Source organism: Asparagus officinalis, chromosome 1 (genome assembly GCF_001876935.1).
Source record: "Asparagus officinalis chromosome 1, Aspof.V1, whole genome shotgun sequence".
NCBI lineage: Eukaryota > Viridiplantae > Streptophyta > Magnoliopsida > Asparagales > Asparagaceae > Asparagus > Asparagus officinalis.
The window spans coordinates 109,859,140-109,931,228 of NC_033794.1; the positions used below are offsets into that span (position 1 = coordinate 109,859,140).

The window sequence follows — 72,089 nt, forward strand, 5'->3', positions numbered from 1 at the left end:
TGAACTTTTACCAAAAGACAAATGATTATATGCAGAAGTTCATACAGAGCATCAATCATGAAAAATTGTCATAATATATCAATTTGATGCTTTTGCTTTAAATATTCTATTTGCGTGAGTTTGTGATGGTCATTGATCGTCCGAGCATTTAAAATTTTGTGTGAATTTTAATATCAGACTAGTTTGCAAGAAGCAAACATTTGAAAGATAACCTTTATGAAGATCTTTAGAAAAAGGAACTTAATAATTTTGGTGATTATGTGAATATTTCTAATTTCTCATGCACTAATCTTTCGTCCCCATGATTAGTGCACTGTGATATATGATAGTAATTATTACTTGGCATCGAACGTTCATTTTTTTTACTGGACACACCTGTGATTTTTGCATGATTACATCTCTAGATTTTTTAAGTATATTTGCCCAGAAGGCAAACACTTTAAATTTTCTAAGACGTGAAAAAATTAAATGCCTCAGTGAAAAAGTATTCACTTTTCTGGGCAATCCCTGAAGGATTGCTTTGATCAATGGAAACCAATAATCTTCCCTCAAACGCAACTGGCAGACTGAATCAGAACTTTTTGGATTTCAAATACATGACTAAATATGATTCAGCTCTGTACCAAATTATCTAGCAGCTGAAACTTTGTAAGCAGAACATTACAGACAGTGATAAAATTGATCGAAAAATTCGTTTCCCTATTCCACGTAAATAATATTGTACTCCAGCAGCAGTACATGACCAAGAATTGCACTTAGCATTCTGAATTGATTAGTAGTCGCAGAGAAACACAATCAATTGATGATTAGAAATCACAATGTCAGACTAGTTGGCTTACGAGTTGTGTTTGTAGCACATGCTACAATTCAGAAAACTACTTATACGCGTGGATAAGGGGGAGGCTATGAACATAGTAGGAGATCTTATCCTATAGCCATTTTTGGATTTTAAACCCTCGACTGAATACAATTCAACAAGTAACCTTGTACTCTTACAATAGTACAACTAAAAGCATTATGAACTAATCCTTGCATTAGTAGTTGTTAAAAACACAACCAGTTGTTGTGAGAAAACATAATGCAATTTTAATTGGTTCAGTCGTAGTGCCTGAAGCACATGTCATAATTCAAATTAATATTCATAAGCTCGGACGAGGGGGAGGTAGTAGATCTTATTGAGGTGGTCAAGGTAAACTATTTGGTTTTTCTATATTTGGATTATATGCATTTGTCAGACAATTTTAATTTATCTTGATTTTTGCTTTAAACTCTTATAAACCTATGTGGTTTTTATTCATATGTGTATATTTTAGAATTTGTCTGACCTAAAATACAACATGTTGCGATGAGCTTGAGATTTAGGGACCCAAATTCTTTTAAATTCTGGCATGAGCGATTGGGTCATCTTGGGCAAAATATGATTTGTCGGATTTCCTTAAATTAAATGGGGCATTCAAACCAAATCCGACCAACTGCATATCACAATTTTCCCCCTTTATCTAATACGTGGTGTAGAAGTGAAATATTTCCCATCTGCGTATTATTTATTTGTAGTACATGTTTCTATATCACCACCATAGCGTACCTATATGGGACCTCGGTGAAGGTACATACATTATTTATGAAACTCCGTCAATAATTTAGTACATATAGCCCATCTTAGGGGATCAATTTATAATTTGGTACGCTGACTGTATTTTCATTGAAGATCAATTCTCGACATTAGGGGGAGATTAGTGCCCAAAATACAAAATAATGTCAAAAAATTCCATTGGTGAAAAAGATCTTCAATATTTATATCCACGTAATAGTCAAACTGAACCAGAAGTTCACATGATAATCTGCCAAGAAAAGAGTGACTAAGCCCCATATTCATGTTGAATAATGTCAAGAAATTCCGCGGCGTTTGTTCGGTCGACCACGACATTTATCCGGTCGACCGCGACGTCTGGTCGGTCGACCGAGATGCCTAGCGGTCGACCGCCAGGCTCTTGCCAGAGTTCGGTCGACCGCAGCACTCTCTGTTGCATTTTCCCTGTTTTGTACATTTTTGAATATTTGTTCAGGTTCGAGTGATTTCCTGGACTATCTGACATTGTTATTTGATCTTACTATGTACCCAGGCATGATAGAAGACCTGAGGGTATCAATTATAGATTCATACACTGTTTTGACTATGAATTGATATAGGTAGATTTCATTATGTATCCCAGTGATATTTTCACCATTTCACAGTCCTCGTGTTGGACTAAAATCCACAGTCCTCGTGTTGGACTAAAATCCACAGTCCTCGTGTGTGTTGGACATGCATAGCTATTTTTAATCCTCGTGCTGGATATGCATTACTATCCGGTCCATGCGTTGGACAACGCTCACATCCGGTCCATACGTTGGACAACGGTCACATCCGGTCCATTATATAGTCTATGTTTCGGACACTTAATCGTTTTCTGACATGTCACTCATGTGAGTTTATGTCATAACACTTATGTAAATCTCGATATGATATTCATGTAAGTAATAACATGATGTTCATGTTAGCTATGGTATAGCACTGTATTTTTGCTCTGAGATTAGCTGTATTCCTTTTATTATTGTTTTCGGTACTAGAACCTCGGGTCTGGCGTTTAGTGATTTACAATTTGAGATACAAGGTATATACATGAGGGTTTCCTTGTTTGGATTATTTCGCTCGACGTACCTATGCTCGTGTTGTAAATTTCTAAATACTAAAACCCTCTTTAGTAGGATCAATGATTTTAGATCTATTATATATATTATCTGTATTTTCTTATACAACGAGCTCTTTTCCCTTGGGGTTGGTTGTGATGTTACTCGCTAGCGCTTTGACGCTCGTTGTCCCTCCCCCTTTCAGGTCACGAGCCAGGAGCACAGAGAGCCGTAGGTTGATAGCGGACCACATTAGTGTTCAGCTTTACTTTCTAGCTATGTATTATTTTCTTTGGGCTCCACTGTAGTGAGGTTAGACATTTGAGAGTCTTGTTCTAGAAGTTGTAAAGGCTGTGTGCCTTATTTCCTTTTTGTCAGATATTTGTATTTTGAGACTTGTTGAGTATTTGTATTATCTTTTACCTGTTTTGTACCTACACCAGTTGTTGACTCTACTAGATAGATGTTAATTGTGATGGTGAAACATGTTATTGCACGGTGTGGTGCATAGCAGGTTTGACATTCTTGGTTTCACCTTGGACTGCAGCCTTGTGTGAACCCATGGGCGTCACAATTGGTATCAGAGCTCTAGTTCCAATATCCTTAGGATCATCCTGTGTCGAGTCGTGGAACTAGGATAGAGTTTCTTAGGATTCATGTATAGAGTCCGAACGGAATTCCTAGTATGAGTGAGGACGATATATGCGTATATCTCAAAATTTTGAGAATTTTTTTTATGATGACTATTTTGTATAAATTTAAAGTATTTATGCAAATACTATATATGTGAAAATTGTATTGTGATACACTATTTATAGAGGTCTATTTTGACTCCTAAACTCTTATTTTCTTTTGAACAGAGATGTCAGGATATGAAGTGTCACGTACTCAGAGATCTGGACAGGCTAAACCACAGCAAACTCCACCCGAGCCACATCAGACACCACCTGAGCCGTAGCAGGCTCCCCAGTACCTAGTGGATCTTATGGCTCCCCTAGTCGCTAGGATAGCAGCAATCGAGGAGCTTGTGACGAATCACATTACACCACCCCCACCACCACTAGTAGCTAAAACCGCCATTTATCAAGAAAATGGGACATCTAAGTTTCAGAGGGACAAGGAAGGGAGTGCTAAGAGAGGGCACGTCGGAGACAAGGGTAAGAACAAGAGACCCTTGACTGGACCTCAACAGCAACAGCAGACCCTCATAAGAAGGGATCTCATCAGGATCAGAGAGCTCGTCAGCAGCACAAGTTCCGGGGAAGTTGTTTTAACTGTCGCAAGGTCGGACACAAGACATTAGAATGCCGCAGTGCACTAACAAGAACTCAGAAGGGAAATGGTCCAATTCAGCAACAGCAGAATACTGAGGGGCAGGTTCTAGCAGATCAGGAGGTTTCCCAGAGGCAGATTGTTCCATATTCTCCAGCACCAGCGGCAGAGCAGTCTTTAGCCACCGGCAGAGTATATGCATTAGTTCCACATGATCATGGAGCTAATTGAGCAGTTTTGGAGGGTACGTTCATCATGAATCCTTTTCTCGCCCATATTCTTTTCAATTCGGGAGTTTCGCATTCCTTCATTTTGCATGATTTTATGTCTAGACTCCAGCTCGTAGCTCAACCATTAAACATCCTTTTATCAGTTTCCATCCCTTTAGGTGAGATATCGCTTCTGGAGAGCGTTCGTAGGAGGTGTACTATTAGTCTAGATGAGTCGGAGTTTGTCCATGTTAGTATTGACTGCTTTGCGAAGACAGTCAAGTTGCGAGCGTCCGACGGGTCTGAGATGATTGTAGCCACCTCTCAAGGCAACCGACTTGCGGAGTCATTTCTGGCGTACATCGAGGAGGTGATGCGACGGGATCAGGGTGCTAAGTTATTGGAGACTAGAGTTGTCTCAAAGTATCAGGATGTCTTTTAGGACATACCTGGGTTACCTCCGGTGAGAGAGGTGGAGTTTTGTATTGAGTTACAGCCAGGCACATCCCCGATATCCCGTGCACCCTATCGTATGGAACCAGCTGAGATGAGGGAGCTGCAGACCCAGTTGGACGAGTTATTAGCTCAGGGTTTTATTCGTCGGAGTCATTCTCCGTGGGGCGCGCCGGTCCTCTTCGTGAAGAAGAAGGACGGTAGTATGAGATTATGCATAGATTATAGAGAGTTGAACAAGGTCACTATCCGGAATAGGTACCCACTACCTAAGATTGATGACTTGTTTGACCAGTTGTAGGGTGCGCAGTATTTCTCGAAGATTGATCTTCGTTCTGGCTATCATCAGTTGCGGGTTAGGGAAATTGATATTCCCAAGACCGTCTTTCTTACTTGATATGGTTCTTTCGAGTTCTTGGTTATGCCATTTGGGTTGACCAATGCACCCATAGTATTCATGGACTTGATAAACCGGGTTTTCCGTGCCTTCTTAGATCAGTTCGTGATCATTTTCATCAATGATATTCTCATTTACTCAAGATCGGAGGCGGATCACGAGGAACATCTACGGATAGCATTGAGGGCTCTTCAGGAGCATCAGTTGTATGCCAAGTTCAGCAAATGCAAATTTTGGCTTTCAGAAGTCAGATTCCTTGGCCACATCATCAGTAAAGAGGGCATAGCAGTGAACCCTGCTAAGGTCACGGCAGTTCCTGATTGGGAGCCACCGAAGACGGTGACAGAGATTTGCAGCTTTTTGGGTTTAGCTGGATATTATAGGAAGTTCATTCAGGACTTCTCGAAGATTTCGATGCCTATTACACACCTTACGAAGAAGGGTGTACAGTTCATATGGAGCATGGAGTGCCAGAAGGCCTTTGATATTTTGAAGACTAAGTTGACTACAGCGCCGGTTTTGACCATTCCGAGCAGCGACAGGACATTCGTCGTATATTTAGATGCATCATTGGCAGGCTTAGGAGGCGTATTGATGCAGACTCAGAGGGTAGTAGCTTATATCTCACGACAGTTGAGGGTGCATGAGCAGAACTATCCCACTCATGATTTGGAGTTGGCAGCAGTGGTATTTGCACTGAAGTCTTGGAGGCTTAAACATAATAAGGTCATCATGGCTATTGAGGGATGCAACGAGGATGATTTGGATGCAACTTTTTAGCATTATGCAGATAGTGAGCATAGAGTGTTAACATTCATTGCAAAGCCTCCTACAAGACAAAAGAATATTGTGATGACTATATATGTTGATAATATTGTGTTAGTAGTGGGTTTAGTCCCATATTAGTTTTGAGGACAAACCTCACCCTCCTCTACTTGTGTGTATGTGTGTGTGTGTCTATATATATTATATATATATATATATATATTTGTATGATCATTACAGGTGATGCTGCTGCTGGTATATAGTTCGCAAAATCTCAATTACAACAACAGTTCCACATGAAGGATCTTGGATCTCTTCGCTATTTAATTGGTGTAGAAATTTCTCAGGGACCGCGGGGTGTACTACTTTTCAACAAAAGTATCTCTCAGATACTCTAGATTGTGCTGAACTAACTGACGATGCAACCGTCGGTACTCCACTCTAACAGAATATCAAACTTCATTCTACTGATGGTGAGCCTCTATCTGATACTACCCGATATCGATATCTTATTGGCCAGTTGGTCTATCTGTGTATCTCTCGACAATATATCTCTCATGCTATTGGCATTGTTAGTCAATTTGTTAGTGCCCCACGTTCTGCACACTATGCTGCCTTATTACGGATTCTTCGATATCTCTGGGGTACTAGCACTCGCCTTCTTCTATTTCCTGCTACATCCAAGTTAGAGCTTTGTGTATATTCTGATGCTGATTGAGCTGGTGATCCCACTACCAGGAAGTCTACTACAAGTTATTGTATATTTCTTGGTAATTTTCTTATTTCCTGGCAGAGTAAAAAACAAGATGTTATTGCTCTTTCCAACACTGAGGCAGAGTATCATGCAATGTCCACAATAGCTAAAGAGATTATTCTTCTTCGTCGTCTTCTCAGTGATTTCGGTATTTCTGTTATGACTTCTACTCTTCTCTACTGTGATAATAAGAGCGCCATTCAGATTGCTAATAATCCAGTATTTTATGAGAGGACCAAACATATTGAGATCGACGCTCATTATGTCTGTTAACAAGTTATTAAGGACAAGACAATTTTACTTCCTCATGTCTCATCCGCTGACGAGCTTGCAGATTTCTTCACAAAGGCATTATCCTTTCATCGATTTTAGTTTCTTGTAAGCAAACTCACTTTATTTGATCCAATATGAGTTTGAGGGAGGCTGTTGATAATATTGTGTTAGTAGTGGGTTTAGTCCAACATTGGTTATGAGGACAAACCTCACCCTCCTCTACTTGAATATATATATATATATATATATATATATATATGTACACACTCAATATTTAATTCAAGGAAAATTTACCCAAGACTCTCTTTCTTAGTTTTAACAATATCATAAACATGAAAGGCTTTAGCGAAATATGAGTCAATATGTTTCTTACAATAGTATTAGTATGTTTGAAAGTAACTTGTAGTTACTAGCTTGTGGAATTTCTTTAGAGTTTGATCACTAGTTACTTCAGTTTAGGACTCTTTTCTATTTCTTTAGAGTTTGATAACCAGTATTACTTTGTTTGGAAACTTTATTATCATATGAATGAAATTGTAGTTTTTTTTTGTTTTGAATATTATTCTCATCATCTTTGGTTGCAATAGTGGTTTGATATATGTCAATGACATTTGTTTTCATAGAAGATAAATAATTGGGTTATTTTCATTTTGTAGCTTTTTGGGTGTTCTTTGTGATTCTCTTGTCCCTGTTTGTTAGCATTACAAAAAGATCATAATTTTAATAATATCAAGGATTTCTTTTCGTTGAAATTTTATCAGTGAGATTATACTAGAATTATCCATGATGATTGCTTACTTTTGGGTATATATGTCTTAAGTTTTTTTTATTTTGTTAAATTCCTGTTTATGACTGCATGATGTCAGTCCTGGATATGGTTCAAAATGATAAATATAGATGGTGAGCGATTTAAATAAAAACATGATGTTTTTAATATATAAATAAATAAAATAATGTTGCCACATTATCCTCACTTTTCTACTTTCAACGATAACTTGTTTTCGTTAATAAAAAATGTATGTCACTTGTATGCTGACTTGGATGCGTTTTCCCACTTTCAAAAAAAGTCACTTACATACTTTCAACTCAGCTTCAAGTTAGCAAACACTCCCTAAAACTATTCATAATTAGAAAATTCTACTAATCAAATATTTGATAATCTTAATCAAATTATAACTATACATAGTTATAAATAATAAAAAAAGGGAAAAATGTATCGAGGCCCCAAAAGCAGAGACTTCTTGTGACGAGACCCCTTGTATTTCCCCGCATGTGGATAAGCCCCAAAAAGTTGTGTTTAATATTTCCAGGGCCCTCCACGTCAGCGCTATACAAAAGAGCTATTGTATTTTGAAAAAACCCGAGTTTGCCCTTCTCCTTCATCCCCAGACGTTTCGTCACATCTCATTAAATGTAAACTGTTGCTACAATATTTGTAACGATGCCCTAAAGTATCGCTTTGCAAAAAAAAAGCCCATGAGAAGTTACGAACCTTCCCCTTTGATTGGAATGTACTCGATTACTGCGCCCCTACCAATTCAAGAACCCCGCTTCTATTTCTCTCTCTTCCACCGCCAAGGAGCCACTAAAACTCTCGAACTTCCATTTCTCGCATCGGAGTTTTTTTACAGGGCTAGGTTTTTCGTCGAAAAATGTCGTCCTGGGAAGCGGAATTGGTAAATGACTACGACATCTCTCATCGCGGAGATTTGAAGGAAAAAGACTATTCATCTGGGGTTGGCAGCGCAGAGGAAGCCACTCAAACCCTCATGGTAATGCAAAGGCAGGCCCTAGAATGGCGAAACCGCCAAAGAAGAACGACAAGGGCTGGCCATGCCATCGTACCACCCCTAGAAAAATAGTAAGTGCTAGGTTATCCACTATTTGGGGTTTCAAAGTAATGTGCCCTAATGTTAGTGCTAGGCAATGTTAGTTCTAGTTTGAGTCCATATTAGTTCTATAACAGTCAGTGTTAGTTCTATTAGATGCCTTTTAGTGTTAGGTCTAATTCAGTTCACGTTAGTTCTAATTGAACTTAAAATTTTTATTTTTACAGGAAAAGGCTTGCTGATACTGATGTGTTTGAATCATTAAGGCTAACCGTCAATATCTGGGGTTATTGGCAATTCATGAAGTGTATTGCTCCGAATATGTGTCAGTGTCACAGGGATGCATATCGCAGATCGATATTTCAGCACTACATTTTATTTGGGGCTCTTGTGCCTAATCGCCTTACACTTGAACCGCTGCTGAGTTATTATGATAGGGCCAATGACACATTTTCTATCCCTGATTCAAAGACTGGGGGCTTGAAAAGTGTTAAATTTGATTTGCAATGGGTCCATAACCATACATACTTCCTAGCTTATGGGGAAGTCATACGTATTAACTGGGACCTAACAAACAGAATCTGGTTGCAATACTTCGCTGATCTTTTCAAAACTAAAGATGGGAAGAAGTTAAAAAGGCAACAATCACCTATCGAAGATACCTTGAATGGCAGCTGGAAAGGCTCGTGGAGTCTACAGAAGAAGAGGATATCCAAGACTTTGTTCTGCTGTAAATTCTGTACCAATGCTCTATGATATGGTGCCCCAGAAGCGGGGAGGGTATCCCTAGACCTCTACTCAGATATCTGGATAGCATTGAGAGGGTCAAAATGGTAGCTTGGGCTGAATTCTTTTATTCAGAAATTATCAGGGGGGTTAAAGTTGCTGTGGAGTGCAACAAGCAGCCAGGGGTCACATATGTCCCAGGTTGCATGACACTATTGTGTGTAAGTGCCATGTTTTACTTAATTTGGTTCATTCTAGCTCTGATTCATACCATGTGAGTTCTAACTTATGTCATGTTTGTTCTGGTTTCTGCTATATTAGTTCTACTTTTCACCATGTTAGTTCTAGTTTCTGCTCATGTTAGTTCTAGCCGTATTCATGTTAGTCCTTATTTGGGTCATACTGCTAAGCCTTAAATGGCATCATGTTAGTTCAGAATTGGGTCACGTTAGTTCTAATAAAGGTCGGTTAGTTCTATTGCATCTCACCTTAGTTCTAATAGGAGGCATGTTAGTTCTTCTAGTTGGGGTCACAATAGTTCTAACGAAGTATCTGTTTGTTAGCTCTAATTTATGCCTTGTTAGTTCTGATTTGAATGCTTAATGTATTTACTTTAGCTTTGGTACTACGAGATGACAGGGTTAAAGAAATATGCCTACGTCGACAAGTCCATACCTCCAATGACAAACTGGGCATCAGAAAAGGATGTGAAAGTCCCATATTTAAGGTTGAGGACCGTTGCATTGAAGGCTAAATCAGCTTCAATAACTGAAGTTGATTGGCCTGTTGTGGAAGTTGGGCCTGCTCCTTCAAATGTTATTGCACTTTCCGCCGTTCAGGGGAGTGAAGGAGTGTGTCATGTGCCTAAGTTAAAGAGGAAGGCGAGGGCGGAGGAAACGAAGAACTTCTCAATAGGCTATGTAAGTATTCTGTTAAATCGAAGTTGTCTAAAGCTAAATGTAAACAATATCCATATATGTATAATCCTATTTTATTATAATATAATCTCTTAATAATTTCAGATTATGTCAAAACATATTAACAATGCTTTTGAAGATGAAGAGGAGGTGAAGGATCTACCCAATGAGCAACAACTTACCTTTTGGAGAAATTCTGCTAAATTCCTCCAATGACTACTCTTTGCCACAAAGCAGAGCAAGAGTACATATTGTAAAGAATTTATGATTGAGATCAATAGGCTAAACAGAATAATTGAACAACTTGGAAGACCTGATGATGTCATAGACCCGGTGGTGCTGAAGGAAATTATCAAACAAAAAATTATAAAAAAATAAAGTCGAACCCACGGCTTGATGAGGAGAAACAACCTTCCAAATCAAGTAGATTACATAAGGAAGACCCCATCATGCAAGAAGCTGAACATAAGATGGCTGAGGATGATGCTGAGGAGCCTGTTGATGATGTTGTTGTTCATGGATGTGAAGTTGATTTGGAGGGCACCACAATGGAAGGCAAAGTTGTGGAGGCTGTTGGTTCAATGGAAGAAGGAGCTGATGTTGGGAATATAGCTGAGGGGAAAGCTATAATAGAAGGGGAAGAGGGGGAGGATGTTGCCCCCCAGAAGAATGGTGAAGTGGAACCCCCCGAGAATAAAGCTGTGAAGAATTCAGATAGAGAAGAGGTTATTGTAGATAACAAGGTTGAGGATAATGTAGATAAGGAGGAGGAAAATGTAGATAAGGAAATGGATAATCTAGAGGAGGAGGAGGAGAAATCAGAGAAGGAAGAGGAGCTTGTTGGTGGAGAAGGGGTGAATGTAGATAGCAGGATTGAGGAGAATGTACAGAAAGAGGCGGAGATTGTGTATAGGGAAGAGGAGCATGCTGGTAGAGAAAGTGAGAATGTAGATAGTTTTGTCGAGGCCATTGTTAATATTTCACATCAGGTGGACAAAATCTTAGAAGCTCTGTCAAGTGATGTGCAAACAGAGAAGATTGTAGCAGCCCCATAGAGGAAGGTTCGAAGGGCAAACAAGCGGTCTAAATAGTGTAAGACCCCATACACAGAGGGAAAGGGAAAGAAAAAGCAAAAAGTTATTATAGATATACATGCAAGTCCTTATGATGTGCACACAGTTGACAAAGTTACCCATTTTTATAACGGTAAATAATATCCCACTTGGGATGAGTTGAGTTTGAAGGCAATGACGGCTGAGGAGGAAGGTCTATTGGGCGAGTTAAATAAAGATATTCCAGACCCTGCATTGTGTAGCATACGTATAATAGATAGCAGTAGTACTTTTGTACATAATTTTTGGATACCATCTAAAGTATCGACTAGACTCTCCGCAGCTAAAAATAATTGCCTAACCAAGTTTTGCTCTCAAAAGAATCACAAGTAAGGTTCAATTGACTATTTATATGCTAATTCATTACATGTTAGTCCTAATCCATGTTAGTTCTTATTTTCAGGAGATATGATGTTATTAAAATAGCCAATAGCACTTTGAACAGAGAAGAGCTATTGTATTTGCTTCGTGGTGGCCGGATTAATGACAAGGTTAGATTATATATGCTTAATAATGTATAAAGTCTTGTTCATATATTGAATTTTAATGTTTCATTGATGTTACAGATGGAAGAAGCATTGTTGGACACGCTCCACCAAGAGTCATATGACAAAAAATTTGCATTGATGTTACAGATGGAAGAAGCATTGTTGGACACGCTCCACCAAGAGTCATATGACAAAAAATTTGGCGTCGTCTTGGTGTTCTTTCTTGTAAGTACATGTTAGTTCTAAATTATCGTGGTAGTTTTGACAAAAATGAATGTTAGTTTTAGTTCTAGCCATGTAAGTTCTGTATGAGCCATGTTAGTTCTAATTTGCATCACGTTAGCCCTAACACCTAGAATGTTAGTTCTAGCTTATAACATGTTAGTCCTAATGTAGAAGCAAGTTGGTTCTATCTTCCCTCATGCATAATACTGAACATTACGTACTACTATTGGTAGCACTCATTTTACTCCTTCGACCCATCGCATTACGAGCTATTTTTGTAATATATTAAAAAATACACAGCCGTTCGCATAGAGCATCTGTTGATCCCGTTGGTCAGGCACGACCATTGGCATCTGGTTGAAGTTGATCTGAAAGAAAAGGTCGTCAACCACTACAGTTCTGCTGGCCATAAAGCTTGGATGGAGCCTGTTCATAAAATCATAAACTATTTTAATGAACAACAAGTTGATTTAGTAAGGTCAAATGTATCCAGAGTATTTAAATACAGGGCCATCAAATGCGAGCAACAAAGAGGGAGGTTAGTTCCTTCGTCTAAAGCGTGTTATAGTTCTATCTATAGGGAAAATGTCTAATATAGCATATTATGTTGCAGCTATGACTGTGGTTTATTCGTCTACTTCTACATCCAAGCAATAATTCAAGGTCGCTCGACATTGCGGGTTAATCCTCCGGACGATATCCCTGAAGCTATGCGAGCGAGGGTTGCCGCACAATTATTGTTAGCTGATTGTGAGCAAAGACATGCAGATGAGTCAGCTTATAGTGATGAATGACATGTTTATACAAAGAGAATGATTCAATGTTTATAAAAATACAATAATGTATGTAGCAGTTAGATTGAAAATGTACATTAACAGATGTATTGACTCTCTAATGTTTTGTTGGTCTAAAAGAGCCCTTGTTAGTTCTAATTGCAGTTGTGACTGTTATAGCTCTTTCTTGTTAACTCTATTTGAGCATTAGTTTAAGTGTATTACGTTTGTTTCTGCTGGTTCAATCTCGTTTCTTGTTAGTTCTAACCTTATGTTAGTTCTTCTGGATTAAGTGTTAGCGCTAAGCAATACAACGTTAGTTCTATCCCGATTCTTTTAACTATAGAAACACGGGCTGGGTTTAGAGCTAACAAGTTGTGGGCTAGAACTGGTAGTATAAAAGCTAGAACCAGCGTAGTAGAGGAGAGAACTAATGTAGAAGCAAGAATTAACAAGTGTGCATGTAAAATGGACTGGGTTTAGAACTAGTAAGGTGTGGGCTAGAACTGACTGTATACAAGCTAGAACTAGGGTAATAGAAGCTAGAACTAATGTAGAAGTAATAATTAACAAGTGCGCATAAAAAAAAACGCGGGCTGGATTTAGAACTAGCAAGGTGTGGGTTAGAACTGGCAGTATAAAAGCTAGAACTAGGGTAATAAAAGCTAGAACTAACATAGAAGTAAGAATTAACAAGTGCACATGAAAAAAAGGCGGGCTGGGTTTAGAGCTAACAAGTTGTGGGCTAGAACTGACAGTATACAAGCTGGAACTAGCGTAGTAGAGGAGAGAACTAACGTAGAAGCAAGAATTAACAAGTGTACATGTAAAAAAGCGGGCTGGGTTTAGAACTAGCAAGGTGTGGGCTAGAACTAGGGTAATAGAAGCTAGAACTAACGTAGAAGCTAGAATTAACAAGTTTGCATGTAAAAAATGCAGACTGGGTTTAGAACTAGCAAGGTGTGGGCTAGAACTGGCTGTATACAAGCTAGAACTAGGGGAATAGAAGCTAGAACTAACGTAAAAGCATGAATTAACAAGCGTTTAGGTAAAAAACGCGGGCTGGGTTTAGAACTAGCAAGGTGTGTGCTAGAACTGGTTGTATACAAGCTAGAACTATGGTAATAGAAGCTAGAACTAAGATAGAAGTAAAAATAACAAGTGCACAAGGAAAAAATGCGGGCTGAGTTTAGAACTAGCAAGATGTGGGCTAGAACTGGTTGTATACAAGCTAGAACTAGGGTAATAGAAGCTAGAACTAACGTAGAACCAAAAGTAACAAATGTGCAGGTAAAATACGAAGGCTGGGTTTAGAACTAGCAAGGTGTGGGCTAGAACTGGCTGTTAGACCCTAGTGCCACTAGGAAAGAACCCTAGGGGGTGAATAGGGTTTATGCTAATTTAATCCGATTTAAATGCCAATAAAAACTAATTAACAAGTTATCCTAGCAAGTATGAAATACAACAAGATATATGAGCTAGGATAAGCAATATGTACAATGAGATATATCCTATATGATAAATATTACAAATATATGTAAGGATATATAAACTAATACAATGGTGATATAATCAAACTACAAATGTGATAGGGCAAAATATATAAGAGTAAAGGCAATTGGCGATATAAGATAAATGCATAAACAAATGCGCTAAAGATAAACTCAAACACACTCAAATGATCACGGAGTTCGGACCTTCCGTCCTACGTCTCCGCTCCCTACTCCCGGGGAGAAATCCACCATCATGACCGGGTTTTCTGCGCTCACCCGGATAACGTTTACAACCACACTATGTCGGTTTTCAATGATCACCGATCAACGTATACACTCACTCACAATGTCGGTTTTCAACATTCATCGATCAACGTCCACTCCTCACACTCGGTTTTCTAGTTTACCGAAAACTTCACAACAACACACTATTGTAATCTCACTCTACACCCTCATAAGTGTTGAACTAGACGTGTCTCCCTCAAATGCTCGGTTACAGCCTCTCCCTAGGTTCGTCAACCGACGCCACTCCTCTTGGGACGATCCCCGACTCTCGTCACACACTTCTCTCGGTGTACAAGTGTATTACAAAGTGTATCTCACAATAAGCACAATATAAATAATTGATTGTTCTCTAATATGGATGAGAACCCAATGAAAGCTCACACTCAATGTTACAACTCTCACCAATCCAAATATACTATGTATGAAAATACAATAAGCTCAAGTGGGTGTGTGTAAACAATGAGTGAAATAAAATCTAACTCAAATATCAAACTAGCAATAATAATAGTATGAAAATCAATAATGAAATTGCTAGAGAAAAGAGTTAGAAAACTTCTCTATAAATACAAAGAGAGAATGATGAAATGTTGAAGATGAACTCCTCAACAACTGATGTAAGCTCCTCTTTGTAAAAAACAAACCAAACAGCCTTTAAACCAAACTTAAAAACAAACTTAAACTCTTTTAAAACTTGTTTAAAAACTTCTTGGATTAATGAAAGAACTGAGGTATAAGGGGTATATATATGAAACCCCAAAGCCAAGAGAAAACCAAGAAAAGACCAAAAAACCATTTCAGCAATGGCTCTGGAAAACTAGCCGTTAGAGTCCAACGGTCACATTGGCGGGCGACCGCGAAGAATAAAAAGCGGAAGAACTGTTCTGGACAAACGACGGTCGACCACGGCGGTCGACCGCACTTTCGAAGCTGAGAATTTTCCAGAGACTTTGGCGGTCGACCGTGGTGGTCGATCGCGAAAGCTGCTCAAAGGACTCAGGCACGGTCGACCGTGGCGGTCGACCGTGAACTGATATATGAAATTTTACAGTTTTGAATAGTTTGCTGATTTTAAAACACTATTTAAAAATATCAAATAAATTCCAAAAAATATGAAACTTTGGGAAATGATTGTAGACATGATAATACACATGCTACAAAAACTGGTTTTCTAAAAGGACTTCCCAAATGAGAAATATCATCATTTTATAAAATAGTCCAAAACACGAAAATGCAAACATATGAATTTTAACATTTAGGCTAAACCATGTTTTGAAACTTTGCACAATGATTTTATAGACTTAATAAAATATGTATATGATTATTGTTAAGTCCAAAAACTAAGAATACAATATTTTTACAAATATAATAGAAAATGAAACATATGAGTATGTATATGAAAATATATTTGTTTCATATCTAAGTAGTTAAACCAAATCACAAAAATAAATATGAAATATGTAATTTCATATTTATAAACATGAAAACCCAAACTCATGCATGTATATATATAATTATATATATATATATAGAAACCAAATACGTGTGTGTATATGATATTGAGCTTAAAGTACTTAACACACATAATATAAACTCCTAAACTAAATTATCCAAGCAATCTTGATCATCAACGAAGCTCTATCTTGGTACACTTACGGATGAAGCTTGAACTTGATCTTTAACTGAATTACATAAGCTTCAACCACTATTCCACCAACCTCTATTGGATATCATCGTTGAAGCGCAATTCCATCCATCCTCCAACATATTGTTTGTCTATAATGAATATATAACACAAGCACTAGACAAACAACATTAGTTATAAATTGTTTGTTAAACATCATCAAAACAAGAAGGCCAACACTAGCTGTATACAAGCTAAAACTAGGGTAATAGAAGATAGAACTAATGTAGAAGCAAAAATAACAAGTGCGCACATAAAAAACACGAGCTGGGTTTAGAACTAGCAAGGTGTTGGCTAGAACTGGCTGTATACAAGCTAGAACTAGGGTAATAGAAGCTAGAACTAACGTAGAAGCTGAACTTAACAAGTGTGCATGTAAAAAACGCGGGCTGAGTTTAGAACTAGCAAGGTGGGGGCTAGAACTGACTGTATACAAGCTAGAACTAGTGTAATAGAAGCTAAAACTAACGTAGAACCAAAAATAACAAGTGTGCAGGTAAAATACGAAGGTTGGGTTTAGAACTAGCAAGGTGTGGGCTAGAACTGGTTGTATACAAGCTAGAACTAGGGCAATAGAAGCTAGAACTAACGTAGAACCAAAAATAACAAGTGTGCAGGTAAAATACGAAGGCTGGGTTTAGAACTAGCAAGGTGTGGGCTAGAACTGACTATATACAAGCTAGAACTAGGACAATAGAAGGTAGAACTAACGTAGAACCAAAAATAACAAGTGTGCAGGTAAACTACGAAGGCTGGGTTTAGAACTAGCAAGGTGTTGGCTAAAACTGGCTGTATACAATCTAAAACTAGGAAAATAGAAGCTAGAACTAACGTAGAAGCATAAATTAACAAGTGCGCAAGCAAAAAACGCGGGCTGGGTTTAGAACTAGCAAGGTGTGGGCTAGAACTGGCTATATACAAGCTAGAACTAGGGAAATAGGAGCTAGAACTAACGTAGAATAACAAGTGCGCATGAAAAAAACGTGGGCTAGGTTTAGAACTAGCAAGGTGTGGGCTAGAACTGGCAGTATACAAGCTAGAACTAGGGTAATAGAAGCTAGAACTAACGTAGAAGTATAAATTAACAAGTGAAGGTAAAATACGAAGGCTGGGTTTAGAACTAGAAAGGTGTGGGCTAGAACTGGCTGTATACAAGCTAGAACTAGAGTAATAGAAGCTAGAACTAACGTAGAAGAAAAAATTAACAAGTGTGCATGTAAAAAACGAGGGTTGTGTTTAGAAATAGCAAGGTGTGGGCTAGAACTGGCAGTATACAAGCTAGAACTAAGGTAATAGAAGCTAGAACTAACGTAGAAGCAAAAAAAACTAACATTGCAGGTAAAATACGAAGACTGAGTTTAGAACTAGCAAGGTGTGGACTAGAACTGACTGTATACAAGCTAGAACTAGCTTAGAAGCTGCTAGAACTAAGCTGCTAGAACTAACGTAGAACAAGAATTAGCAATTGTGCAGGAAAATAACGCGGGCTGTGTTTAGAACTAGCAAGGTGTGTTAGAACTGGCTGAATACAAGTTAGAACTAGGGTAATAGGGGTTAGAACTAGCTATATTCTTATTAACTATAACTTCACTTTAGTTCTAACTTTATAAGTGATAGTTCTAGGGTGAATGTTTTATTTCTAGCTTATTTTGAGCGCGTCTTCCCAAGAATATAAATCCCATCACCGCCAATAGTCACACCGGCTATTTGCTCCTTTTCAAGACATGTCCTATCACCCCAACATTGTCCCCATCATATATTCGCAGTTAATATAGTATAGTTCAGTACTATTTCTCTCGATTCTCACGTCGCCGCCATTCCTTCATAACCCATCAACTTCTTCTTCTTCTTCCACCAGCATCGGCGGACTCTCTAAACCCCTCATTCCAAAACAAACTCTCAAACCCAACTTCTTCAATCTTTATTAGTTAACATCAAAGATGGATAAGGATTGCGCCTGTGTATATTGCCATGAGTTAATGCACCACTCTCGAGATTATCATCACGGTATTACTGCTCGTGTACCACCAAGGTTGCTTACCATCCCTACCACCACCGCCAGCACCATCAGACATCTCTCTGCTTTCGCCATCTTCAATCTTGAAGCAGACCGTCCATCCGTCCAGGAGCTCAGAGAGATGCTGGCTTATCGGTTCAATCTAACGTCGTGGTCCCATCAAATAAAAAATGCGACAGGGCACAGCTTCATGATGTAGTTTCCATCGGACGCCCTACTTGCCCAAGCCATAGAGCTCGGCCTAGTAGACATGGGCACCTTTAGGGGAAGATTCTGCTGTTAGAGGGAAGATCACAGGTTAACAATGGTGCCCCAACATTTTCTTGTATGGATCCGTCTCTTCAATGTACCATACCACCTCTGGAATTATGAATTCCTGTGAACTCTCCTCGCTGGTATTGGTGAATGCATTATGTGCTCTAGGAACGTCATAAACAATACTAACTTCGAAGACTGCAAAGTGCTCCTCAAGGTTAGGGATTTATCTGACATCCCTAAGAGGCTTGGGTTCCGTTACACATCTCCAGTTGACGACAACATAAAGGAAGGCTACGCTATCACCCATGTCCAATGCAGGACGGGTTTGGAGAGGGCTCAGGGATCCACTCGCCTTAACTTAGGGCCACAGCCTGCGCAGCCTATTAATTATGAGCCAGAGTTGCAGGAGGTTAGCTGGGACGGTAGGCACATTACTGTGGATAGAGACCAATGGTTTCTCCAAAACCAAGGGATCGGCCCTTCTAATTTGGCGGTGGCTCTCCCCACCGTCAATTCTCCTCATCCAGGAAACCCTTCAGGTTCGCAAAGTGGATCATCAAAGTCCAGCTCTCCATCCTCCACGCGCGGAAAGCGTAAGAGAAATGATAGTGATAAAGTTTTATCAGATATCTTCCGCTCAAGTGAGGGAAGCAACAAATGAGGATCCAGCTTCTTTCTTCTCCGCCACACCGCATGAAGATAGTTTCTGTCAAATTTTGCTGTTGTAATGGAAGGAAACTATTCGTTGATAATTATAAATCGTTGTTAAAAATCATTGTAAGCTGGGACGGTAGTTATAAATCGTTGTTATAAATAAGGATATAGTCATGTTTTTATAAATCGTTGTTAATTATATTTGATAATAGTTATACCTAATGATATGTTATTTCTAGATGCTATCGTATTAGTTCTAGTAGCCCTCGAGTTAGTTCTAGCAGCTACAATTGTTAATTCTGGCTACAATGTTAGTTCTAACCGCTACTTGTTAATTCATGCTTCTACGTTAGTTCTACCTTCTATTACCCTAGTTCTAGCTTGTATACAGCCAGTTCTAGCCCACACATTGCTAGTTCTAAACCCAGCCCACGTTTTTTACCTAAACACTTGTTATTCTTACTTCTACGTTAGTTCTATCTTCTATTACCCTAGTTTTGGCTTGTAAACAGTCAGTTCTAGCCCACACCTTGCTAGTTCTAAACCCAGCCCGTGTTTTTTATATGCACACTTGTTATTTTTGCTTCTATGTTAGTTTTATCTTCTATTACGCTAGTTCTAGCTTATATACAGCCAGTTCTACTCCACACCTTGCTAGTTCTAAACCCAGCCGTCGTATTTTACCTGCACTCTTGTTATTTTTGCTTCTACGTTAGTTCTTGTTATTTTTGCTTCTATGTTAGTTCTAGCTTCTATTATCCTAGTTCTAGCTTATATACAACCAATTCTAGCCCACACATTGCTAGTTCTAAACCCAGCTCGTGTTTTTTGCTTGCGCACTTGTTATTTTTGCTTCTACCTTAGTTCTAGCTTCTATTACCCTAGTTCTAGCTTGTATACAACCAGTTCTAGCCCACACCTTGCTAGTTCTAAACCCAGCCCATGTTTTTTTACCTAAATACTTGTTAATTCATGCTTCTACGTTAGTTCTAGCTTCTATTACCCTAGTTCTAGCTTATATACAGCCAGTTCTAGTCCACACATTGCTAGTTCTAAATCCAGCCTTCGTATTTTACCTGCACACTTGTTATTTTTGGTTCTAAGTTAGTTCTAGCTTTTATTACACTAATTCTAGCTTGTATACAGCCAGTTCTAGCCCACATCTTGCTAGTTCTAAACTCAGCTCGTGTTTTTACATGAACACTTATTAAGTCCACCTTCTACGTTAGTTTTAGCTTCTATTACCCTAGTTCTAGCTTGTATACAGCCAGTTCTAGTCCACACCTTGCTAGTTCTAAATCCAACCAGTGTTTTTTTGCTTGTGCACTTGTTATTTTTGCTTCTACCTTAGTTCTAACTTCTATTACCCTAGTTCTAGCTTGTATACAGCCAGTTCTAGCCCACACCTTGCTAGTTCTAAACCCAGCCTTTATATTTTACCTGTACACTTGTTATTTTTGGTTCTACATTAGTTCTAGCTTATATTACCCTAATTCTAGCTTGTATACATCCAGTTCTAACCCACACCTTGCTAGTTCTAAACCCAGCCCGTGTTTTCTGCTTGCGCACTTGTTATTTTTACTTCTACCTTAGTTCTAGCTTATATTACCCTAGTTCTAACTTGTATACAGCCAGTTCTAGCCCACACCTTGCTAGTTCTAAATCCAGCCCGTGTTTTTACCTAAACACTTGTTAATTCATACTTCTACGTTAGTTCTAGCTTCTCTTACCCTAGTTCTAGCTTGTATACAGCCAGTTCTAGCTTACACCTTGCTAGTTCTAAACCCAGCCTTCGTATTTTACCTGCACACTTGTTATTTTTTGTTCTACGTTAGTTCTAGCTTCTATTACACTACTTCTAGCTTGTATACAGCCAGTTATAGCCCACACCTTGCTAGTTCTAAACCCAGTCCGTGTTTTTTACTTGCACACTTGTTAAGTCCAGCTTCTACGTTAGTTCTAACTTCTATTACCCTAGTTCTAGCTTGTATACAGCCAGTTCTAGCCCACACCTTGCTAGTTCTAAACCCAGCCCGCGTTTTTTTCTTGCGCACTTGTTATTTTTGCTTCTACCTTAGTTTTAGCTTCTATTACCCTAGTTCTAGCTTGTATACAGCCAGTTTTAGCCTACTCCTTGCTAGTTCTAAATCCAGCCCGCATTTTTTACCTAAACACTTGTTAATTCATGCTTCTACATTAGTTCTAGATTCTATTCCCCTAGTTCTAGCTTGTATACAGCCAGTTCTGGCCCACACCTTACTAGTTCTAAACCCAGCCCGTATTTTTTACATGCAAACTTGTTAATTCTAGCTTCTACGTTAGTTCTAGCTTCTATTAACCTAGTTCTAGCTTGTATACAGCCAGTTCTAGCACGCACCTTACTAGTTCTAAACACAACCGTCGTATTTTACCTACACACTTGTTATTTTTGCTTCTACGTTAGTTCTAGCTTCTATTACCCTAGTTCTAGCTTGTATACAGCCAGTTCTAGCTCACACCTTGCTAGTTCTAAACATAGTCGTCGTATTTTACATGCACACTTGTTATTTTTGCTTCTACGTTAGTTCTAGCTTCTATTGCCCTAGTTCTAACTTGTATACAGCCAGTTCTAGCCCACACCTTACTAGTTCTAAACCCATCCTTCATATTTTACCTGCACACTTATTATTTTTGGTTCTATGTTAGTTCTAGCTTCTATTACCCTAGTTCTAGCTTGTATATAGTCAGTTCTAGCCCACACCTTGCTAGTTCTAAACCCAATCCGCGTTTTTTACATGCACACTTGTTAAGTCCAGCTTCTACGTTTAGCTCTAGCTTCTATTATCCTAGTTCTACCTTGTATACCGCCAGTTCTAGCACACACCTTGCTAGTTCTAAACCCAGCCCTCGTTTTTTACTTGCACACTTGTTATTTTTGCTTCTACCTTAGTTCTAGCTTCTATTACCCTAGTTCTATCTTGTATACAGCAAGTTATAAACCACACCTTGCTAGTTCTAAACCCAGCCTTCATATTTTACCTGCGCACTTGTTATTCTTGCTTCTACATAAGTTCTAGCTTCTATTATCCTAGTTCTAGCTTGTATACAACCAGTTCTAGCCCACACATTGCTAGTTCTAAACCCAGCCCCGTTTTTTACATGCACACTTATTAATTCTAGCTTCTACGTTAGTTCTAGCTTCTATTACCCTAGTTCTAGCTTGTATACAGCCAATTCTAGCCATGTTATTTCTAGCTTAGTCAATGTTGGTTCTAGCTGCTGTGGTTTCAGTTCTAGATGCTGTCGTGTCTGTTCTATCTTAGCCATTATCAGATCTATTTGTTCTCACGTAGTTCTAATACTTACAACATTTTTGCTAGTGGAGATGATGTTAGTTCTCATCATACATGAGAATACTTTCAACATTAAACAAAACGTACTAGTTTGTAAATATACAAGCAAAACAGTTAACAACATATCAAGTACTTAGTCAGCAATAGGTTCATTACATGTTTTACGGTTATGACCTTCCACATGACAGCGAGAGCATTTAAGTGGCCGGGTGTAAACAATTATGTTGTTGATACGTCTGGTTTTATTTCTCCCTCTCCTTTTTGTTGTTAGTGGTGGTAGGATCTATATCTCACCCCGTGGCACGTTACACTTCTCGTAATCAGGGATGGGGTAGAGGATTGGCTCGTAGCTCTTTTTAAAAGCTTCAACCGTCATAAACCAGTCACAGAATTGGTAAACATCCCTCTTCATAAACATAATGGTTGCGCATGCATGTTTGCAAGGGATACGAGTTACATCCCACGCACGACATGTGCATGTTTTATTGTCAAGATCCACTTTACAAGTTCTATGTGATTGTACCTCAAATAATCCTGTATGGGACTGACGCACATCCAATGGACGCCCATTTTCCATGTTCTCTTTGAGGGCGAGATCAGCTTTGGGACAAAGAAATCCATTCCAACTTTCAGCCATTAATCGTCGCTCATTCATACGAACCATGATCTGTTTACGTATGTGCTCTACCAGTTAATGTATCCGTAGAAGCCTAGCCTCATGTATCCATTTGTTGAATGACTCTACAACATTCGATGTAACGTGACCATATCTGAAACATAACAGGGAATTAATCAAAACTACTGAGTTATTGTTAGTTCTAGTGTAATATTTTAATTCTCATTGATAGTTCTAGATGAGTTATTATAGTTCTAGCTTGCTTTAGTTATAGTGCAAGTATTGGTTTTAGCTTGTATACATTAATTCTGGCTTCTACCTTAGTTCTAACCGCTACTACACTAGTTCTAGCTTGTATACAGCCAGTTCTAGCCCACACCTTGCTAGCTCTAAACCCAGCCTTCGTATTTTACCTGCACACTTATTAATTTTGCTTCTACCTTAGTTCTAACTGCTACTACGCTAGTTCTAGCTTGTATACAGTCAGTTCTAGCCCACACCTTGCTAGTTCTAACTGAGTTTTATAGTTAGTTCCAGTGTACGCATTCATGTTTAATTTAATTAGGCAAACATCTTAACTAAAATAGCTTATAACTAACCTAATTTCGGGGAAAAACGTATTAGCCCAGTTCTCTGGAGCGTAGTTCATGATAATATTGTAGGCTCGTTCGTCCGCTTGTCTAATGTCGTCCACATAGTCATTCCATTCTACTTTAGTATATTTGTAACAAGCGGATTGCAAAAGATTCCTCAAAATCTGAGTATCCTTTGTCTTGAAACCCAAATCCCTCAACTTCGTCCTGAAATTCTCAACTAGATGCAAAACACATCTAGAGTGTATAGCATCTGGAAAATATTCTCTGATTGCTTCTCTGATCCCCTTATCCGCATCAGATATTATAACTAGCTTGTATGGAAGGTTGTATGGATCTGGCCTTTCGTAGAGAATAGACCATAAACCTATAATAGAGTTAACAATGAATGAGTTAGAACTAGCATGAACTGTAATATAACTAACATGACCCATGTCAGAACTAACCTTGTAAGAACCAGTTCCAGTTGACGTTATTTTCTTGATCGCAAATGCAATAGGCTAGTGGAAATATCCCCTGATTTCCATCATATGCCACGGCGCTGAGGAGTATACATTTGAATCGACCTTTCAAAAATGTACCATCCATAAATATTAGTGGTCTACAACCGTTCAAAAAACCATTTATGCAGACGACATAGCAGATGAATAGCTTTGAAAACCTCCCATCGTGTTGTTCAACATGAATGTAGCTACCTGAGTTTGTCTTCTTAACCTCTTCTACATACCTAGAACATTGAAGATTATGTGTTAGGATCAACATTTTTCAAATTAATATATACAGCCTAACATAAATGAAATTAGTGAAGTGTGTATATTGTAGATATTATCTTCTTTTTTACCATCGCAATTGATCGTAGGATTCATGAACATCACCATATAGTTGCTCTTGTGCCCTTTCTTTACCCCACCATATCTTACTATAATCGACCCTAAGCCCATACGAACTTAGAAACTCCTTTTGTACGTCGATAGGTCGTAAATCCGGTCGGACCTTTAACGCGGGTAGTACTTGGGTGGCAATGAATTGTCGAGAGGCCCTAGATTGACCTGCATTATTGCCATGATTCCCACAAACGTGTTTGTCCACGAAGGTTTTTATTTCAAGTCTGTTCTCATTTTGTGTTGGAGAGGCAAATAACATCCACGAGCAATTTTGGGATTTCTTGAACCGACAAACGACTCGAATACGCTTCGGTTCATTCTTGGTAAACAAGTACTCGAATTTTTTGGCCATGGAATAGTATAGCAAAACCAATCTTAATTCCTTCGCACTCTCAAAACGTTGTCCCTCACCGGTTAAAGCAGTGTGCCACCAAGCAGGAATTCTCTCAGTTCTGCTAATCATGTTATCAATCATCAGAACATTATCTCCGGAAGGATTGTCATTGGGAATCATATCTGAAACACATGTGGGCGTCCACAACGGCGGGCCACACTCTATACTTTTTGACTTCATACTGCTGGAAGCGCTGCGAATATAAAGAACATGAACAACGACTGTTTGTTTTAGAACTGTCATGGAATTCGATTGAACTAACAATATTTTAGTTAGAACTAACATGAAATCGTTTAGAACTAACATATTGGATCTAACACAAAATTTGAACTAGAACTAATAGTAAATCGATTAGAACTAACAATAAGTCGATTGGTTCTACCTTATTAATATATTATAGCTAACAATAAATCTATTAGAACTAACATGGTTAGTACATTCACGTAGAGCAAGAACTAGCATGAACCTCCTTTTAAATACAGAGCTGTAACTAGAATTCACAGCGGTTAGGACTGACATGAAATCGATTAGAGCTAACATACTCTCAAATTAGAGCTAAAATCCAATTACACCAAACATGGAACTAGCATGAACTAACATTAACTGATTTTACAATTAACATAAAATCCAATTACACCAAACATGGAACTAGCATGAACTAACATTAACTGATTTTACAATTAACATCGTGAATATTGGTCTTAGCATCAGCATGAACTAACATTAACTGATTTTACAATTAACATCGTGAATATTGGTCTTAGCATCAAAAAAAATCCTTGGCCCTACATGTCTTGTCGAACTTGCTCGTTGTTGTGTACTTTTGAAGAATCCTTTGTTTCTTTGAAAGCTTGCATGTGAACCTCCTTTAATCATATGTTATGGCAATGCTCCACCATAGACGACAAATCATCTTCGTTCTCAATGGGAAATTTGAAGCTTCCATTTGTTTCATCCATGTATGACAAACTTAATGAATCATATGGAAGATCTAACCTCTCTGACACATCAAATTTTAGATCCAGAACAGTGGTTGAAGAGTTAATCTTCATGAATACTGCTCTATCCCCTGAAGCGACAATGCAGATGATGTCCTTTTCAGCCATTATGAAGTGTAGGTAAGAGTAATGGATCGAACTTAGGACAAGGAGGAGTAATATAGAGAGAGTAATGGAGAGAATTTTCGTTTGAGGAAAGAGTAATGGATAACTAAATAGTTATTGCTCATGATAGAGGGAAAATGGGGAAAATTTTCCTTCATTTCTTACAACAGTTTGCATTTAATGAGATGTGACGAAGCGTCTGGGGACGAAGGAGAATGACAAATTCGGGTTTTTTTCAAAATACAATAGCTCTTTTGTATAGCGCTAACGTGGAGGGCCCTGGAAATATTAAACGCAGCTTTTTAGGGCTTATCCACATACGGGGAAATACAAGGGGCATCGTCACAAGAAGTCTCTGCTTTTGGGGACTCGACACATTTTTTTCGTAAAAAAAATCTTAAAATCATATTCCTCTTTCATATATACCTGGAATTGATAGCTTTCTGAAGACACAAAAACTGATATGTGTCATCTCAGTACATGACATGTGTTATACTAAAAAATAGCTATGTGTCCTTCTGTAAATTATTTTATAGAAAATTAGAAAACTTTCATGACACATCTTGAAAAAAAAATACAGTTGTTACATCTTGAAAATTCATGTTCTTCGTCCTTTAATTTTCTATAAATTATTTATTTTGTTCTATCTTTCTTTAAAAAAAATCTTATTTTTATCTTCTCTTTTTACCCAGAAATATAATAACATACAAGAAACATCGATCTAATTCCGTGCATCCCAAGGGTAACAACTAGTTAATTGCTATCAGGGATGTCCAAATTAATGATGTGGCGCAAAAAAGAGTACCACCTCTCCATCTTTAGTTTTAATGACAAAAAAAAAAAAAAAAAGAATCAATCTCTCTCGCAAAATCAATGGAGTCGCTTACGCTTCGGCAAATTTCTCTCTCATTTGCTACTCTCTGTCAATCTTAATCACCCAACAAACGAAAACCACGAGAATTCGTCAACCCCCCACAAAAAAATCTTCTCAGAATCTACTTCAATTAGCAACCATTGTCCTTTAAACCTACCCTTTTTCCCTCTTCTCTCTCTTTTGTGTTCCTCATTGCTGGCACAGGTATTAGCAATCTCCCAAGTTTCGGAAATTTTCCATTAGAATCATGGGTTCTTGAATTGTTGAGCTTTTATTGATGGGTTTATTCTTGATGTAATTTTGTCTGTAGAAATGCTGCACTATTATTGTTATTGTTGTTGTTGTTATTATTATTAGTTACTGTGCGCATTTTGATTGGTGGCTTCATCTCGATTTTGCAATTAGAAAATTTCACATGCTAAGTATAGCCCCACATTGGAAGAACTGGGAAAGCATTGCTTAAATTAAATAGATTAAGCTTTTGGTTTAAATTTGGTTTCAGCCTCTAATTAAGGCCCATTTAACCCAAAACATAGATTTTGCTTAGAAAATGTTTGGATTGCATGCCTTGTTTTCTGATGAATTCTTCTTTGTTTCACAATTGGGTGTAGATTCTGAATTTAAATGGCGGACAAATTTTCAAAAGAGACCTATTTCGATTTTTATTCCCAAAAAACGACCCTATTCAAACAAATTTACAAAAACCGACCTGGTTTCAGCTTCAGCGCTGAAACCAGGTCGGTTTTTGAAAAAAAATTTCCGAAACTTCACGGGAGTTGAACTCCCGTAAAGTTTAGTAGATCTGCTAAACTTCATGGGAGTTCAATTCCCGTGAAGTTTAGCAGATCTACTAAACTTCACGGGAGTTCAATTCCTGTGAAGTTTCGAATTTTTTTTTTTAAAACCGACCTGGTTTCAGCCCTGAGGCTGAAACCAGGTCGCCTGTGAAGTTTCGAATTTTTTTTTTTAAAACCGACCTGGTTTCAGCCCTGAGGCTGAAACCAGGTCGGTTTTTGTAAATTTGTTTGAATGTGGTCGTTTTTTGGGATTAAGTTCACAAATGGGTCTCTTTTGAAAACTTGTCCTTTAAATGGCAGACCTGTGTTGGGTGCATGCATTGTGATTGATGGGTTCTTCTTCATATTTAGTTCCATGACGACTTGGCGAGTATATAGATGGTTTTAGATGGGCTATAGAGATGGAGGTTCCCTCTAATCAATTTAAGGGCGAGTTCGCTGTAAGAGCTACCCTTATCCTTCATAGTTGCAATCACAAAAGTTTTCATCTATTACTAGTTCTAGTGCAAAGAAAGTTAAGTAGCATGGGCTTCATTATTACGGAAGCATGGTAATAGGATCCATTTAGCTCCTCATCGATTATATGGATGCTTTGATGTGGTTTTACGGATATTTGGTTCCCTCTAGCTTAGTTTTTACGGTCGAGTTCTCCTAAGTCTAACAGTTTTTAGGGGCGAGTTCTCCTAAGAATGCTGGAGTTGTATTGGGTTGTATTGTTTGTCTCCTGACCTTGAAATGTGTTCTGATGCATTTTTTGGATATAGGTTCCTTTCACCTCTGATTTAGTTTGGGATTGTTTTTCTTACAGTAATGGTGGGAAATAAACCCCGTGGTTCATAAATAAGAGATAAAAATATTGATTTAGTTCAAGCTTCTTATGTCATTTGTACTAGTTATCTGTAAGTTTGGGGTTGTTTTTCTTATAGTAATGGTGGGAAAATAAACCCCGTGGTTCATAAATAAGAGATAAAGATAAACCCCGTGGTTCATAAATAAGAAATAAACAAAAGCATTCTACTTACAAATACAAAAAATATATCGATTTAGTTCAAGCTTCTTATGTCATTTGCACTAGCTATCTCTAAGTTTCTTAAATCTTGAATTTATCGGCTAAATACTTATGTTCTTGATTATTTGGGTCCTAATGGCTTCTTTTACGACCATTTGGATTTTGATTCTCTAATATATGCAACTTTAGATCAATATAATATTGTTTGATAACTATTTTTACCAATTTATCTAGATCCTTTGTATTCGGTTTTTTTGGGTTAATTGTGGATACATTCCATGTTCAGTGGTGGTCTATCATTTATACCCCTTAAACTTTTCATTAGCATTTAAACCTCTCAATCTCAGACAACATTAGTTTTTTGCCTTCAGTTTAGAGGGCAATTTTGTCTTTTTAGTAAAAATGTAATTCATTATCATGTGATTTCACATTTTGTGAAATAATGTCGTCTGGAGTTTGGGGTTTGTTAATGGTATAAAATAGTTTACGGGATATTATTGACTTCGGTGTATTTGCAATTAATCTTTTTTTTGGCTACATTCCCTATCCTTTTATTTTCATTGGTATAAATTGATGTGATCTTCAGGTGCTTGGAGACGTGATCGTGCTGGTATCCTCCTTCATATGAGTTCTTAACTGTCTTTGTTATATAGGTCCAATTCGTACTCACAGTCAATAAGCGAAGTCATGGACCGAAAGTCAGGTAAAATAACTAGAGCTGAAGGAATTTCATTTACTTAATTTCGTGTTACTTGTAAGATCCTTTTAATACAAATCATTTGATAACAAGGACTTTTATTTTACAAACATTAGGCTGATTTTATTACAATAAGGACCAGAGATAAGTATTTTCTCAACGATAATAATTGGTTGCGTAGAAACTTATATTTCTCTCAAATATATGGCTTCCATCCTGGAATTGATGGCATGCATATCATGGTTCTGTACTAGCAAAAGAATAATAGGAATAGAAGTCGAAAGAATCTTCACAAAGATAGGAATATGCCCAAGCAACCGTCCTAATTCCCCTTTCATGTTTTCCCGCCAGAACTCTAGGTTGAGTCCTCTCCATCTAAAAGAGTGTCTTTATCAAGTCTTCACTATTTTAAACAAGTTCAAGCTGACACAAAGTATATAATAGAAAGAAGAATTTAAGGAAAGATTTAAAATCTAGAGCAGCACCATTATACTTGAGCAACAGTGCTCAAGTTTTTAATACTACAATGACTACCTAGATTCACTGAAAGTGCAAGACAAAGAGTCTATTGTTAGACTTTAAAATTATAAGCCTCACTAGAACTTTGGAGTTTTGCTGTGGTGGATGACACTTTTCAGTTCGAATACCACATGCCACGTATTTAAAGTGTTTTAGAAAAAAGATATTGTCATATGGTTCTAGGTTTGGGCACATAAAAGGGTGTTCAATTTCCAAAGATATGTTAGAGTATAAATTATAACCCTCAACTCTCACCACAACTTCAGAGTTTTGGTATAGTTGATTGAACTTTTAAGAACTATTACCCCGATAATGTTGAAAACTTTACATGTGATGGTGGCATTATTGTTTATAGGTACTGAAAGGCATGTTGAGAACTCGGAGGATGAGAGGAAGAATAAGTCGGGATCTCTAAAGAAGGTCTCATCTAAGTTGAGGAATTCTCTATCCAAAAGGGGCAGGAGAAGCAGTAAAGTCATGTCTGTTTGCATTGAGGACGTTCGTGATGCTGAGGAAATGCAAGCGGTTGATGCCTTCCGCCAAACTCTTATTCTCGAAGAGTTACTTCCCTCAAGACATGATGACTATCACACAATGCTAAGGTCTCTCTTTAATCTCACTTTCTGACAAAGTTTATGTTAAAAAGTGAAGTTTATTTATTTATCTACTAGGTGGAATGCATGTGCGTTGCACGTGGTCAAATAATTTGATTATTTCATTCGGTTTTATGTATTTTTTTAGGGAAATAGATTTTTGTCGTTATTATAACTCACTGGTGAATTAGTTCATGGTTACCATATAATTTATTGCATGAAATAAGATCATGTTTTTAAACCTCAACTCAACAATGATAACATGATGATAATATTTTGTAGACTAAAATCAAACTTGATAATGCATTGAATTTAGTTATACCTTACAAATTTATAATTTTGATCTAACAGACATATAAAAAATTCTAACTTATAATTTTTAAAATTTGATCTAACAGACATATCAAAGAACTTTTATGCTATATAGCAAATGCATAACGACTAATGCATAATGGCTAATGCGATGTGAAATCCATATTAAATTAATACTTAACAAAATTCACATGAGATAAACAAAGAAGATTAATTAGATGATCCAAAACATCAATTTAAAGACAATCAAAATTATATATCAATATGTTACTACTTATTAATGATAAAACTTATGTGATTTTCAATATGATAAAGAACTTCTAACATAAAAAACTTCCTATAAAACTACTATATCACACTCTTTATGCAAAATGACAATGACATTATTCAGGAAAAGCAACATTTACCCTAGAAAATATAAGGTATCAAAGCCTTGACCTCTCTAGAGAAGTTTTCAAAATTTGAGAGATACTATTTCCTTGTATTAAAAATCCTACAAGTCAATACAAAATAGTGTCCAAGGAAAAAGCAAGTGCATACACAGTTTATGCAGTGAGAGTAATCCCATAAGAATCTATGATTTCAAAGAGAAAACATATACATAATTTACCCAAAAAAACCTCTCATTGGAATTTTGTAGTATTTGTCGTTCTTTTTTCAAAGAGAATGAAATTTAGAGGTGTCTTGTTCAAAATTGTTCAAATGTCATGTGTCTTTTTGAAATTACATTAAGCTTGTTTTTGGATTCTAGGAATTGTTAGAATTTGAAATTTTGTAGTTGATTCCAATCTATTGTTTGGGAATCGTTAGAATTTCAATTATAGAATTTTCAACTTCAGAGCCATTTTGGTACTTTCAGATCTTAAGGTGATTGTTTGGTTTTTTTCTCCTTCTAGGAGCTTGTATGCAAGTTTCAATTTTTAGGGTGTTTGTATCTTTCTATTTTTTTAGAAGGCCATTTGTATTTTTTAATATTTTAAAGGGGTTTCTCCTAATTTTCAAACTTTTTGAGGGACTTTGCGATTCTAGATTGTGCAGGGGGCGAATAATTTTTTTTAGATTCTCAGAGTAATTTTTTTTCATTTTCAGAGTGTTTTCATAATATTTAAATTTTGACGTGCTTTTTATATTTTTAAAGACTTTTCGATGGTTGTTTGTAATTTTTAAATATTTAATGGTTGTTTGTAGTTTTAGATTTTTAGAGTGCTGATGAAAGATTTTAGATTTTCAAGGTGTTTTTTATTTTCTCTTTTTAGGGTGTTTTCTGCAACTTAAGGGTTTTAGATGTTTATTTGTAATTTTTAAAATTTTACGGTGTTGTATTAGTTACTTTATTCATGAAGTTGTTTAAAATTTTCTGATTTCTAAAGTGTTTGTTTGTATTTTTTGGATTTTTTGAGGTGTTTTTTTAACTTTTAGATTTCTCAAGGGAGTTGTTTGTATTTTTCAAATTTTTAGGGTGTTATCTGTAATTTCAATTTGATTGTTCAAGATTCCCAGATTTGTAGGGTGATTTTTTATAATTTTTGATGAGGAGATTGTTAGTCAATGAGTTTACCACATTATCGGTTGAAACAACTTTGATAAATGTCTATGTCTCCTCAGTTTACAATTTAACTTACCAAGTGATACCATCATTCGATGTGTTTTGATCTATGATGAGCCCTCGGCTCTCTAGATTGTGTATCGCAAAATGATGAAAGATTTGATTGTACGAATGACACCTAACTCTTATGTGAATTTTTTAATCCAAAATGCTTCTTTTGCTGCTTCACAAGCTATAATATATGTTGTTTCAATTGTAAAATCGACTGTAGTTTCTTGCTTACAACTCCTTGAAATAATTGCTCCATTATATATACAAAGACAACTCTGATGTAGATTTTCTATAGCTAGGATCCATTTGGAAATCAGAATAAATGTATTCTTGAACTTTTAAAGAATCATCACTAAACACTAAATGATAATGTTTTGTTCAGTTAAGATATTTAAGAATATGCTTGATTGCAGTCAATTGTTTCTTTTTCAAGATTGGATTGATATCTACTAACTCCACGTCTTTGAGCAATACCTAGCCTAGTACACAACATTGCATACATAGGACTACCAACAGTAGAAGCATATGAGTATTGTTTCATTCTTTCCAACTCCTTATCTGTTTGAGGTGATATTCTCTTAGAAAGGGCACCTCCGTGTTCAAAAGGAATAAGTCTTTTCTTTAAATTTTGCAAGTTAAACTTGGCCACTATCTTACCGACATAAGTGGACTGGGATAATGCTATTTACCTGTTATCTCTATCTTTATAGAGTTTAACTCCCACATTATATGGTGCCTCACCCAATTCTTTAATAGAGAATTTATCAGACAACCATAAACCAACAATTGATAATTTTCTAACATCATTTAGATTGTTCAGAAATATTTGATAAAAGTTTATTTTTTTGTTAGAAGTATTTGATAAAAGCTTTCATAGAGAATTTGTTATCAGCCACATTTTTTGTATTTTCAAGACTTTTTGGGGGTTGTTTGTAAAATTTGAATATTCGGTGTTAGTTTCATATTGTTCAAAGGGCTGATTGAAGATTTTAGATTTTCAGGGTGTTTTTTTAGTTTTTCACTTTTTCGGGGTGTTCTTAGCAACTCAAATTTGTAGACGTTTGTAAATTTTAAATTTTTAGGGTGTTGTATGTAATTGTAGATTGTTCATAGAACTATTCAAAATAATTTGTTTTCCAAATTTTTTTGTCATTTTTTAGATTTTTCGAGGTATATTATTATAATTTTTAGCTTTTTAAGAAAGTTATTTGTAATTTTCCATTTTCAAGGTTTTATCCATATTTCAAGTTTTTTAGGGGACTATTCAAAATTTTCATATTTTTCGGTTTTTTTTTATAATTTTTAGAATTTTTGGTGAGGAGGTTGTTAGTAATTTTCAAATTTGAGGGTTCTGCTTATAATTTCATATTGTTCAAACGACTGTTCAAAATTTTAGATTTTTAATATTTTAGATTTTTTGGGGTGTTTTTGTAACTTTTGGGTTTTTTATGTTTGTAATTTTTAGAATTTTCAAATGGTGATATGTAATTTGTAACTATATAGGGGGTTGTTTGCAATTTTTGGAAATCTAAGGATTTTTTTGAACGTTTTGATATCTATGGGAATGTTTCTAATTTTTTGATATAAGGATGATTTGTATAATTTTCAAAATTTTAAGAACATCGTTTATAAATTTTGGATTTTTAAGAATTTATTAAAGATATATTTTTTGATTTAGAATAGGATCAAAAGTAATGTCTTATAGATCTATTTAAAGGGTTTTATTAATTAGGATAGGATCATAATGTGATATTTAAAAAGATCATGGGTAATATTGTCTTGGGAATGTTTTTCCCAAACTCCCACTTTTAAAGGGAGTATGATTATTTGCATTATCTTTGTTATGTAATTTTCTAATTATAGAAGTATCTTGTTCTAACTGAAGCATACACTTTTGTCTGAACCAACTGTTAAACTAGTTTCTTTATCTAGAGTTCCAAATGAGCATTTGCAAATAAATTATCGAGAGTTGCTTTAGGATATTAAAATGGAAATAAATACCAGAATCCTAATTGGTGTGTATGTACAGGTATAGGAACGAACTTTTCTGTTTGTTAAACTTTAAACTATTTATTAGAATACTTTATTTTGGAAATGGATAGTGCTAACCCTACTATACCTTTGGTACTATTTGTTACTATAATAAGAAGGACAAGGCTGATTCTCTTAGCTCATCACCTTCGGTCTACACCTTTTGTCATCCACTTGAATACAAGTCATATCACAAAAAAAGGTACATCTAGCGTTTACCTTCGGAATTTTTACTAGTTTGGTTATTTTTGCTCACTGTCTTGAAGGGTATATGAAATATTTTACTTAAAAAAATTTGCACTTTTGATTTCCTTATGCTGGTGGATAATAGAAAAACTTTATTTCAATATTGAAAATAAATATCCACATTAAAGTAATCATAAATGTATGTGCTCAAACATCAAGTTAAGTTCTTCTATCATGCAGATTTTTGAAGGCCAGGAAATTTGACATTGAGAAAGCAAAGCAAATGTGGTCTGATATGCTCCAATGGAGGAAGGAATTTGGTGCTGACGCTATCTTGGAGGTAATGCGCACCTCTGGTTAGTCATTCGATAACAAAGATCACAATAGGAAGCTGCTTACGTTTGCTAGAAATGCATATGTACACCATCATTAGTGAAAATGTACGGAGAAAGCATCTCTATTTGAAAGGACAAGTTACATAAATATGAAGTGGTAATTTCCTTTTTTCCTTTTTCTCTGAGAATTATGTGAAGCGTGAACCTCTGATTCATTTCCCTAGGATTGGAGTCCTTGCCTCCTCTCCTACATATTCAACCCTTAACGTTATCAAACACCTCTTAGCTTGATCATAAAAGGGGTAAACTGCAAAAACCCATCTTGTACCATTAAGCTCATAGAAAACTCTCCTGTTCTATTAAATGAATTAATTTTTTTTTGTGCTATGAATTCAAAATAGCAATTATTATCTCAAGATTTGACCGCTGATTCTACTGTCTAATACAATTCAGCAGACAAAGCCTTTCTTGCACTATGTTATGTTTGGATAAATCCTCTAATATCAAAGATCGTAGTTACTTTTTTCTATTGTATTCAATAGAACTGTGGATTTTCTATAGCACAGAGGTTGTCTGCAATTTAGCTTAGAAATAATTGATAATTTTTCCATATAAAAACCTTTCATGTACCATACAGTATCCATTTTCTTCTGACCTATTTGCTCCTTTAACACTTGACTCTTTTTCTCAAAATTTGTTCTTTAACACATTACTAACTGATTCAGTGATATGTTTGAATTTTTTTAATAGTTGAGTTGTTTCTTTCCTTCATTCTCCAGGAATATGATTTCAAGGAGCTTGATCAAGTCTTAGAGATCTACCCACAATGCTACCACGGGGTTGATAAGGAAGGAAGGCCTGTTTACTTTGAAAAGCTTGGACAAATCGACTCCAACAAAATGTTGCAAGTTACAACCTTAGATCGCTATCTGAAATACCATGTGAGAGAGTTTGAGAGGTGCTTCGCTGAGAAGTTCCCAGCCTGCTCTTATGCAGCAAAGAAACACATTGATCAAAGCACAAGTATTCTTGATGTGGCTGGAGTGGTATGTGATGGTTTGATACATTTCTATACCATCAAAAAATTGTCTTTATCCTTCTATTAGATCAACAAATGCATTAAATTACTAAGAAATTAGCAACTCTTCATAACCTATGGAAATTCATTGTTATCTCCCAGAAGACTGTGGTAAGATGAAATATGAATAACATCCTTTTACCAACTTTTTAACTGAGCGGCCTTGTTGGTTTGTGCATAAATGCATATATTTGTTCATACTATATAGAGTAAATTATAGAAAATCCCCTAAGGTTTGCATGATTATATTTGTTGATAAATGTGGCCTTTACGTGAAACACATGTTCTTTCATGCTTTATTATGTATCTTGAAAAACTATGTGTGGTGTGTGCCTAGCTTCACTCGGGCACGCGCAATCGCATTGTGTTTTGCCTCATGTGCGCGTAAAGGGACTTTTCGCCCTGCATTGCGCATTGATAACACTGTATATGATTATTTTTATTAAAAATTAATTATTACATCCAAAACATGCTAACTATTGACCACGAATTGGAAATGGGGTGATTTTTTTTGTTTGGGGGGGGGGGGGGGGGGGGGTTGAAAAACTATGTGTGGTGTGTGCCTAGCTTCACTCGGGCACGCGCAATCGCATTGTGTTTTGCCTCATGTGCGCGTAAAGGGACTTTTCGCCCTGCATTGCGCATTGATAACACTGTATATGATTATTTTTATTAAAAATTAATTATTACATCCAAAACATGCTAACTATTGACCACGAATTGGAAATGGGGTGAGTTTTTTTGTTTTGGGGGGGGGGGGTGGTGTGTGTGTGAAAGTGTTACTTTTAAAAACTCGTGGATTTTTCTCCTTCCTGCAAACCATAGCGGGATATTCTGTAATTTAACCCAACTTATAGAAATTTATTTTTCCTCTATGCAGAAATCTGTGTTACATAATTTTGTTATATCATGTATGCAGTGATGTATGTCGTGTGGTTAACATTTGGATATGAATATGTAAAACTGGATATTTAAGGCACTCCTTGCTATGTTATCAGGGGTACAAACAATTTAACAAGGCAGCAAGAGACCTCATTGGTCGCATTCAGAAGGTCGATGGTGATAATTATCCTGAGGTACTTATCTAATCAATTATATTCCAGATTAGCATGTCAGAAATTATGAAGCCCTATGACGACTCTGGAAAGTTACTGTTAACCGCAGACTATGTGCCGAATGTTTATCATCAATGCTGGTCAGGGATTCAGACTTTTGTGGAACACTGTCAAGGGCTTCCTTGACCCAAAAACTACTGCAAAGATCCATGTAAGATTAACTCACTAATTGCACCCTAAGATAAGTATACTTGTCAAAATTATCACATAACATGTAATAATTATGCCCGTCAGGTACTAGGGAACAAGTACCAGAGCAATCTGCTTGAAGTAATTGATGCCAGGTTAGGTTTCAATAAACTACATTTATTGCAATAGTTGTGATCAAATGAAACATCTTCCCGCTTAATGATTGAATTATGTGATTATATTATCTTGCATTACAGCATCATATTTTGGTCTTGGTATTTTACAGTGAATTGCCAGAGTTTCTTGGTGGGAAATGCAAATGTGCAGGTGAAGGAGGATGTCTTCGCTCAGAGAAAGGCCCGTGGAAGGATGCTGAGATAATGAGGGTGCTTATTTTATTTTATTTTTTCCTTAATACCTTTTCGTATGGTGATATCGGAAATTAAGAAATTATAGAAACTATAAAGTGAAAGCACGTCTTTCTTGATGGGGGTGGATAATACTTTCACTATACTTTTTTATTTAATTTCCCAGAAAATCAACTTACTTGAGAAATCAGTCAAGAAAAACACAGTGATTTTATGCTAGCAAATTTTGACATTTCTGGTTTGCTGGTTAAAAGAACAGAATATGCACCTTCTCAATCTCATTTATAAAAAAATGGAATTTTCTTCTAACAAAAGAAATGGAAACTTGGACTGCTAAATAACTTTCCTGATGATGTATTTCTATATTCAGATGATTCAAAACGACAAAAACGGGAGGTTGAATTCCAGTCCTTTAGCTGCTGACGAGAAAACAATCTCTGAGGATGAGATAGTGTATCCAATGGTGCTAGCCGTCAACCTGCTTTTCTTCTGTGATTTTATTCCTTTTTGTTATTTTGTTACTAGCCAGTGTTTTATGTCGCTAATGAATAGCTTTTTCTTTATGCGAAGAAGAAAGAGTCCTTCCGTGGAGAGAAAGATTCTCACTCTCCTAACCCTCGAAATCTTATAGAGCATCCACAACTATCTCCTGTTCCTGAAGAATTTCACAGTTCCAATTTCCAGGTAATTTTAGAGTTAATTGTAAGTTTGTAACACATACACTAGAAAAATGAGAATAAAAATTCTCCTTGAAAATTGTGTAAACAACTTCATATTGCATTGTGTGTTGGGTTATGCCTCCTTGGCTAAAATTCAGATGTAAAGTTAGAAAACCATATAACTATAAGTTTAGAACTAGTTTTAAACTAGTAAGTTTTGGATGACATTTTTAGTGAAATATTGAAAGTTTTGTTACTACAACTTGTCATACTAATTGTGTAAAGAAGCAGCACCTTCCAACAGATACCTACAAAAGGGATAGGAAGGAGGAAAGATGCCTCTGGTATTCTCTATTAATTATGTAAAAAAGATTGGTCTTTTCTATTAAAGATGATTTAGCATTTGATTATTTTGGTTACCACAAGTATACAAGGTATTTGTTTATATGATTGAATGCATTGCGGACATATCTTTCTTTTTTCCTTGTAAAATTTCAGGAGCAGTCCATTCAAGGAAATTTCCCTACTCCTGACAATGATATCCCCATGGTTGATAAGGTTGTGGACGCGAGCTATAACAAAGAAGCATCCAGTGGAAAATCTGCCATTGCCAGAGGTAACCACTGCCTGTGCTGTTTTCCTTCCTTTCTCATTATCAGATGCTTGTGTAATATTAGAATAATATGTAACATAACTATTAAATCCAAGTTGTAAATAGGGCTGCAAATCAAGTTGCATCTTAAACATGAGAAGGTTGGAATTCTTCTCAAACACACAGTTTGTTCAGAGTTGGGGATGCCATGGATATGACTTAATACGTTTTTTTTATCGTCTGCTCTTTTTCGAATTTTCATCCTTGAACAAATTTGACAACCTTCAATGACAGCCTCCCTCCTTTTGCGTTTGTGCAAATAGAGAGATGAAATTAAATGAGAGAGAGCAAAGTAAACACACAAACAAAAGATAAGAATATATATACACCAAGACTTGCATGATGATCTTGACTAGGTTACGTTCACAGGTGAAAGCGGTAGAATTTCCAATACCAGAACACTCACTAACATACTAGAGTTTGCCAAACGTACTGCTCTTCATTAATTTCCTTAGAGCCTATAGATATTTATGGGGGAAAAACCACTAATCAAATCTTGACAATAAAAATGCTGCAGTAGGTTTGGCTTGAAACACAACATGGAATCTTCTTGATCTGCTATATCTAGATCTGAATGCAAGCATAACAGATACCTCCTTGTGTCCCTACGAATTACATCAAGGATGTTTGTAGAATAAATGGGAGGAATAAGTGTAAGGAGTCCGGAATTTATAATTTCATAAAGACAAGGCAAAAGTTTGGTGCCACATCTGTAGGCAAAGCCTTGGGTCGATATGATGTCTATTCATTACCTGTGATTTATAGTAGGGTCCAATTACACGAGACTCCCTTTATCCTGTACCTTGTTTTTCAAGAAACCCTCTCATCTCAAAAGTTCCACAAATCCCCTCATCTATGACCGTTATGAAATCATTAATTTTATAAATGAGTTTTGATCTTCAAATGTCTACATAGACATCTGCACTTGAGTTAATGACTGGAAAGACTTCTGTACTTCAAAATGCACATATTTTGAGAGTTGAATGAAGAAAATAGAGAAAATGTTAGTTCTCAGATAAAGTTAAAAAGAAATCTAACTATTTTATCATTAACCCAGAATTCTGTATGTAGACATTTTCTCAGACATCTGCGAACCAAACTCCATTACGAAATTAATTCATTAATGATTGTATATGAGGTGTTTTTTTCAATGAACTTTATAGACGAGGGGGGTTTCATGAAAAACAGAGTATAGATGGAGGGGGTCTCTTGTAATGTGCCATTTATTAAATATCAAATATTAGTTTATCGTGTGCTTAAGTGTTCTGTAGTGTTTGACATGATGTAGAATATTAACATATTCCACAGTTAAATTGAATCTCCGTTTTTGTTTCCGGTACCAGAGTCTCAAGGTGCGTATACTCTGCCTGATACTTGAAAATCTCGAGGACTTAGTCTGGAGTCATGGCCATTGTCTTGGGGTTTCTGATTATGAGCAAAGTGACTTGTGCAGTGCCTGAGAAGGTCGTTGATGCCGCGATGGACCAAAAGATGCCTATATTCATGCAGCAGCAGCTACCAGTGACTGTGCCTTCTGTTTCCATGGCTGAATTCTCCGCCGTCACTAAGCGTCTTGGAGAATTAGAGGCGAAGCTGAATATGATGAGCTCGAAGCCACCTGAGATGCCCTTTGAGAAGGACCAGATGTTGAATGCTGCAACGAGTCGAGTGGATAAATTAGAGACGGAGCTTCAGGCAACAAAAAAGGTACTTATTGTAGCAATTACTTCATTTCTTTATATATTATGGATGGGAATCATTGTTTTGAAAATGATGCACAAGATAACTATAGTTTGATGGATTTTTAGTTATTATTATTATTATTATTTGATACTCTTAATCCTTCCTCTACCCCAAAACTATAAAGTTATGATGATGGTTGAGGATTATAATTTCGTGCTTTAAAGTTGGGGAAATTTCACAACCCCCACCCCAAAAGTTTGGCCTTTTTGAGAAAACCCCCTAATCTTTAGAAATATTGCTTAACCCCTTTAAGGCTTGTCTGATCACCTCCTAACTAACACCGTTAAAATGTGAGTGTGCATGTGAAAATTACTTAACCCTCTTAAGTTTCAATGGGGGTTACTCTATAAGATGGTTATTCTGCCCAGCTATTTTGATGATGGAATTAAACATTGAAGGGTTCTGTTTCCAATAATCTTTGAAGTGTTCGCAACAGGAAAGTGTGATGAACATATTTTGCTTGACTCACAACATTCATAAGGGGAACACACAAATGTGTTTTTTTGGTTCTTGTCCTGAAGGACATAAGTGAATTGGTTATGAGGTAATGAAAACTAAAGGACAGAAGTCTTTCATATTTGTCCTTTTACATGTGAATTTTCTATATTAGTATGATTGTCTTTCAATTCTTTATTAACCGACATTGTTTTTTGTTAAACACTTATCATGATAAGTGAGTGTGTGGATATACCTTTGTTGGAATTGGGGGTGGAAACCAACCTCCGCCGGCGACGAGGAGCTCCGACGAGCTCGGAGATGACGCTGGCGAAATCGACGGCGAACCCCCAGGCGAGCTCGAGCCCCGCAGTCCACGAACGCAACCTCTCGATGAACGCGACCTTCGACGAACGCAACATTCGACGAACGCAACCCCCCGACGAACGCAACCCTCGACGAACGCAACCCCTTCGACGAACGCGACCATCGCGTTTTTGGCACCGAACCGCTGGCGACAGGCTGTCGCCAGCCTGTCAACTTCTCCTATAAAAGAAACCCGATGCCCTAGGGTTTTTTTTCTTTCGGTGTGGTGGCCGAAGCCTTTTTTCCCCCTTTCGATTTTCTTCTGGTGGCGGCGGAAAACCCCAAACGCAGCAGCGTTCTTTCTCCTAAAATCGCAGCAGCGATTTTCATTTAATTCCCAGGCTTCAACAGTGGTTGAGAGGGATTTAAGAAGAGAGAGTAAAGAGAAGAGAGGACTTTATTGTGGGTATTAACACTGTAGCTACAGTGTTTATTTGAGGAATCTCAGTTTAGAGATTTGCTCGTGATTTGTAATTTCTTGTTTGACTAATAAGAAATTATCTGTGTGGCTCCCGAGGACGTAGGCAGTTGTCGAACCTCGTTAAAACTTGGTGTACTTTTTCTATTCTGCGTTTTTTCGTTGCATTAGGGATTTTAGACGTTAAATTCCCAACAACTGGTGTCAGAGCGTGAAACGATCTAGAGAAAGTCAGATTCAAGTGGGAGCCATGGCCGCAGATGAAGGGAAAATAAGACTTGAGAAATTTGATGGAACAGATTTTGGATTCTGAAAAATGCAGATAGAGGATTATCTGTATCAGAAAAATCTGTATCAACCACTATCGGGGAAGAAGCCGGATTCTATGAAGGAAGAAGAGTGGAACCTTCTAGATAGACAAGCCCTCGGAGTTATCAGATTGACGTTGACTCGCAATGTTGCGTTCAACATAGCGAGCCGCGAACAAAGTTCATTTGATGCGACGGTTATTCAATCTGAAAATGGCGGAAGGCGCGTCAGTAGCACAACACCTCAATGAACTTAATACGGTTACAACCCAATTGAGTTCAGTTGAGATTGAGTTTGATGATGAAGTTCGGGCGTTGATACTTTTATCTTCCCTACCAGAGAGTTGGAACGCTACAGGCACAGCTGTGAGTAGCTCGTCGGGAAACAAAAAGTTGAAGTTCGGCGACGTTCGTGATTTGGTTCTCAGCAAAGAGATCCGACGGAGAGAGACGGGTGAAGCTACAACCTCTTCAGTATTGCATACAGAGTCAAGAGGTAGAAATTCAACCAGAGGAAACGGACGAGGAAAATCAAACTTTAGAGGTAGATCAAAGGACAGGAGGTCCAAGTCAAGGAATCCAAGCAACAGCTCGAAGGCTATCGAGTGTTGGAATTGTGGAAAGACCGGGCATTACAAGAATCAGTGCAAGAGTGCACAGAAAGAGAAGGAGGCGAAGGCAGAGGTGAATGTCACCTCCACTTCAGGAGGAGACGACGCATTGATATGCTCTTTGGAGAGCAAGGAGGAATCTTGGGTGTTAGATTCAGGAGCGTCGTTCCATGCTACCTCTCAGAAAGAATTCTTTGAGAAGTATACCCCCGGAAATCTTGGATACGTATATCTTGGTGATGATCAACCATGTGTTATTGTGGGCAAAGGCGTTGTGAAAATTAAGTTGAACGGGTCAGTATGGGAGCTGAAGGATGTCAGGCATATTCCCGACCTGAGAAAGAATTTAATATCCGTAGGCCAGTTGGCTGGCGAAGGATATACCACGACCTTCCACGGAGATGATTGGAAGATCTCAAAGGGCGCAATGACGATTGCCCGAGATAGGAAGACTGGTACCTTATATATGACAGCAGGTGCACGTTCGATCTCAGTTGCAGCAGGCAATGAGACTTCAAAGCTGTGGCACCAGAGACTCGGTCATATGAGTGAAAAGGGGATGAAAATCATGCACACAAAGGGAAACCTCCCAGGACTGCAGTCAGTGGAGATGGATATGTGTGAAGAATGTATACTTGGAAAGCAGAAGAGAGTCAGCTTTCAGACAAGTGGCAGAACCCCCAGGAAGCAGAAGCTAGAGCTCGTTCACTCAGATGTTTGGGGACCAACCACCACTGCGTCGATTGGTGGGAAACACTACTTCGTGACTTTTATCGATGATCACTCTCGGAAAGTGTGGGTCTACTTTCTGAAGCATAAGTCAGAAGTATTTGAGGCTTTCAGGAGATGGAAAGCTATGGTCGAGAATGAGACCGGTCTGAGAATAAAGAAGCTCAGGACCGACAATGGCGGTGAGTATGAAGACACCGGATTCAAGAAGTTCTGCTATGAGCACGGGATCAGAATGGAGAGAACCGTGCCCGGCACGCCTCAGCAAAATGGTGTAGCTGAGCGGATGAACCGAACGTTGACAGAGAGAGCCAGAAGCATTCGAGTACAATCAGGCCTACCGAAGCAGTTCTGGGCAGAAGCGGTCAACACAGCAGCTTACTTGATCAACCGAGGTCCATCGGTTCCATTGGAGCACAGAATACCAGAGGAGGTATGGTACGGAAAGGAGGTAAAACTCTCACATCTTAAAGTTTTCGGTTGTGTAGCTTACGTGCATATTAGTGATCAAGGCAGGAATAAGCTTGATCCCAAGTCAAAGAAATGCACTTTCATCGGCTATGGTGAAGATGAGTTCGGCTACCGCATTTGGGACAACGAAAACAAGAAGGTGATCCGGAGCAGAGATGTGATATTCAACGAGAAGGTGATGTACAAGGACATGCACAAGACTGACGACTCAGAGAGCGAGTCCACATTTATAGATGCAGATGATGTCCCGAGTAACCTCTCGGAAGAACCCAATGCAGAGGGTCCTCAGCAAGAAGAGCCTGTTGGACAAGATGGTGCACAGGAACCCGACGCACCAGCTCCGATATTAAGAAGATCTTCTCGACCTCCTGTACCCAACAAGAGATACATGAACTATCTGTTGTTGACAGATGGTGGGGAGCCTGAAAGCTTTAATGAAGCTTGTCAGTGTGGAGATGCGAGCAAGTAGGAGCTTGCAATGAAAGATGAGATGAAGTCTCTCATATCAAACCAGACGTGGGAACTAGCTGAGTTGCCCACGGGTAAGAAGGCACTCCATAACAAATGGGTGTACCGGGTGAAAGAGGAGCAGAATGGTTCCAGAAGATATAAAGCCCGGCTAGTTGTCAAAGATTTCCACCAGAAGGAAGGAATTGACTACACCGATATTTTCGTTCCTGTGGTGAAGCTAAATACTATCAGGACCGTGATGAGTATTGTAGCAATTGAAGATCTTCATCTCGAGCAGTTAGACGTGAAGACGGCGTTTCTTCACGGAGATCTAGAAGAGGAGATATACAGGCACCAGCCAGAAGGTTTCTCAGAAGAAAAGAAGAAAAAGAACCTGGTGTGCAGACTCAAGAAGAGCTTGTATGGCCTGAAACAAGCCCCAAGACAGTGGTACAAGAAGTTTGACGGCTTCATGCACAAGGAAGGTTTCCAGAAGTGCAACGCCGACCACTGTTGCTACTTCAAAAGATATCAGTCCAGCTATATCATCCTACTGCTGTATGTTGATGATATGTTGGTTGCAGGAGCAGATATAGAGGATATCAAGAGTTTGAAGCAGCAGCTGTCAAAGGAGTTTGACATGAAGGACTTGGGTCCAGCGAAAAAGATCATTGGAATGCAAATCACGAGAGATAAGAAGAACAGTCTCTTGCAGTTATCTCAGACGGAGTACATCAACCGTGTTTTGCAGAGATTCAACATGGGCGACGCCAAGCCTGTGAGCACACCCTTGGCCATCCATTTTCGTCTATCGAATGATCAGTCTCCTCAGTCAGAAGAAGAGTTTGATGTACGCAATGGTCTGTACGAGACCAGATATTGGCCATGCAGTGGGAGTGGTCAGCCGGTTTATGTCGAATCCAGGAAAAACTCATTGGGAAGCGGTCAAGTGGATTCTGAGATATCTACGAGGAATCACACAGAAGTGTTTGCACTTTGGTAAGGGAGAGGTAGAAGTGCAAGGGTACGTAGATGCAGACTTCGGCGGCGAAGTTGATCACCGAAGAAGCACCACCGGCTATGTATTCACCGTTGGAACTACAGCTGTTAGTTGGATGTCACAGGTACAGAAGATCGTTACCCTATCCACTACAGAAGCTGAGTATGTTGCAGTGACTGAAGCCAGTAAAGAGGTGATATGGCTTCAGCGTTTGTTGACAGAGCTGGGATTCAAACAGGAGAAGAATGTTTTGCACAGTGATAGTCAGAGTACGATACACTTGGCGAAGAATTCAGCATTTCATTCTAGAACAAAGCATATTGCACTTCGGTACCACTTCATCAGATCCCTGTTGGAAGATGACGTGTTGAAACTGGAAAAGATTCCAGGAAGTAAGAATCCAGCAGACATGTTAACAAAGACGGTGACAGTTCAGAAACTGGAGTTGTGCTCAACTTCAGTTGGCCTTCATGCATAGATGATGAGGGCGGAGCCACACAGGAGAGGAGCTTAATGAGATAGCCCGTTGGCGTCGGTTTGGTCTCCAAGTGGGAGATTGTTAGAATTGGGGGTGGAAACCAACCTCCGCCGGCGACGAGGAGCTCCGACGAGCTCGGAGATGACGCTGGCGAAATCGACGGCGAACCCCCAGGCGAGCTCGAGCCCCGCAGTCCACGAACGCAACCCCTCGATGAACGCGACCTTCGACGAACGCAACATTCGACGAACGCAACCCCCCGACGAACGCAACCCTCGACGAACGCAACCCCTTCGACGAACGCGACCATCGCGTTTTTGGCACCGAACCGCTGGCGACAGGCTGTCGCCAGCCTGTCAACTTCTCCTATAAAAGAAACCCGATGCCCTAGGGTTTTTTTTTCTTTCGGTGTGGTGGCCGAAGCCTTTTTTCCCCCTTTCGATTTTCTTCTGGTGGCGGCGGAAAACCCCAAACGCAGCAGCGTTCTTTCTCCTAAAATCGCAGCAGCGATTTTCATTTAATTCCCAGGCTTCAACAGTGGTTGAGAGGGATTTAAGAAGAGAGAGAAAAGAGAAGAGGGGACTTTATTGTGGGTATTAACACTGTAGCTACAGTGTTTATTTGAGGAATCTCAGTTTAGAGATTTGCTCGTGATTTGTAATTTCTTGTTTGACTAATAAGAAATTATCTGTGTGGCTCCCGAGGACGTAGGCAGTTGCCGAACCTCGTTAAAACTTGGTGTACTTTTTCTATTCTGCGTTTTTTCGTTGCATTAGGGATTTTAGACGTTAAATTCCCAACAACCTTCTGGTAAGATGTTTTTCATTTCTTTATATTTAAAAGATACTCCAGTGAAGGTATTTATTTGAGTTTTGCTTTTTCCTTATGTATCATTGTTTCAGTTGAACTTATCCAAATTCATAGTAAAAAGATCTGGGTTCAAGTCAGTCTGAGTTGTTGGTTTATTTCGTTAAAGCTTTCCTACGTTTCCGTTCTTTAACAGGCTCTCGAGGATTCTTTAAAACGCCAAGAGGAACTTCTTGCTTATGTTGAGAAGAAGAAGAAAAAGAAGGTAAACCAAACTTGACCTCTAAATATTGAGTGGGTAGCATATAATGTTATGTATGACGCCCTTCTGTCATTGGTATATTTTCACCTCAATTTCTTTAGACTTCAAAGTTAAAGTCAATAGCATAAATTAATAGCATATAATGTTAATATATAAAGATATCTTGCAAGGTTATCAGATCATGGATATTTTTTCTAAATTTAATATGTAGAAGGTTTAGGAAATAATTGTAACCATGCCTTTTTCTGTTTTTCCTTGAATAGGGATTTTTTGCTTGGTCATCTGCCTCCTCTAAATCTGCTGCTTAGTCCTGATTGGTTGAAGGCAAGCATATCTGACTTTTAAGGAATTATTTCTAGATCTTACGGAAATTAGTGTAAGTTTATATGCCAAAGGCAACCATTTGTGTAGATGGATGATGGGAAATCTACAAAGACAATTGACCTCTTGGAGCTTTGTTGGAATATGCTAGTTTATATCAGATAAGATCAAAATCTTAAAAAAGAAGAAGATAAGATCAATATCTTATTGTTGACTTCTGAACTGTTTAGATCTATTCATAAGTCATTGCGTATTATTTGTCCACATCGGAATTATTTGCTAATATTGGTTTTCAAGAGGTTTAGCATATATATTGAACACGACTTGAGCTAGGCTACTATTTGTAGTATCTAAGATATGGATGCTATTGATTTAAATTTAAAAGTTGGATTCCAAATTGAAAATCCATATTGTTGGAATGCAATACACATAAACTACTTAGAAACAAAATTTCCTATGATTTTGATGTGTTTTCATTTATGTTTTAAGTGCTAAAATAATTATATTACTTTGTGTTTTTGAAACATTGATTTTGACATAACAAAATACATGTTTAAAACAAGTTGAAATCATCTGAACTTTTATTTCTTAGTAGTTTGATTTGTAGTATCACATCCAAACATACGGATTTTCAATTTAGAAATCTAAAATTTAAAATTGTATATATTAGTAACTGTATTTTGGATACTGTTTTTAGTAGAGCAGCTCAACTCTATTAAACGCTTCATACAGTACTATATGTAGAAGTCTTTCAAAAGGTTTCTTGTATTTGTTTCACTCTGATATGTTCAACTTTTTATTTTCTTCATAATATATCATTTCCTTTTGCATTGCAGATCCTATTTTGCTGGTAGATGTATATGGCAATGGAAGCTACAGAGCTGTTACTCTGAGGAATGATTATACTCATTTATAGTTTGTGAGTTCAAAAAACAAATCCAAGGTTCGGGATAATAAAATGAAAAAAAGTTAATATATTTAAATCATGATCTTTTTGAGATTGATGATCTCAAGTAAACTTTGATCTCTATGAAATTTTTTTTATATATCTACCTTTGCCTGTTGAGGCTTATTTTCAGAAAGTTCTCATGAGTGAGGGTGGAGTGTGTGTTTTTGTATGTGCACATGCGTGCGTGTGCGTGTGCATATGTGTGGAGATTGGATTGAGTTGCCACCTCATTTAGCAAAACAAACTATTAAAAAGATAGAAATGGTGAGGTCCACCTGCTCCGATATTACTAGCTGGATGACCTCGCCCTTGTTTGATTTCTTGGCAACTCATTTAGAAAAATAAGTTTAACTCAAAAACTTATTCTTAGCAACTCATTTTGTTAAATGAACTATCTAGAGATGGAATAATGGTGAAGCGCACCCTGGAAGTCACACTGGATGGATGAATCTCACCATCATTCATCTCTTGGTGGTTCATATAGCAAATGAGGTGGCAATTCATAAATAGTAAACTCGATAAATAGGTCTATGCGTGTATCCCTAAGTGTGTATATATTTGCGTGGGTGTGCGTGTATTTGTGTGTGCACGTGTATACATATGAGTTTTTTATAACTAGTTCAAAATAAGCTATCATCTCAATACCCAATTTTCCAAGCAACTTATTTTGCTAGATGGTAAATTTCACAAAACCCCCTAGAAGTTTGACTCATTTCGAGATTACCCTAAAAAGGTTTTGAATTGTCTACCCCTAAAACTTTTGCATTTTTCTAAATCTACTTTAGATAACCCCCAACTTTTTAGGATTATCTAGAAAAGTTTTGGGGGTGAAGTGACATTTTCAAAATTTTTTGGTTATCTCTCTTAAAAGACCAAACTATTACACAAAACTCCAAAGTTGTGATGAAAGTTGAGAGTTCTAGTTTTATATTCTAACAATGCCTCCACAAGTTAAGAGTCCTTTTTATGGGATTTGAACTTGGGTGGTTCTGATACCATCTTAAATGACCTAACCATTACACCAAAACTCCGAAGTTGTGGTGATGATTGAGGGTTATAGTTTTGTATCCTAACAATCTCAATGTACCATACTTTTCTTTTTATTTGAAATTTACTCGTTTGCCAAATGAGCTACCAAGAGATGGAATATTGATGAAGTACACCCTAGTAGGCAGATTGGATGGATGGACCTCGTCATTATGTATCTCTTGGTGGCCTATAAAACAAAATGAGGGTAAAACTAGTAAAATCTCTATATATAGGTGTGTGTATGTGTATATGTGGGTGTAGGTAGGCGGGTGAGTATGGGTGTACACAATGTTATCAATGTGCAACGCACAATGCATGGCGCGAAGTTCCTTTACGTGCATATGCACAAGGCGTAATGCGATGTGCGTGCCCGAGTTAAGCGAGGCGCACACCGCACACATAATTTTTCAAGATAGCTAAACAAGCAAGAAAGAACATGTTTATGAGTTTTCACATAAAAGTATGTCGAGACTAGAGATAAATAATATTTACTTTTAAATCACAATATAAGGTCTTACTTCAAAATGCTAACCCACCCAACATAGTAGAAACTTCATAATTTTCCAAATCAAAAGTCAAATCAGACTGATATCGAAGAAAAGTCAAATAACAAACGAGAACGATTTGGAGTCCTTAATCGGGCCTACGAAAATGGCCTAATGGGTTTATTTGTCTTTTTGTGATATAGGTTATAGGTGTAATGAACCCAATGAAATGTTAAAGAACAAAAATATAGGAGTCTGTCTTGTGTGCACCATATGCAAAGCACCCTCGCAGCACTTGTGAGGCACAAAAATGCGTTGCCCGCCTTAGTTGTGAGGCGGTTTGTCATCGCCCCTGCATTGCAAGGCGCATGAGGCTCAATGAGACATGTGTCTTTGATAACAATGGATGTACATGTAGGTATGCGTGTGTGTACATGCGTACTTGTCTTTGATAACAATGGATGTACATGTAGGTATGTGTGTGTGTGTACATGTGTACTTGTATTTCATAACAATGGATGTACATGTAGGTATGTGTGTGTGTACATGCGTACTTGTGTGTGTGTGCATGTGTACTTTTCTGTGTATGTATGTTACCATTCTGCTATCTTGGTGCTTCTTTTAGGTGAATGATTATATGCACAGGATTGTTGTATTTTGTTCACTGGTCGCAAAACTCAATCAAAAGTTGAACTTGTTCTGAATATTAATGAAGTGTTTCAGGATCAAAACTGGTGAATGCAAATGTGGTGTAAAAGAGAATTAAGGTTTCAGAATGTTGAAAGTCTCGTAATTGTTCAGATCTGTAAACTGCAGAAGAAACTAAAACATTTTCGTATGTACTTTTAAAAGCAAATACTTTATATTGTACATATTCAGTGAAGTGCTTCAGAATCTGAAACTGGTGAACGCAGTTTGGTGTGAAAGGAAATTAAGCTTTCAGGAATGTTGGAGCTCTTGTCACTGTTCATTTCTCTCAATTGCATTGCAGAAGAAACTAAAACAATATTGTATGCAAAGATTTCATTAGTTGTAGACATTTGTTTTCATGAGTTGAAAAAGGATACATATTTGCATTCTCTGGAGTTCTTTGGCTCGTATTCTAAATAGGACTTTGTTCAAGTTTCTGAAACCTTAGTTGCAAGAATTTATTTTTCCAATTTTGGTGATTCTGGTTGTTTGCAATTTGGAGAAAGAACTGGCTATCTTTTGCTGAGCTGCAACAGTAGTTCCCTTTCCTTTTTTTAAAATTTCATTTCATTTTATTTTTATTTCTAGCTAGTCTGGATGTTTAAGGATTTAAAGGTTGTCTGTACTGTATATTATTTTTTCTTTTATATCTGCAGGTATAAGTCATTTAAAGAAGTCATGGGAGGTGAATTCCTACTTCCTAACATATATCAACAAATAGATAACTAACGAAGAATAAAATTTGAGTCTTAATAAAATTTACGAGCATTACATACTCTTCATATATGATGATCCAATCTATTTTGTATCCTTGATGACATAAGTATTCTGAGGTATCTCTTGTTTCATCAGTTGAAAAGTAAACTATATGGCTATCTCAATAATTCAATTTGACAAAACCAAGTAGACGATTATGAAGGTTTTATGAAAATGTAACAAAAAACAAAGATATATCTACGTAGCAATACAAAGAAAAATGTTTCAAATGTTAATGTAAATCTTCCAAACATAATGCACATTTCTTGATCTACTTTCTAAGAAAAACAAATTACATTCAACATAAATGTAATCAAACCTGAGAAAGGTTAACCAGATAAAATTATTGTTATACCCTAAAAATTACTAAGTATAATAGACAGCTAAAAATCGGACACGTGTCATAATTAACTAATTAAGTTTCGCAAATCTGAAAGTACGACCCAGATGTAGAACTTGCTCATATCTCTTATTTGACCCAGGTCTGAGACAAAAGGTGTCTTTCAAGCTAGCCGACCCGGATCCGAGACAAAATGCATCTTCTACTCGGGATTGCTAGGGAATGTCTCGAACGACAAGACGACCTATTTGCTTCAATAGCCGTACTTCGCTGCTCAGTCACCCTCACAATTAATGTTGAGTCAAAGACATCGTAACTCTTCGGGCCAAAGTGATGAATCCTCGGACCACGCCAACACTTTACATTAAACACGAAGATGAGTCACTCAACCGGCTGTCGACATGTGTAAAGTGCGATCTGATCAGCCGATTGGACCAACCCGGTCAAATTACTAATATGCTATCAATCCTCTATAAATAGTGGACAATCTCCACTATTTTAAGATACACAATTGTATGCTACATAACACGCTGAAACTAGATTTTGCATATTTATTCAATCAGTGGCTAACTGATATGGTGTCAAACGGTTCGGTTTTATCCGAACCGATCCGCATCCATATTTGAACAGATGCGGATATGATAAGCTATTTTTATAACCGCGTGGATACGGTTTCGGATACGGATCTGGTTTTGATTTTTTTGGATACGGATCCAGATACGGATATGAGTGTAAGATTCGATTGCGAATACGAATATCCGCAATTTAATTAACATAAGAATTCGGGTCCATTTTTATATCCAAACCCATAACCGCTAACCAACCCAAAACCCAAGTAAAAAAAAGGCAAAATTTCAACATAGGTCCTTAATGTTATAGTCCTATTTTATTTGGGTCCTTAACGTTTTAAACTCATCAATACGAGTCTCTAACATTTACACCATTAGCAATTTTGAGCCTTTTTGAAAATTTCTATTAACTTTTGATGACGCGGCGGGGACTATTTGGTCATTTTAGGTATATTGCTGACTTGACTTTATTCTCTCTCTCTCTCTCTCTCTCTCTCCCTCTCTCTCTCTCTCTCTTTCTTAACCCCTCAACCCTCCGTACTCTCCCATTTATCAGTAGCTTGGGTTGACCGATCCCCCACCACCTTCGACCTTCGGTGCCCAAATTGAAGAAAAAACCCTTTGTACTTAAAACCTTAATTTGCACAAAACTTCTTTTTCTCCACTCCTCCTTCTCCTATTGCTCAATGGATTAGAACCAAAGACTCTTTTAAATCTCAACCCCTAGAATCCTTTTTATGAACCCTAATTTTCATTTTTCCAAATTAAAATGAGTTTATGCTCCAGTTTAGACAACAAACCCCTTTGTCATTGTGGGAGAAGAGCTGCAGTCAGAATGCCAAAGAAGGAACAAAGCAAAGGTTGGAATTTTTTTGGGTGTTCGATGAAGTCAGAGGTGGTTGCAACTATTTTAGATGGATTCATTCGAAAAGTGCACTAGAGAATGAAAGCGAAAAGTCTAGTTTAGTTGGCGAGAGCTCAAGAAATGCTTCATTTCATGAAGAGAGGATGTCTAATGCAGTCAAAAAAATTGAAAAATTGAAGAAGAAGATGGCGACGCAGAAAGATGTGGAGAATAAATTAGGATTTAGATTGAATTTAGCTATTTGTGCATTAGGTATTAGCATTGGCATTATTGTGGATTGTTGAGTTACTATAAATGCTATAGATGCACTCATTGATGTTGTTGTTTTTGTAAAAAAATCATTGTTATTTATAATCTTAGTGTTTTATTAGTATGGTTGTATCTCTGATCATGTTGTGAGGATGAGTTTGATGTACTCAATGTTAATATGCTCTTATATTTATCTACTGTTGTTGTAATGAGGAACTTGATGTACTCAATTGGCGAGAGCTCAAGAAATGCTTCATTTCATGAAGAGAGGATGTCTAATGCAGTCAAAAAAATTGAAAAATTGAAGAAGAAGATGGCGACGCAGAAAGATGTGGAGAATAAATTAGGATTTAGATTGAATTTAGCTATTTGTGCATTAGGTATTAGCATTGGCATTATTGTTGGATTGTTGAGTTACTATAAATGCTATAGATGCACTCATTGATGTTGTTGTTTTTGTAAAAAAATCATTGTTATTTATAATCTTAGTGTTTTATTAGTATGGTTGTATCTCTGATCATGTTGTGAGGATGAGTTTGATGTACTCAATGTTAATATGCTCTTATATTTATCTACTGTTGTTGTAATGAGGAACTTGATGTACTTAATGAAGCAACATTGATGTTAAAAGGAGGAAAAAAAGAGTATTACAACGCTTGGAGTTCACAAGCATTAAGCAAAATACACCAAATAGTGATGAAAATAAATGAAGAACCTGAACAAATCTATCGCAAACAAATAACTTCAAAGAAAGTACATCTAATGCAAACAAATACATCGAACACATATTGTACTTTGCATTAAATCTCCTTGTTTGCATTCACATCTAAAATCCACATACACCAAGTTGTTAAATATCATCTAATATAGAATATACTTACATCGGAAGCAACCAAATTTTTCAAAAAAATAAAATGCACTTTGCATTTAATCTCCAGTTTGCATTCAAGTAGTTTGCACATGCAACTTAAAATCCAAAGCATATTTGCCATAATCACACTCCAGATTGTTAAGTATCATTTAGACAAATATATGCCACAATAGCACATCCCAAAATTTATGGCAATATAACATAAAAAATTTGATAATAGCACACAAAAAGACAAAAGCAACCACAATTTACATAAGATTATTGTGTGGCACGTGTTGGTCCAGCTTCGCGAGACTTCCTACTTGTAGACTGTTGTGTCAAGCATACCCTCATCCTTAATCTTGGACCTGCATTAACCTAGCATATAGACCAAAGCATCTTTAAGGTGAGCAATTATGATAAAATTATATAAAAAATTATATAAAGCATCTAATATATGCAGTTGCTCCCGATTTAGATCTAGATTGAACTCCAGATTGAGATTGATCCCTTCTCTTTGGTATAAGATCACACTACATGGAATAAAATACAATTGTACTCATTTTTAGGTTTGTCATTTTAGGTTTGTAAACTGAATCAAGATGAGACTACTTGTAGGCAATAAAAATTGCCTTTAAATCCTTATCAGAGAAGTTCAGAACAAAACTGCTAAAACCTCGTCCGAAATAGCAAAAAGGGAAAAAACACTGATAAAAAGGGGGAAAACGCAGATATCTCCCAAACCGTAAGGAATTTGGCGAAACGGAGGAAGCGAACCAAAGCCTTTGGCTTGGTTCGGATGGCTCCGTCTCGTCGAGATAGACGATTTTCATATATAATTCGTCCAATTCCGATATACGGTTTGAAAGTTACGGCCTATTCTTCGATCCATGCTCAGGAGCTCGCCTGCAGCTCGAATTTCGCCTGCACGATCAAGACCCAAGTCTGCCTGCACATCCGAGCTCGCCTGCAGACCCAGCTCGCCTGCAAGCTCGCCTACAGACCCAAGTCTGCCTGCAGTCCCAAGCTCGCCTGCAGACTCAGCTCGCCTACAGACCCAAGTCTGCCTGCAGTCCTAAGCTCGCCTGCAGACCCAAGCTGCAGACTCGCCAGCTCACTGTCAACTGCCCACTTAGAGTATGAGAACAGTTACATCAGTGGTCAAATCCCACAAATCAAGAAAGAAAGCATGACGCTCCTCACCTAGCAAGAATAGGACGGCTGTCAGGACCCCCTAAGTGGTCACATCCCACAGCTCTTAGGGGTCACATCCCACAGCTAGGGCGGCTGACAGGACCCCCTAAGTGGTCACATCCCACAGCTAGGGCGGCTGACAGGACCCCCTAAGTGGTCACATCCCACAGCTAGGACGGCTGGCTCCCTCACCTCTATTAGTGGTCAAATCCCACGAATCAAGGGATGACCCATACCATCCCTTGCCTATTAAAACCCATCTTCAGCCAGCATGAAGAGGGGATTGGCTGCTGCTTACTCGGCTAGCTAATCTTCCAAAGGTTGAACCTTAGCTTTTGCAAAAGGCTCCCTCATTGGAAGAGACTTGTCGAAACTCTCCGACTTGAGGCTCTCGGGTAGACTCGAACCCACTTACATCAGACCTTCTACCGAGAACTGAAGCTCCGGCAGCAACTTCGATCGGATCGTCCAAGAGAAGCAGACTCGGCACGAGCACCGAGCGAGGCATCCTATCGCTACCGAGGAACCCACATTAAACAAGGAGGGCATTCCCTCCGCTTCTGTTGTAAACATTTGATTCATTAGTTTGTAATAAGCTATTCTTATTAATACAAACGAAGTTCCTTGTTTTCGGGAGATCAAAATTTACACCTACACTACTACTGTATATGACGGAGCATAAAAATATACCTCTAAAGTTGCAAGTGCACAACCATCAAGTTACAATATAAAAATTTATGTTGTAGGAGAAAATCAAAATTGGTTCTTATGTTTTGTGTGACAATTAGAAGCGATGGATGTGATTATGAATAGATAGAGAGAGTGAGAGTGATTGTATGTAAATAAAAACAAAACGAGATTAAGAGTAGATGTGATAAAGTGTAAATGTAAACAAAACTAAGAAAAGGGAAGAAAGAAAGATGAAGGAAATAAAATCAAGAAACAAATGAGAGAAAAATCAAGAATAAAAAGGAAAATGAAGAAAGTAAAAGATGGATGATTCAATTGGAGATAGAGGAATCTAGAATTAAATCCACTAGCTAGTTTCATGTAATATCTAGAATTCCCACAAGGATTAGTTCCACATCTTCAGAAAAAGGGCAATTTCCTAGAGGGTTCTAGCCTCAAGGCAAATCAAAGAAAAGAAAAATAAATAAAAATAAAAACTAATCATAAGAGGGTTCTAGCCTCAAGGCGAATAGTGTAAGAAAAAAAGTCTAAACTATAAAATAAATTGTAAAAATCTAAACTACAAAATAAATTATAAAAATCTAAACTACAAAATAAATGTAAGAATTTAAAGCAAGGAAGTAAAGACATGAAAATAAATCTACTCTACAAGCATGAAAATAAATTCAAGACAAGAGGGTTCTAGCATCTTGGCTATTTAAATAAGAAAATAAAACAAAAGATAAATTTATTAATAAATAGAAAATTTACATCCCAAGAGGGTTCTAGCCTCAAGGTGATAACAAACATTCATCTTGATCTTCATCTTCATCTCATCTTCATCTTCAAAATCAAACAAAGAGAAGAAAAAAAATACGAAGAGGTGAAAATATTATTTTATTAATTACAACAAAAAGTTACAATTTGGAAGGTTTCTCAATTAAGAGTACCCACCTCACCAAAAGGAGTTTTTACAAAACATTTCACACTTGAACCCTTTACTCTCTAACCCTATTTATAGTGTATTATAACAACTATCAACCATTGGATTAAACTTGATCCCCAAATTAATCAATTTCAACCTTTAATCCGTAACAGTAAACTTGGTATCGATACCGCTATCGATACAGGTATTGATACTCAGTCATTTTGTTCTTTGGCCGATCTTCTCTTATGTGTATGAGCTTGAACTTCTTGGGCTTTTTGAGAGATGAGATGTTGAGTTCTTTTGGGCTTTTATTCATTAACTTGCAATTAAAATAAAACATGTTTATTAGTGACATTTTTATTTAAATCAAATAGATAATAAGGGTATAAAAATATAATAAATATGTGATTATCAATATATATTTTGACTATATATATTTCAGATTTATCATTTGAAAAATAGCTTTGGGTTTCAAGTTTTATCAGTTTCAGATTTTGTTAATTATAATTTAAATAACATAGCTCAAATTCAATATAAATGAAATGGTTAATACCTACAGTTGCTCGTTGTTGTTTGTTTGTATCCCTCCTTGGTGCTTTTTTCCTTGCCGCATTATCAGCTTCTATCCTCTCACCTTTGCATGTCATCGCATTGTGTCCAACTCTTCCACACTTTCGACATTTTGCTGGTGTGTTCCTCTTGCTAAGCTTTGCACCACATTTTCCAATTCTCTACTCATCTGGCTCTAATCTCATAATTTCCTCGGTCTTCCTCCCACCCTCTTATACACAGGGGGGGGTTAGATCCTTTAACTCTGCTTCAAGTCATTGATCTGCCCCCCTAATGGCATGTACTATTGGCTTCTAACAGGCTATGTAGGCCTCTTTGCTATAATACTTATGAACATATTGTTCAGGGTTCCACCCTAGCAAGCATCATGACAGCTACTGAATGACAACACAGAATCCCTGAAATATCTCATTTTATGCCGCTACAAGTCTTCTCTGTAAGGTTCACAACATATTGAGCTTCAATGCAATGAGGTCCAGATGAAACTTGGTAATATTGAGTCCCACACCAAATTGGGCACCATTTTGTATTTTCCTTTTTCTCTTTGTTTAGCTTTTTTTTGAATCACTGGACAAATTGGTCTTTTGAACGTCAACATCTTTTGTCTATTTTCAATAAACATTTGTTGTTCTTATCATCTCTAACATTGTGATGATTGGTTTAGACTGTGCTTCAGTTATAGTAGACTTGAAGCTCTCTGACATGTTGTTTAATAATACATCACATTTAGAATATGGGCTAAATGCAGACTTGACCATGTTCTAGGATCTTTCTCCCAGGCCTTGGAATCTAAAGCCTTCATTTCATCCATTTCTTTCATCCAAGCTCCAATGTAAGTAGCTCTAGTTGTGTTCCATAATTTATCTTTCAACTACATGCTTGGAAATTACTTTCTAAAATTGTTGTAGAGATGTCTGCCACAGTGACGATGATTGACTTGTACTGGAAAGTCTGTTAAACACTTTTCAAGCCCCTACGTTAACAATACAAGAAGTAGTAGTGTGTGCAACATAAATGACATGAAATTTACAAGGGAAGTTTATTTGGATCTTTCCTATGTTTTCGATATTCAACCAGCAATCCTATGACCAAGTTTGATGAGAAACTGTTGGATTGTTACTAAAAGTTCAACATGCACAAAATGGAACAGTAACAAAACCATAGCCTTTTTGTTGACAAGTTATTAGCTAATATATTAGCTAATGTACAATAAAATTAAAGTACAGTAAGATGGCATTTATATCAATCTAACTACTCAAATAAGTTACAAAAGTTAAAGGTAAGCATACCTTTTGTTGATCAGATATAAAGGTCCATCCTTTATCTTCAATTGAACCGATATCATCAAACAAGCTTTTTAAAAACCATGACCAACTATCATGACACTCCAAGTCAACCACTGCTATTGCAATAACAAATATTCTGTCATTTGGATCCTTAGAAACCGCAGCCAACAGTTGACCTCCATGCACCCCTTTAAGATGACATCCATCGAGACCAATTATTGGTCTACAAGCTGCCATAAAACCATTCGTCCATGCGCTGATAGAATAATATAGTCTCTCAAATCTTGGAAATAACACTCTGCTTGGACCAATCACATCTAACTCATTTTGTGTAACACACTTTATATAGCACATGCTTCCAATGTTGGTCTCTCTAACTTCGAGCAAATATTAGGGCAAGACTTTGAATTGAGCATCAATAGCCCCTTCAACAATCATTTCTGTCTACTTCTTGGCTCTATACACTTTTTGTTTTGAAAGATTGAGGTTCCATTTTTAGAGTCTTCACCCATTGGGAGGCCAACCAACTGTCGCTTGCTCTCTTGTTATCATGCACCATAGAGCATGGGTGGTATTGATGATAAGTTTTCACTTGAAAAGCATCGGTGTTGTTGTAAGGAGATGCATATATCTTCCACTCATAATCCTTTCCTGTACGAATCATCTTTACCCTCTGCTTGTCAATTTTGTCAAACTTAAAGCTATGAAAATTATGCACAAAATAGTCAATAAGAACCTTCTTGAGGAATTGTCTACTTTTAAAAAATAAACCAAGTGTAGACTTTATATTCTTAGGATCATATGGTTCTTTGAATTCAGGAAAAGAAGTCATACCACTAGGATGCTCATCATTTTTGTCATTAGTGAATGGTAACCCCTCATCATCAGTATGAGACCCTTCCCAAGCATCATCCTATTATGTACCATCTGTGCTCTGGTCCTCATCCTCTTTTTTAACCCTAGTAGCAGTTGTCCCTTCAAATTCTTCGCTACTGCTGCTATCAGAATCACTGTCATCGAAGCTTATGCCAATAGCACTGTCATTTCCACTATCCTCACTATCACGAACACCATCAACAGCCCCTTCATCCTGTTCTGACCCAACAACATCATCATCCAGTAGGTGCTCAACATAGATTGACACTATATTATTATTATTACGAGCAATCATCATCTTCATCTCCATTGCACCAAAATCATTTGTCAGAATCTCTAAGCTCTGTTCAAAAGTGCTAAAACTAGACTTTGAGTACCATATAGCACTGAAAGGATTATTAGACAATAGTTTTTTCACAAAACCTTCAATATAAAAAAACCCAATTTTATCATACTCCGCATTATCAAAATAATCTATAGAATCCCCACTGTTTCTCGAATCTGGAGGTGGCGTGAGAAAACCACCATGACGCATATGAATACTGAAAGTAGAGCTCATTCTAAATACACCTAGTAGATCAACATCAACCTTAAAAAAAAAATTCTCACAAGACTAAACGTACCGCGCTCGTCTCCTTAGTTTGCTCGAATTAGGTGGGAAAGAGAAGGAGTAGTGCTGATCATGACAAACCCCTTTCAATTCCTCTGCATCGTCTTCATTCCCAGCATATTTCACGAAGCCCCGTGCTCGGATCACTTCAAATGTTCAAGCCGTCGTAGAAATTGGGTAGATGTAGAATAGAGGAGTATTGGGTCGACTTCCAAATTTGAACTTAGCAGTGATTTGGAAGGGGATTGGGGAGGGTTTAGTTGAGAGAAAGGGATAGAAAAGAAAAAGAATGAGAAAGTAAAAAGAAAAAAATGATATTCTTTTTATTGTTTGGTCAGAAAGAATATTGTAATGAAAGTTAGAAGAAAAATTATATGAAAGACATATTCTCTTGTTTGGTTACCTTTCTGAGAAAAAGTGGAAAAAAATTATCACACCATAATTTTAATTCGTATTTTTTGTAATTAGATTTAGATTTTAAATAATTTACAAAAAATAATTAACAAGCAAAAACACAATCACAATTCCACTAATTAAAGAACAATATTTCTCACACATAATATTAACAAGCAGAAGCACAACCACAATTCCACTAATTAAAGAACAACATTTCTCACACATAATATTTGTAGAAAGAAAGGTCAATGAAAGAACCAAAATAAATCTAAAATAAATGTCATGATATTTCTAATATAAAGTATAATCCATTTCTAGTCACGAAGTCTATTACAATCAATTTCATATAGAAAATCTTAACTAACAAAATCTATTACAATCAATTTCATATAGAAGATCTTAACCAACAAAGTTTATTACAATCAATTTCATATAGAAAAGCTAAACCAGAGAGAGAGAGAGAGAGAGAGAGAGAGAGAGAGAGATGCTGAAGTCCTTGGTTTTTGGCTTTAGTGAGCCCATCAAAACATCAATTTCACATCCTTCGTTCCCTGAAATTAATTTAAAAAAATTCCAATAAGTAGAATATAAACATCAAAAAACTATAAAATAAAGTCTTAACATTCTTTTAGAAGCAAAATGAAACTATCACTCGTCGTATCATGGTTCTTTTCTTAAGACTAATCATCATAAATGATGGAAGTGACTAATCATCGTAATGTAAGTTTGCCCCCCTAAACATGTGGCTTTGTGTTCTAATCTTGTGAAATTTACTAAATACTTCCAAATGGAGAGATAACTTGAAGGCATGCTTATTGTAAATCTGTATATAAATCAAAACTAGAAAAAATTCCATACATACACAAAAAGAAAAGATGCATATATTGGTGATATAAGTAACTTTGTACATGGAACAGACTTAAATGATAAGAGCTATAATATCATACTCAATAAACATTAAATTACAAACAATAAGGTGATGTACTTATTACTATCAAACAATGCAAGTTCAAACTCAAAGACAATCCTCCCATCATGAAAAGGTAAACACTAGAGGGCCCTTCAACTTTTGAAAGACAGGAAGGCTTTTATATTAGGCAAATGAATGTTAGTAAATTTTTATTTCATTATACCTTAAACTTAAGAACTAGGTGGTAAAATGCGAACATGTAATTAGAGTGTAAATTAAATTACCTCATAGTACCGATACTAAGATTGTGTGATGCCCATCCAAGCTTAATCTCCAACCACCTTTTCCTTCATTGAATTGGTAACCCAATAAAGTTCCTCCCTCGAGCCGCATCCTTAATAAGATAGTCGTAGGCTACAAGCTGTGCGTCCTCATTGAGCCCTTCAACTTTTGAAAGCTCCTCAAATATCTCTCCTTCTGTGTAAAAACGAGGACTAGTCTTCAGGTCATTTACATGAGCTAGGATAAGTAACATTGAATGCATGTGGTCTAAACTAATAGGATAAGTAACATTGAAGTTACATGAGCTAGCCAAAATATATCATTTTTGATATTAAGACATGCATAGATATTCCATATACTACAATGTGACATATATATCGTGGGCTTTGGATGTGATTCATGCACTCAAATCTGTGTCGTGTGCATATACAATTTGTATTGCTAAATATACATATTTGTTGATCAAAATGGAAAGACTCTGAATCCATGTAAGTAGTACACAGACTCTACCCAATTCCATGCAAAGGTCGAGCTTTTAGACACAATACAGAACCATCCATACAGGCCAGGTCCAGGCCGGGGATTAACATCCTTATGGACATTTATTATATGCATACTTATAGGTTTAAAAAGATACTAAATGAGTACGCAAACACTTGCTGCAAATGCAATGATAGGAAAGTTTGACAGCACCGACAAAAGAAAATGTGACAGATTATGGTGTGTATAAGAGAATGTGATAAATTATTTCCAGTACCTATAAGCAGAGATCAAGTGTTGTACCAGACATGTCAACTTTTCCATCCAAGAAAGATCAACTAGTTAGAAAAGCTTGTGAAATCCAATTTATCTATAATGACACCATCAAGCAATGGTTTATTCAGTACCAAGCTACCAGACAGACCCTTCTTTGATAATCTATTACAAGGTGGGATAACGGCATATATTTCAATCCCCAGGATAAGTCACCAATAAAAAGTAATTATTTGAGAGCAAGAAAGTATCCAGTGAGGGTATGGTCTATAGCAAAATTTTGAACATACCTTATATAGTTAAATAGTCCAAATAATGATAAAATTATAATGATAAACTCTTATTGCAATACACGTAAAAGCTAACGCACCTCACTGTTAAGTTAAACAATACAAAAATAAATCTGATACTATGCTGCAAAGTTTGATTTTTAAGGAATCTGCTGATCTAATTCTTTCCTTTTTCGCCCTTTTCTGATTCGATTCAGTCCCCTCCTTCATTGGATCTTAATTTATTAGCCAGTGGTCTCTCTGTTTGTTTTCCCCTTCAATTCGTTGATGTGATCAACTTCATCTCATTGTTTCATCTCATTGTTATGACATTTCCCATTCGAAAGCACAAGAATTTACTACAAGCAATCATAATCCAACTGCGAAGAAGGGGAAAGCTGAACAACAACAACAACAACAACCCATCATATACATTCTGATCGCTTTATTTAAAAGCTTATGATAATGGGTCTTAGGCTAAGAATGTATATCAAACAAGCTGAAAATTTGACATCGTATTGATAAAGCTTGAACAAAGGACCTGCTAAACATTGGTACTATGCTTAAACTAATAATATGTATTTGACATTACATGATTTTTCTACATATTTTGCAAGATTACATTTTCTTTTTTTTTTCTTTTTTTGCGGCAGTAGCGAAGCGCATAAAGCTCGTTCCATCCTCTTAACACTCATCTAAATGGATGTAAGAAAATCCTCAAATGGAGCAGCTTATTGGTTCATGTTTAAGAACATTTTACAAAAGGATACACCAAGTTGATTCATATAAGTTGTATTACGGTTTAACCTATGGTTATGCACTTATAACCCATGAAACAACAACTGCAGTAAGAACTTGTTGGACCTTAAAAGTTCTCATAACTGAAACGCAAAAATGAAATGCAAATGTAATTAGATGAGTGTATGATATGGTTCATAAAACAATTAAAACAATAAATAACAAAAATGAAATGCAAAAATATCAAGTTTTGATTAAAAAAAGTCTAAGGAGCATTTCATCAAACACTTAGAAAGTAAAAAGAAAGAGAAAGTAAAAAGAAAGGAAAAGAAAAAGAAAAGAAAATGATAATACTTTTATTGTTTGGTTAGAAAGAATATTGTAAGGAAAGTTAGAAGAAAATTCATAAGAAAGTCATTTTTTCTTGTTTGGTTACCTTTATGAGAAAAGAGGAAGAAAAATATCACAATATAATTTTAATTCATACTTTTTGGAATTAGATTCAGATTTTAAATAGTTTACAAAAAATAATTAAATTAAATTATGATTCTATCATATTTTTAAAAAATTTACAAGTTACCGAACATGTTAGCACAATCTTAACTAAGAAAATTTAGTCAAATTTACGATGACTCTAAATTTACATATAATCTTACATGGTCTTGGACTTGCAAGTTATTCATAACCTCAAGTGAAGAAAGATGATTCCGAATAAGCTCTAGACAATGATGCAATTCAAGCATAATTATTCAAAATTAGTATCATTCATATCTTAGGAAGTAACAGGTTAATAAACATGTATTAATCCGTTTCTCACACATAATATTTGCAGAACAACATTTCTCACACATAATATTTGCAGAAAGAAAGGTCAATGAAAGAACCAAAAACAAATCTAAAGTTAGAAGAAAATTCATTAATTAAAGAACAACATTTCTCACACATAATATTTGCAGAAAGAAAGGTCAATGAAAGAACCAAAACAAATCTAAAGTAAATGTCATGATATTCCTAATATAAAGTATATAATCCGTTTCTAGTCACAAAGTTTATTACAATCAATTTCATATAAAAAAAACCTTAACCAACAGAATCTATTACAATCAATTTCATATATAGAGAATCTTAACCAAATAGAGAGAGAAAAATATGCTGATGTCCTTGGTTTTTGACTTTAGTGAGCCCATCAAAACATCAATCTCGCATCCTTCATCCCTTGAAATTAATTCAAAAAATTTCAAATAAGTAGAATATAAAGGTCCAATATAGTTATAACTTAGAATTTGCTACAAATTATATCTAACACTGTAAAAAGTAAAACATAAACGAAGACGTGAGCTCCAATATAGTTATAACTTAGAAGTAAACCAACATAACTCTCTACAACAATGAAGAAAGATTCCTACACTTCTGCCTATTTGTTCTCATGTGACGATCCCACAAATCAAACCAAGATCCTTGTCTGCTCCTATTTGTTTTTGTTAATACTTAAGATTGTTCCTAGCCAGTAGCATGTACAGATACAATGATTGGGTACCTTCAACATGACATATACAGCAGATTTGCTTGCTGACGAGGGAGTTGTTGGGGATACACAACCCCCCTGATGTGATTTGGAAATAGAGATTTAGGAGAGAAGAGAGAAAATCAAACAATCTCAAACACACAAGATTTACGTGGTTCGCTTCTCAATGTGAGAAACTACGTCCACGGCCGCCGCAGGAGAAAAATTCACTATTTTTCGTCTCTTTACATCATGCCCTAATCAACCCATTTATAGACTTAAGGGTTTAACAAGTAAACAAGGAAACAGATCAAATCAGGTTAAAAAACGAATCTGGGCCAAAACCCGACTCCGGTCGACCGCAGCACCACGTGCGAAAGCTGTAAAAGCTCTCCTTCGTCGTTTTGCTTGAACTTTGCCATTGTCGATCCTGTTCCTCTTGTTCCAACTTTGTTCCTCTTCATTCTGAAGTGTAGGGCACACCTGATAGTTAGGCTTCACATATCCTAACAATCTCCCACTTGGAGACTAACTATCAACCTCTTTCAGCTCTCTCTGCGGTGACGACCTCCGTATCATCAAGTCCTGAGGCCAACTGAAGTTGAGCACAACTTCAGTTTCTCTGTAGTGACAACCTTGGTAAGCATATCGGCTGGGTTCTTGCTTCCTTGAATCTTCACAAGTTCCAACATGTCCTCGTCCAACGCTGATCTTATGAAGTGGTAGCGGACCTATATGTGTTTGGTCCTTGCATGAAAAGCGGGATTCTTTGCCAAATGAATTACGCTCTGGCTATCACAATGTAAGACACTCTTCTGTCCCAGCTCCTCCAAGAAACCCTGTAACCATATCATCTCCTTGCTTGCCTCTGTCACCGCAACATATTCAGCCTTTGTCGTTGATAAAGCAACGATTTTCTGCAACTGAGAAACCCAACTAATAGCTGTAGAGCCCAAAGTGAATACATATCCTGTAGTGCTCCTTCTCTGGTCTATCTCACCAGCATAGTCTGCATCAACAAAACCCTGCAGGACTAACTTGCCTCTTCTGAAGCATAGACAATCTTCTATAGTACCTCACAGGTATCTAAGAATCCACTTTACTGCTTCCCAGTGCTGCTCTCCTGGATCTGACATAAATCTGCTCACAGCTCCCACTACATGGGCAATGTCGGGTCTCGTGCATACCATGACGTACATAATGCTTCCAATGGCTGAAGCATATGGAACCTTAGCCATGTATTCTTTTTCTTCATCAGTCTCAGGACACTGCTCCTTAGTCAGTTTGAAGTGACTGGCTAACGGTGTGCTAACGGCCTTAGCACCACTCATCCCGAATCTCTCAAGCACCCGTCTAATGTACTCGGCCTGAGATAGCCGCAGTGTGCCCAAGAGTTTATCTCTACTGATCTTCATTCCCAATATCTGCTTCGCTGCGCCTAGATCCTTCATGTCGAACTCACTCGACAGTTGCTTCTTCAGCTTCTTGATCTCTGTCATATCTGAACCGGCTACTAGCATGTCGTCGACATATAGAAGCAAGATGATGTAACTGTTGTCGAACTCTTTGACAAAACAGCAATGATCATCATTACACCTGGAGTAACCGTTCCTGTGCATGAATCCTTCGAACTTTTTGTACCATTGCATTGGAGCTTGTTTTAGGCCGTACAAGCTCTTCTTCAATCTGCATACCATCTTCTCTTTTCCCTTCTGAGTAAATCCCTCTGGCTGCTGCATATATATCTCTTCCTCTAGATCACCGTGGAGGAAAGTTATCTTTACATCTAGCTGCTCGAGATGTAGATCTTCAGCTGCAATAATACTCAGGATTGTTCTGATGGTAGTTAGTTTGACTACTGGAGAGAAGATCTCTGTGTAATCAACTCCTTCTCTCTGCTGAAATCCTTTAACCACCAATCTGGCCTTGTATCTCTTGGAACCATCATGTTCCTTTTTGATTCTGTACACCCATTTGTTGCTCAAGGCCTTTTTCCCCGTTGGTAGCTTCGCAAGTTCCCATGTCTTGTTGGTGTTCAAGGATTTTATTTCATCTTTCATGGCAAGCTCCCACTTGCTCGCATCATCCACTCGGAGGGCCTCATCATAACTTTCTGTCTCTCCACCATCACTCAATAATAGGTAGTTGAGATGAGCTCTGGGCTGTAGTGATGGGTACTTCGGATTAAGCTTGGGGACTCTAGCTGACCGCCTCAACTCTCTGACGGGCGAAACAGGCCCTCCATCTTCATCTGCCCCCTCTGAAGTAGTCTCATCCATCAACTCTTCTTCTTCATCAGAACTAGCTTCGGGATTGCCTCCATCTGAGGCATCATCTGACTCGAAGTATGTGGGATCACGCTGTGTCGAACTAGTGGACTGAACGACATCACGGTCTTTGTAGAAGACTGTTTCATTAAAGACCATATCCCTGCTTCTGATGATTTTCTTGTTCTGCTCATCCAAGAACTTGTAGCCAAACTCATCACCGCCATAGCCAACAAAGAAACATTTTAAGGACTTAGGATCGAGTTTGCTTCTAGAGTGATCACTCAGATGTACATATGAAACACATCCAAATACTCTCAGGTGAGAAAGGTTTACCTGCTTTCTACTCCATACTTCTTCAGGTATTTTATGCTCCAAAGGCACTGATGGTCCCCGGTTGATCAAGTAGGCAGCTGTGTTGACTGCTTCTGCCCAGAATTGCTTTGGAAAACCTGCTTGTAACCGCATACTTCTGGCTCTCTCAGTCAATGTTCTGTTCATGCGTTCTGCTACGCCATTCTGCTGGGGTGTACCTGGCACTGTCCTCTCTAATCTAATGCCGCTGTCATAACAGAACTTCTTAAACTCTGAGTCTTCATACTCGCCTCCGTTGTCAGAACGAAACTTCTTGATCTTCAAACCGGTCTCGTTCTCAACCATAGCCTTCCATCTCTTGAAGACTTCAAACACTTCTGATTTGTGTTTCATGAAATAGACCCAAGTCTTCCTCGAGTGATCATCTATGAAGGTCACAAAGTATAACCTTCAGCCGGTGGATGGTACTGATGCTGGACCCCACACGTCTGTATGAACTAACTCAAGCTTCTCTTCTTTAGGGGTTCTGCCAACCCTTTTGAAGCTTATTCTCTTTTGTTTCCCAAGAATACAACTTTCACATAAGTCAATATCAGCCGATCTCAAACCTGGTAACTTCCCATTCGATTGCATAACCTTTAGGCCTTTGCTACTCATGTGACCTAGCCTCTGGTGCCACAAATTTGGGTCTTCACTGCCTTCAGCCACTGCAATGGAACCTCGTGCATCTATCGTCATGTAGAGAGATCCAGTCTTCGTACCACGGGCAACAACCATGGATCCCTTTGTAACCTTCCACGTATCACATGCGAAGGTTGATACATATCCCTCTTTCGCCAATTGTCCTATGGAAATCAGATTTTTCCTCAAGCTAGGAACATGTCTCACATCACTCAGCTTCCATGTAGACCCATTGAGCTTGATTTGCACGACTCCTTTTTTGCCAACGATATCACATGGCTGATCATCACCAAGATAGACTTTTCCTAGGTTTCCTGAAACATAGTTCTCAAATAAATCTCTATTTGAGGTAGCATGAAACGAAGCTCCTGAATCCAGCACCCACGATTCAGTTTTGCTATCCAACGAATAGATTAGGGCATCATTTGATTCTCCTGAGGCCACGTTCGCTTCAGTCCTGTTCTCCTTGTCCTTCTTGGGTTCTCGGCACTGATTCTCATAGTGGCCAAACTTGCCACAATTCCAGCAATCGATCTCCTTCTTACCCTTGCGGTTCCTAGACTTTGACCTTCCGTTCCTCGAGTTAGGTCTTCCACGACTATTTCCTCTGTTTCTGTTTCTTCCTCTTCCTCTAAGATTCAACGCCGACCCTGAATTAGAAATCCCTTCCTCTTGTCTTCTTATTTCCTCAGTCATAATCATGTCCACCACCTCTGAAAACTTCAGTTTTGATTTGCCACATGATCCGCTAATCGAGATAACGGTACCCTTCCAACTGTCGGGCAATTGACCAAGTATCAAGAGGGCTTGGATTTCATCGTCAAACTGAATATTGACCGAATTTAATTGATCTGTGATCTCGTTAAACTCGTTCAGGTGTTCCTTGAATTTCTGGCTCTCGGACATCCTCAAATTAAACAGCTTTTTAATGAGATGTACCTTATTCGCCGCAGAGGGCTGCTCATACATACTGGACAACGCCGCCATGAGATCCGCCGTCGTATTCTGATTCTTGATGTTGAACGCTACTGATTTAGACAAGGTCAACCTGATCGCTCCAAGGGCCTTTCGATCCAATAGCTTCCAATCCGCATCTTTCATATCCGTCGGCTTCTCTCCCAATGGTAGGTATAAATCCTTCTGATAGAGGTAGTCCTCCATCTGCATCTTCCAGAACCCGAAGTTTGTTCCATCAAACTTCTTAATCTTGGATGTTTCCTTCTCAGATCCCATTGTCTCTGACCTCAAATCGCTCGTGTCGAACCTGGTCCCTCTGATACCACTTGTTGGGGATACACAAACCCCCTGATGCGATTTGGAAATAGAGATTTAGGAGAGAAGAGAGAAAATCAAACAATCTCAAACACACAAGATTTACGTGGTTCGCTTCTCAATGTGAGAAACTACGTCCACGGCCGCCGCAGGAGAAAAATTCACTATTTTTCGTCTCTTTACATCATGCCCTAATCAACCCATTTATAGACTTAAGGGTTTAACAAGTAAACAAGGAAACAGATCAAATCAGGTTAAAAAACGAATCTGGGCCAAAACCCGACTCCGGTCGACCGCCGCACCACATCCGGTCGACCGCGATGCTGTTCGAAATCTGCCTGGCTCTCTGGACTTTTGGCGGTTGACTGCAGCGCCATGCTCGGTCGACCGCGACGAAGCCAAAAGTCTGGGTTGCTCTCTGGACTTTGAGCGGTCGACCGCAGCGCCACCTTCGGTCGACCGCGACGAGGACTTTGAGCGGTCGACCGCAGCGCCATGCTCGGTCGACCGCGAGCTTCTCCTCACCCTAGTGCCTGCCTGTGCACGTCGTCGGTCGACCGCCGCGCCATGAGCGGTCGACCGCAAAGCTGTAAAAGCTCTCCTTCGTCGTTTTGCTTGAACTTTACCATCGTCGATCATGTTCCTCTTGTTCCAACTTTGTTCCTCTTCATTCTGAAGTGTAGAGCACGCCTGATAGTTAGGCTTCACATATCCTAACAGGAGTTTACTGGGATTAATGTCATAGTTTAGTCTTCACTTATTCAAATGCGAGATCTTGAAGGGAGATGATCTTCAATCAGATTCCAGGGAAGTATATGAGATGCCCTAGTTCTCTACCCAAAAAAGCTGCAGCTTGGGTTTGAAGGGTACAAACAAGATGCAAACAAGACACAGCTCAGCAAGTTGCTGTACAAATACACAATCCAGGTGAAGAGAAGCTTCAGCTATGCAGTGGACATAGGGGGGGAAAAGCTCACACTGGCTTTCAAGCTCTAAAAATACAAGCCGAGGGGATTCAACAAGGGCCAGTAGGAACCTGAAAATGCGTAATGATGGTTCATAGCCGATCCCGCCACCTCAGGCAAGGTGAAAGTATCGATGTCCCACACGAAGCTTTACACTTAGAGATCACATCTCAACTATTTGTACATCAAGGATGATTGGAAGAAGGTCGCTGTCCTGAACATCATCTTCCTTGTATTTCTCAGCTCAACATCAAGTTGAAGTGCAGAGACAATCTTTTCAGCTGTTCCTCCAATAGACAATTTCTGGTTTAAGTTGAGAAACATTGAAAAATGTTTCGGTGTTTTGAGAAGAACGGAATTGGGCAAATGCTTTAGTTGTTTTTTAGCGGGTCGAGTCGGGTTGGGTGAGAGCGGGTCGGGTTTTTAGAGTGTTTTCACTTTTCAGGGTGTAAATCTAGTTAGAACTCAAAAATTAAAATTGACTAAAATGCCTTGCCACATCATCAAAAGTTAACATAATTTTTTTTTAAAAGGATCAAAATTTCTAACGTGCAAAACCCGCTAGGGACTGGTATGGACGAGTTTAATACGTTAAGGACTAAAATAAAATAGGCCCATATCATTAAGGACCTATGTTGAAGTTTTGCCAAAAAAAAAACCCTAGCTTTACAAAATCCATCCCTCATTCCTCAATTCCCAAATTCTCAACTCCGTTGTCGCCAACTCTCTCCTGTCACCCGCTCCACTGCGTCGGCCGTCTCAACCTCGACAGCGTCGCCGCTCAAACCTCCGCACACCCGCCTCCTCTCGCCTCCCTCCGCCGCCTCTTGCGACCCCTACTCCTCCTTCAGATCCCGCCATCAGATCCCTCCTTGCCTCTTATCCCGCCGCCGTCTCCTCCCTCCTCCTCCGCCCCCTCTCCGACAAGCTCCTCTGCGAGAAGGACCAGCACGCCCAGTCCGCAGCCCGAACGCCGCCCATCCTCTCTGTTCCATAAGGTCGAATCGAAACACTAGTTATATGATATTGCATATATATGTGATTGTTGTATTATATTTTTATCATTTGATGTTGATATCTGCTGAGCTCATTTTGCATGGTCTCCTCAGTTTGAAGTTTGTATTTGTGACCACAGACACTGATGTAGGGAGAAGCCTACAACCACATAATTTACCCATTTGATTGTAATTTATACATTGGTGTATTAATTCATATCCGATTCATATCCGTTTGTCAAATATCCGTTTCATATTCGTGATCATATTCGATCCTATTCTATAATATCCGAACCATATCCGT

The 72,089-nt window shown here is 37.7% G+C and overlaps 5 protein-coding genes across 10 annotated transcripts in view; 2 read left to right on the plus strand and 3 right to left on the minus strand.

Annotated features, from left to right (window-relative positions):
• LOC109839203 lies at positions 23,275–25,313 on the minus strand. Its single transcript, XM_020407634.1, has 4 exons — positions 24,634–25,313; positions 24,239–24,519; positions 23,799–24,159; positions 23,275–23,353 (listed from the first exon to the last, which is right to left on the minus strand). Exons 1-4 carry the CDS (start codon positions 25,311–25,313, stop codon positions 23,275–23,277), a joined length of 1,401 nt encoding a protein of 466 aa, XP_020263223.1.
• Positions 26,988–48,571, plus strand: LOC109828939 (phosphatidylinositol/phosphatidylcholine transfer protein SFH12-like). Of its 4 annotated transcripts, none has more exons than XM_020395937.1 (17): positions 26,988–27,251; positions 29,440–29,556; positions 30,425–30,671; positions 35,029–35,128; positions 35,903–36,169; positions 37,200–37,277; positions 37,366–37,467; positions 37,551–37,600; positions 37,732–37,831; positions 38,184–38,276; positions 38,384–38,497; positions 38,971–39,088; positions 40,468–40,476; positions 40,578–40,831; positions 47,137–47,205; positions 47,466–47,526; positions 48,360–48,571. In XM_020395937.1, exons 2-16 carry the CDS (start codon positions 29,541–29,543, stop codon positions 47,508–47,510), a joined length of 1,662 nt encoding a protein of 553 aa, XP_020251526.1. In that variant the 5' UTR covers positions 26,988–27,251; positions 29,440–29,540; the 3' UTR covers positions 47,511–47,526; positions 48,360–48,571. The 4 variants fall into 4 exon arrangements, with proteins under 4 accessions (XP_020251526.1, XP_020251527.1, XP_020251529.1 ...); XM_020395938.1 differs by having other exon boundaries at positions 38,387–38,497; XM_020395940.1 differs by lacking the exon at positions 47,466–47,526.
• On the minus strand, positions 54,343–60,703 carry LOC109828940. 2 transcript variants are annotated; one of them, XR_002243903.1, is made up of 3 exons: positions 60,452–60,703; positions 58,956–60,171; positions 54,343–54,683 (listed from the first exon to the last, which is right to left on the minus strand). XR_002243903.1 is itself a non-coding variant. In XM_020395941.1 (2 exons), exon 1 carries the CDS (start codon positions 60,385–60,387, stop codon positions 59,869–59,871), a length of 519 nt encoding a protein of 172 aa, XP_020251530.1. In that variant the 5' UTR covers positions 60,388–60,703; the 3' UTR covers positions 54,343–54,683; positions 58,956–59,868. The 2 variants fall into 2 exon arrangements, 1 of the variants encoding a protein (XP_020251530.1); XM_020395941.1 differs by having other exon boundaries at positions 58,956–60,703.
• On the minus strand, positions 68,323–68,649 carry LOC109839218 (uncharacterized mitochondrial protein AtMg00300-like). The gene has a single exon (XM_020407650.1). It carries the CDS (start codon positions 68,647–68,649, stop codon positions 68,323–68,325), a length of 327 nt encoding a protein of 108 aa, XP_020263239.1.
• LOC109828941 (iron-sulfur assembly protein IscA-like 3, mitochondrial) overlaps positions 71,451–72,089 on the plus strand; it is an 11,847-nt gene continuing 11,208 nt past the window's right edge. The window contains exon 1 of one of the 2 annotated variants that reach the window (XM_020395943.1): positions 71,451–71,788. The gene's annotated coding sequence lies outside the window, so the exon portion shown is untranslated. The remainder of the gene's footprint in view (positions 71,789–72,089) is intronic. The other variant, XM_020395942.1, reaches the window with a different exon arrangement.

Excerpts from the sequence above, each read along its gene's own strand:
- LOC109828939 (XM_020395937.1), top strand. Across the intron at positions 36,170-37,199 it reads TTCTTGATGTGGCTGGAGTG|GGGTACAAACAATTTAACAA; the intron begins GTATGTGATGGT and ends CTATGTTATCAG. Across the intron at positions 37,601-37,731 it reads CTTGAAGTAATTGATGCCAG|TGAATTGCCAGAGTTTCTTG; the intron begins GTTAGGTTTCAA and ends GGTATTTTACAG.
- LOC109839218 (XM_020407650.1), bottom strand. The coding sequence starts at position 68,649 with ATGGTTGTTGCCCGTGGTACGAAGACTGGATCTCTCTACATGACGATA.
- LOC109828940 (XM_020395941.1), bottom strand. The coding sequence starts at position 60,387 with ATGAGCTCTACTTTCAGTATTCATATGCGTCATGGTGGTTTTCTCACG.
- LOC109839203 (XM_020407634.1), bottom strand. The coding sequence starts at position 25,313 with ATGACAGTTCTAAAACAAACAGTCGTTGTTCATGTTCTTTATATTCGC. Across the intron at positions 24,160-24,238 it reads CTGGAACTGGTTCTTACAAG|GTTTATGGTCTATTCTCTAC; the intron begins GTTAGTTCTGAC and ends ACTCTATTATAG. Across the intron at positions 23,354-23,798 it reads ACGTTTTTCCCCGAAATTAG|ATATGGTCACGTTACATCGA; the intron begins GTTAGTTATAAG and ends GTTATGTTTCAG.